This window comes from Salvelinus alpinus, chromosome 38, assembly GCF_045679555.1.
Source record: "Salvelinus alpinus chromosome 38, SLU_Salpinus.1, whole genome shotgun sequence".
Lineage (NCBI taxonomy): Eukaryota > Metazoa > Chordata > Actinopteri > Salmoniformes > Salmonidae > Salvelinus > Salvelinus alpinus.
Genome location: NC_092123.1, coordinates 9728075 through 9797936, shown reverse-complemented (window position 1 = coordinate 9797936; position 69862 = coordinate 9728075). Strand labels below are relative to the sequence as shown.

Here is a 69862-nt window from a genome sequence, read left to right as displayed (position 1 = left end):
AGCCGTAGAACAATGCTTATTGAAATTCTCGATTATCATAAATTTATCGGTGGTGACAGTGTTTCCTAGCCTCATTGCAGTGGGCAGCTGGGAGGAGGTGCTCTTATTCTCCATTGACTTTACAGGAATTAGTGCTACAGGATGCACATTTCTTTTTGAATAAGCTAGCCTTTACTTCCTAACTGACTGTGTATATTGGTTCCTGACTTCCCTGAAAAGCTGCATATCGCGGGGGCTATTTGATGCTAATGCAGTACGCCACAGGATGTTTTTGTGCTGGTCAAGGGCAGTCAAGTTAGGAGTGAACCAGGGGCTATATCCGCTCTTAGTTCAATTTTTTTTGAATGGGGCATGCTTATTTAAGATGAGGTAAGGAAAGCACTTTTAAAGAACAACCAGGCATCCTCCACTGACGGGATGAGGCCAATATCCTTCCAGGATACCTGGGCCAGCTCGATTAGAAAGGCCTGCTCGCTGAAGTATTTTATGGAGCGTTTGACAGGGATGAGGGGTGGTCGTTTGACCGCGGACCCATTACGGAAGCAGGCAATGAGGCAGTGATCGCTGAGATCCTGGTTGAAGACAGCAGAGGTGTATTTGGAGGGCAAGTTGGTCAGGATGATATCTATGATTGTGCCCATGTTTACGGATTTAGGGTTGTACCTGGTAGGTTCCTTGATAATTTGTGTGAGATTGAGGGCATCTATCTTAGATTGTTGGACGGCCGGGGTGTTAAGCATATCCCAGTTTAGGTCACCTAACAGAACGAAGTCTGAAGATAGATGGGGGCAATCGGTTCACATATGGTGTCCAGGGCACAGATGGGGGCTGAGGGGGGTCTATAACAAGCGGCAACAGTGAGATACTTGTTTCTGGAAAGGTGGATTTTTAAAAGTAGAAGCTCAAACAGTTTGGGCACAGACCTGGATAGTATGACAGAACTCTGCAGGCTATCTCTGCAGTAGTTTGCATCTCCGCCCCCTTTGGCAGTGCTATCTTGACGGAAAATGTTGGGGGATGGAAATTTCCGAATTTTTGGTGGCTTTCCTAAGCCAGGATTCAGACATGGCTAGGACATCAGGGTTGGGGGAGTGTGCTAAAGCAGTAAATAAAACAAACTTAGGGAGGAAGCTTCTGATGTTAACATGCATGAAACCAAGCCTTTTACGGTTATAGAAGTCAACAAATGAGAGCGCCTGGGGAATAGGTGTAGTACTGGGGCTACAGGGCCTGGGTTAACCTTTACATCACCAGAGGAACAAAGGAGGAGTAGGATAAGGGTACGGCTAAAGGCTATAAGAACTGGTCGTCTAGTGCGTTGTGTGCAGACAAGGGTATGGTAGGATGTGAGTACAGTGGAGGTAAAGCTAGGCATTGAGTGACGTTGAGAGAGGTTGCGTCTCTGGGGGCACCAGTTAAGCCAAGTGAGGTTAACGCATGCGTGGGGGGTGGTACAAAAAAGCTAAGGCATGTTGAGCAGGACTGGGGGCTCTACAGTGAAATAAAACAATAAAAACAATCCGAAACAGCAGTAGACAAGGCATATTGACATTAGAGAGAGGCATAAAGCAATCACAGGCAAGACAGTTTGGACATCTACTTTGTGCATGACGCAAGTAATATTTCCAACAATTGTTTACAGACAGATTATTTGACTTATAATGTCACGCCCTGACCGTAGAGATCCTTTTTATGTCTCTATTTTGGTTGGTCAGGGCGTGAGTTTGGGTGGGCATTCTATGTCTGATGTTCTATGTTGTCCTTGTTTTTGTATTTCTATGTGTTTGGCCTGGTATGGTTCCCAATCAGAGGCAGCTGTCTATCGTTGTCTCTGATTGAGAACCATACGTAGGTAGCCTGTTCCCACCTGTGTTTGTGGGTGGTTATTTTCTGTTTAGTGTTTGTTGCACCTTTCAGAACTGTTCGTTGGTCGTTTTGTTGTTTTTGTTTGCGTGTTCATTCTTTATTAAAAGTATTATGGATAAGTACGACACTGCACCTTGGTCCCCTTCTCCTTACGACGTTCGTTACATATAATTCACTGTATCACAATTCCAGTGGGTCAGAAGTTTACATACACTAAGTTGATTGTGCCTTTAAACAGCTTGGGAAATTCCAGAAAATGATGTCATGGCTTTAGAAGCTTCTGATAGGCTAATTGACATAATTTGAGTCAATTGGAGGTGTACCTGTGGATGTATTTCAAGGCCTACCATTAAACGCAGTGCCTCTTTGCTTGATAACATGGGAAAATCAAACGAAATCAGCCAAGACTGCAGAAAAAAATTGTAGACCTCCACAAGTCTGGTTCATCCTTGGGAGCAATTTCCAAATGCCTGAAGGTACCACGTTCATCTGTACAAACAATAGTACGCAAGTATAAACACCATGGGACCACACAGCCGTCATACTGCTCAGGAAGGAGACGCGTTCTGTCTACAAGAGATGAACGTACTTTGGTGCGAAAAGTGCAAATCAATCCCAGAACAACAGCAAAGGACCTTGTGAAGATGCTGAAGGAAACAGGTACAAAAATATCTATATCCACAGTAAAATGAGTCCTATATCGACATAACCTGAAAGGCTACTCAGCAAGGAAGAAGCCACTGCTCCAAAACCGCCATAAAAAAGCCAGACTACAGTTTGCAACTGCACATGGAGACAAAGATCGTACTTTTGAGAAAGGTCCTCTGGTCTGATGAAACAAAAATACAACTGTTTGGCCATAATGACCATTGTTATATTTGGAGGAAAAAGGGATGCTTGCAAGCCGAAGAACACCATCCCAACCGTGAAGCACAGGGGTGGCAGCATCATGTTGTGGGAGTGCTTTGCTGCAGGAGGGACTGGTGCACTTCACAAAATAGATGGCATCATGTGGCAAGGAAATAATGTGGATATATTGAAGCAACATCTCAAGACATCAGTCAGGAAGTTAAAGCTTGGTCGCAAATGGGTCTTCCAAATGGACAATGACCCCAAGCATACTTCCAAAGTTGTGGTAAAATGGCTTAAGGACAACAAAGTCAAGGTATTGGAATGGCCATCACGAAGCCCTGACCTCAATCCTATAGAAAATTTGTGGGCAGAACTGAAAAAGCGTATGCGAGCAAGGAGGCCTACAAACCTGACTCAGTTACACCATCTCTGTCAGGAGGAATGGGCCAAAATTCACCCAACTGATTGTGGGAAGCTTGTGGAAGGCTACCCGAAACGTTTGACCCAAGTTAAACAATTTAAAGGCAATGGTTCCAAATACTAATTGAGTTTATGTAGAATAAAAGCTGAAATAAATCATTCTCTCTACTATTATTCTGACATTTCACATTCTAAAATAAAGTGGTGATCCTAACTGACCTAAGACAGGAACTTTTTACTAGGATTAAATGTCAGAAATTGTGAAGCTGAGTTTAAATGTCTCTGGCTAAGATGTATGTAAACTTCCGACTTCAACTGTACAAAAGTTATTTTGTCTTCCATATTGTTGATGAAACATGTAAGATGGCAACAAAAAATGAAGCATTCCTAATCTTGTACCATGGCCATCCCTTTTATGTGTTCTTAAACGGCTCTTAATTAGATGGTAAAGTAATCCTGCAGATAAATAGATTGCTCTGAATGCGCTTGCAAATCTCCCGCATTTCTCTGTGCCTGGCTTGCACTCTTTAACCCTACAGAACTGAAGTGGGAGTGCCAGTTGTATGATGACACGTCTATATTGAGATATAGGTGAGTGAAATAATTCCCCGTGTATTCTAATTTAAAGGGGTGAGGATAGAAGACTCAGGTGGCAAAGGGAAGTCCAAAGACAATTGTATAGGATTTCTATTGTGATTTGGATATAATTCTGTACATGGTCTGGATAATTATTATGAGATAAAAAAAAGAAAGAAAATAACACCTTGCTTCTTTTGTTAAACTATCCATGGAAGGCTCTCGCCATTAATGTTAATCAATTCCTGTAACTGTAGAATTCTGATATCGGGAAAGTGTTATGTCATTATGGAGTTGAATTGCTTCAATTAGGCATTCCGTAGCAATACTGTCACATTTGTGTCTGGGCTGAAGTACGGTACATCTACCTGGGCACTTTTTTCAGTCGTGTTCAACTGGGAGGCAGCTGCGTGGGAAGATGGTTGAAGATGGTATGGCTCATAAAGATATCTGAGGTCATCTTCTCTCCATTATCTATGTTTCTATAGATAAGACAGCACTACGAACGTGCAGAACTGCAGATATGGGAACGTGCTGACTACAGTGGGTGGGACATGTTATTACGTGACATTTTAAACTTCATGTGTACAATCAGTGGTGGAAAAAGTACTCAATTGTCATAATTGAGTAAAAGTAAAGATACTGTACCTTAATAAAAAATGACTCAAGTAAAAGTACAAGTCACCCAGTAAAATACTACTTGAGTAAAAGTCTAAAAGTATATGGTTTTAAATGTACTTATTGTGGTGGAAAAAAGTACTCAATTGCCATACTTCAAAATAAAAAGTAAATGCTATACTGCATATGAATTTCCTTATATTAAGCAAACCAGACAGCAAGATTTAGTTTTTTTCCTTTACGGGCAGACGAGCACACTCAAACTCAGACATAAATTACAAATGCAGTATGTGTTTAGGGAGTCCGCCAGATCAGAGGCAGTAGGGATTACAACTTGTGATATATTGAAAGGTGCTTGAATTGGACCATATTGCTGTCCTGTCTAAGTAACATTTTAATTCCCAGAACTGTAGTAGCCTATCACGTTTACTCTTCTATGTTGTATTCAGAACCTCTGTGAATGGAAAGCTGAGTAAACAATGCCCTCTTGTGGTGTAAAGGAGTCATGACACCAACACTGTAAATTTGCAGCTCAACCTTAGCACATGTGTTGTTAGATCCAGACCCTTTCACTGTCAATGGTTTGATCTTCTTGTGGGCTGTAAGAAGAGGAGGTTGCTCGTATTGTTTAATGAAAAACTACATCTCCACGTGCAGTGTCAAGAAGAGCCATGTTTCCAGCACATGTCCTCCAGTCTTTGTGGATCAATCAAGAGAGAAAAAAGATCATAGCACCTGAAAAAGAATGTACCCGGTGTTGACTAGGGTTCTTATTATTGTCCTTGTGCATGAGCCAATGGTAAATGAGCTGTGTAACTCTGTGAAAAGACCCTGTCATTAAGGTGCTTTGTTATGCGTTTCCCAAAATACATCATTCATATTCTCTGACAAGATACACACAGACACAGGGGAAGAGGAATGAGAGGAGCACACAGACATTGCAGAAGAAAGGACTGTTAGCAACCAAGGGCACAACTTTCACTGGGGACATGTCCCGCCCCCCACATTCTGAAATTGCATTTTTGTCCACCCCAGTTTTATAATTGGATTGTGATACAAAACGAGGTAACGGTGCACATTAGGACCAGGCAGACGCCTCCGAGCGGTCGGGTAGGCTGTTTGAAGTGTTTATCCGACTGGATACAAATAATTAAAAAAGATAATAAAATGTCCCGCCCCTGGTAGCGACTACAGCTTTGACTGTATTGAACAGCCTCACAAAGAGTCTGCATGGCATGCTGGGAAAGTATTCCTCAGGTCCTGCCACTGCATGAATGCCAAGGCCTGTCTATGTAAAGCCTAGTTGTTTCACTACACAACACCTCCCACTGGGCACACACTGGTTGAATCAACGTTGTTGCCGCGTCATTTCAATGAAATGATGTTGAATAGACGTTGAATTGACGTCTGCGCCCAGTGGGCGACGCTTCAGGAGCTCTGTAAATGGACTAAAAACACTTCAACACTATAATGAGTAGACCGAGCAGGCCTGACTTTACTGCAGCAATGAGTATAATGACTTGTTTGGTTTCAAAGCAGTCCTCCCAAGTGCAGATATAGAGTAGGCCTAATCAGCACCACTTAAAAGCAGGTTCACACCCATGATTTTCTTAGGCTATAAAACTCTTGGCGGAGTTTCCCTCTGTGGATTTTGCAGTACTCCCAGTTGGGACTCGTTGCTGCCCTGGCTTCATAATATGACTCAGCAGGAATCCCACTCAATTGCCTACACACACGGTGCCAAGCACCTAGTTACTGTGCAGAGGAGCCTCCTCACTCAAACTCATCTGCATCTGCAACACCTGGCCACACAATAGTCTCTCGGCAAGCCAGCAACTAAAATAAAGCAAATCTACCACTTATTGAACACTTTATTGAAATAGTGTGTCTTGGAGCATCAATTAATCTTCTGTCTCAAAATGCACTGTCCCGTTGAACACTAACATACAGTTGAAGTTTACATACACTTAGGTTGGAGTCATTAAAACTCGTTTTTCAACCACTCCACAAATTTCTTGTTAACAAACTATAGTTTTGGCAAGTCGGCAAGGACATCTACTTTGTGCATGACACAAGTAATTTTTCCAACAATTGTTTACAGACAGTTTATTTTACTTATAATTCACTGTATCACAATTCCAGTCGGTCAGAAGTTTACATACACTAAGTTGACTGTGCCTTTAAACAGCTTGGAAAATTCCAGAAAATTATGTCATGGCTTTAGAAGCTTCTGATAGGCTAATTGACATAATTTGAGTCAATTGGAGGTGTACCTGTGAATGTATTTCAAGGCCTACTTTCAAATTCAGTGCCTCTTTGTTTGACATCATGGGAAAATCAAAAGAAACCACCATGGGACCACGCAGCCGTCATAAGAAATTTTAAAAAGATTTTAAAAGAAATCAGCCAAGACCTCAGAAAGAAAATTGTAGACCTCCACAGCCGTCATACTGCTCAGGAAGGAGACATGTTCTGTCTTCTAGAGATGAACGTACTTTGGTGCGTAAAGTGCAAATCAATCCCAGAACAACAGCAAATTATCTTGTGAAGATGCTGAAGGAAACAGGTACAAAAGTATCTATATCCACAGTAAAACGATTCCTATATTGACATAACCTGAAAGGCCACTCAGCAAGGATAAAGCCACTGCTCCAAAACCGCCATAAAAAAGCCAGACTATGGTTTGCAACTGCACATGGGTACAAAGATTGTACTTTTTAAAGAAATGTCCTCTGGTCTGATGAACCAAAAATAGAACCGTTTGGCCATAATGACCATCGTTATGTTTGGAGGAAAAAGGGGGAGGCTTGTAAGCCAAAGAACACCATCCCAACCGTGAAGAACGGGGGTGGCAGCATCATGCTGTGGGGGTGCTTTGCTGCAGGAGGGACAGGTGCACTTCACAAAATAGATGGCATCATGAGGGAAGGAAAATTATGTGGATATATTAAAGCAACATCTGAAGACATCAGTCAGGAAGTAAAAGCTTGGTCGCAAATGGGATTTCCAAACGGACAATAACCCCAAGCATACTTCCAAAATTGTGGCAAAATGGCTTAAGGACAACAAATTCAAGGTATTGGAGTGGCCATCACAAAGCCCTAACCTCAGCCTATAGAAAATGTGTGGTCAGAACTGAAAAAGCGTGTGCGAGCAAGGAGGCCTACAAACCTGACTGTTACACCAGCTCTGCCAGGAGGAATGGGCCAAAATTCACCCAACTGATTGTGGGAAGCTTGTGGAAGTCTACCCGAAACGTTTGACCCAAGTTAAACAATTTAAAGGCAATGGTTCCAAATACTACTTGAGTGTATGTAAACTTCTGACCCACTGGGAATGTGATGAAAGAAATAAAAGCTGAAATAAATCATTTTCTCTACTATTATTCTGACATTTCACATTCTTAAAATAAAGTGGTGATCCTAACTGACCTAAAACAGGGAACGTTTACTAGGATGAAATGTCAGGAATTGTGGAAAACTGAGTTGTATTTGGCTAAGGTGTATGTAAACTTCCAACTTCAACTGTAACTTACCCCAAAACGAAATCATTATAGAACATTGCAGAGCCATCAATATTGTTTTAGATTTTCTGCCATACTCCTGACTATGTTTCTTTGTTGGATTAAGGTGTCAGTTTCCATATATCTATCCATTTGTATCCAGGAGAAGATTGACAGTTTTCCAACACTTGAACTAGTGGTGGGAACAGTGGAGAAGGGGTGTGTAACCACAGTGGGTGTAAGGAATGAAAAAGAGTTCTAGCAAAATGTCAGTGTATGCTTACTTTGTGTAATGTATAAACCAGTAAACCGCCATAAAACAATCAAATATAAACGTGACATTACAAAATATACATGTGATATTGCAGGAATTCCATTAGTCATGTCCTGAACATAAAAAAACAAACATATTCATTCCCTCAAGTGTTTTGCTCGATGGAATACTTTGACTTTTATTTCAAAAAGGTTTCTAAAATGACAACATGTCATTGTGACCAGAGCTTAGCAATTAGCCATTAGCTTTTCAACACATTTAGCTAAAGGTGGGTGAGAGAGGAGTGTGTCGTTAGGAACTTTCTTTTTTTTTGTTTTTTTGGCAGGGGGGGTTTAATGAGAGATGTGTTGACTGTAGCTGGAGGCACTGTGTTGATATGAGGGCGACAGCTACATCCATTACTTCGCCCTGACCGCTTCCATTATGGATGCAGACTTTTTGTGCTGAATTATCATCGCCAGGAACCATTCAAAAGGCTTAGAGACAGACATAAATATAGCCTACTGCTGCTGTGGGTTATGAGTATACAGCACTTGAATCTTAGATCCACTTGATTTATTGGTCAGTGGGAATGTATGCAATTGGGCCTATTACACATTGGATAACTAAATAAAATCACCCATCTAAATCAAATAATTGTCTTAGTTTAAATTATGCTGTTGTCTAAGTGTTTGGCACAATGCCACCATAAATGGTCTAGCCTGTGTCCCATGCCATTATAAACCGTATCATAATGATAGGAACATTTCTCTCCCGTAAGATTTTCCATTCAACTTTAACGTGCCCCGCATCTGTCATCCTTGAAGAGGACGCAAAGAGGTAACCCATCGACCTGCCTGTAACTCATAAGGATACTAAGCTTACCTAAAGTTATTCAGGGTCTACTCACACCAGAATGGACACTGAATGGTTGAATGAATAAATCAGGGTAATAAACTACACAGTTTACTTCTGGATTATATTTCAGACTACAAGGTATTTAAATAATGATGTAGTACAGCAACATCATTCCACTGGTGAAGCATCGTCCTTCATGTCTACATCCTTCATGTAGCCTACCTGGTTGCACCGTTACAGTAGCGGTGTGTGGGTATAATCACTGAGGAAGATAAACCAAGCCAGTAAAAGAGCCATATTACAACCTATGTTGTGATAATTGCATTGTTTTCTCTATAACCCGTTCATTCATATGGCACCGTGATATACAATAAAGACGTGACAACAAAAAGACAACTGTCACACAGTGGCAGAGTATATTCAACTACACACATACGTTTGTTTTATCCAAAAAACAGAGAGCAACATTTGTCCTATGAGGACCACAAAGCAAATATTGCATGTAACAAACAGCTATATCACCTGCAGCATGGTCAAGCAAGTTCATGTTTGAGACTTTACAACCATCTACAGATTTAGAGCCACGGGGAGTCACTACAACTCAGCACAAAGATAACAGGAGCACTGCCTCCGCTATTCCAGCACCATTTTACACCTGGCTATCAGCGGAGCCTTATTTGGCAGTGAAACGGTTAAATCAGCCTCATTTACTGCCTTGATATGGCTGCTGATATGGCTGACGTGCTTAAACAAATGTGGTTTCTACTGACAATTGAGATGTACAAACTATGGCATAAAGGAAAGATAAGCGGATAAGACGCAATCCGTCATTTCGATTAAGACATTAATGAGCAAGCTAGGATGGACGTAGTCAATATAACTATTTGTTCAGCACTTTTGAAATGTACAGCAACAGAATTCAGAACATGGGCCGTTTTTACAGTATTCTCCCTGTACACCAAGTCAGAACCGTAGGATAAATAAAAGGGGCATATTGTAACGGCGGTCCTCCTCCTCTTCATCTGAAGAGGAGGAGTATTGAGGGAACCAAGGCGCAGCGTAGTGAAATGACATACTTGATTTATTAAATAAACAAAACGAACAAACACGAAAACGAACTATACTTGAAAATGATACAAAATAACAAAACGAAAGTAGACAGACCTGAACAACGAACTTACATACAACGTGAAGAACGAAATGAACAGGAACAGACTACATGAAATGAACAAACCGTAAACAGTCCCGTATGGTGCAAACATCGACACAGACACAGGAGACAACCACCCACAAACAAACACTGTGAACAGCCTACCTAAATATGACTCTCAATTAGAGGAACGCCAAACACCTGCCTCCAATTGAGAGCCATACCAGGCAACCCTAAACCAACATAGAAACAGATAACATAGAATGCCCACCCAAACTCACGTCCTGACCAACTAACACACAAAACTAAACAGAAAACAGGTCAGGAACGTGACATAACCCCCCCCTCAAGATGCGTACTCCGAACGCATCACCAAAAAGTCCAGGGGAGGGTCTGGGTGGGCATCTGACCACGGTGGTGGCTTAGGCTCCGGGCGTGGTTCCCACCCCACCATAATCAATCCCCGCTTCCTTAGCCTCCCCACAATGACCACCCTCCAAATAACCCCACCTAAATTTAGGGGCAACACCAGAATCAAGGACAGCTCTGGGACAAGGTAGCTCAGGACATAGGGATAGCTCAGGACAGAGGGAGAGCTTAGGAGAGAGAGGTAGCTCAGGAGAGAGAGGTAGCTCAGGATAGAGGGGCAACTCCGGACTGAAGGGCAGCTCCGGACAGAGAGACAGCTCTGGACTGAGGGGCAGTTCAGGATTACTAGCCGCTTCTGGCTGAGGGACAGCTCATGGCTGACTGACGGCTCTGGACGCTCATGGCAGGCTGACGGCTCTGGACGCTCATGGCAGGCTGACGGCTCTGGACGCTCATGGCAGGCTGACGGCTCTGGACGCTCATGGCAGGCTGACGGCTCTGGACGCTCATGGCAGGCTGACGGCTCTGGACGCTCATGGCAGGCTGACGGCTCTGGCTGCTCATGGCTCTCTAACGGCTCTGGCTGCTCATGGCTCTCTGACGGCTCTGGCTGCTCATGGCTCTCTGACGGCTCTGGCTGCTCATGGCTCTCTGACGGCTCTGGCTGCTCATGGCTCTCTGACGGCTCTGGCTGCTCATGGCTCGCTGACGGCTCTGGCAGATCCTGTCTGGCTGGCGGCTCTGGCAGATCCTGTCTGGCTGGCGGCTCTGGCAGATCCTGTCTGATTGGCGGCTCTGGCAGATCCTGTCTGATTGGCGGCTCTGGCAGATCCTGTCTGATTGGCGGCTCTGGCAGATCCTGTCTGACGGGCGGCTCTAGCGGCTCCTGTCTGGCGGACGGCTCTAGCGGCTCCTGTCTGGCGGACGGCTCTGTAGGCTCATGGCAGATGGGCGGCTTTGCAGGCTCATGGCAGACGGGCGGCTTTGCAGGCTCATTGCAGACGGATGGCTCAGACGGCGCTGGGGAGACGGATGGCTCAGATGGCGCTGGGGAGACGGATGGCTCAGATGGCGCTCGGGAGACGGATGGCTCAGATGGCGCTCGGGAGACGGATGGCTCTGGCCGGATAAGGCGCACTGTAGACCTGGTGCGTGGTGCCGGAACTGGAGGCACCGGGCTAAGGACACGCACCTTCATACTAGTGCGGGGAGCAGGGACAGGGCACACTGAACTCTCAAAGCGTACTCTATACCTGGTGCGTGGTACCGGCACTGGTGGCACCTCAGGACTAGTACGGGGAGAAGTGACAGTGTGTACAGGACTTAGGAGACGCACAGGTGGCTTAGTGCGTGGGGCCGGAACTGGAGGCACCGAACTGGATACACGCACTATAGGGAGAGTGCGTGGAGGAGGAACAGGGCTCTGGAAATGCCCTGGTAGCCTAGTGCGTAGTGTAGGCACTGTAGGTACTAGGCTGGGGCAGGGAGGTGGCACCGGAAATACCGGACCGTGCAGGCGTACTGGCTCTCTTGAGCATTGAGCCTGCCCAACCTTACCTGGTTGAATGCTCCCGGTCGCCCGCCCAGTGCGGGGAGGTGGAATAACCCGCACCGGGCTGTGTAGGCGAACCGGGGAAACCATGCGTAAGGCAGGTGCCATGTATGCCGGCCCGAGGAGACGCACTGGAGACCAGACGCGTTGAGCCGGCCTCATGACACCTGGCTCAATGCCCAATCTAGCCCTACCAGTGCGGGGAGGTGGAATAACCCGCACCGGGCTATGCACACGTACAGGAGACACCGTGCGCTCTACTACGTAACACGGTGTCTGCCCGTACTCCCGCTCTCCACGGTTAGCCTGGGAAGTGGGCGCAGGTCTCCTACCTGCCCTAGGCCCACTACCCCTTAGCCCCCCCCCCAAGAAATTTTTGGGAGTTACTCACGGGCTTTTCGGGCTTCCGTGCAAGACGCGTCCCCTCATAACGCCGGTTCCTCTCTCTATTTTCCTCCGCTCTCCGAGCTGCCTCCAGCCGTTCCCATGGACGGTGATTTACTTTAGCCCATGGTCCTTCTCCGTTAAATATTTGCTCCCAACTCCACAAGTCCTGTATACTTGCCCGTTGCTCCAAATTACGCTGCTTGGCTCTGGATTGGTGGGTGGTTCTGTAACGGCGGTCCTCCTCCTCTTCATCCGAAGAGGAGGAGCAGGGATTGAACCAAGGTGCAGCGCGTTGAAATGACATGAATGATTTATTAAATAAACAAAACGAACAAACACGAAAACGAACTATACTTGAAAATGATACAAAATAACAAAACGAAAGTAGACAGACCTGAACAACGAACTTACATACAACGTGAAGAACGAAATGAACAGGAACAGACTACATGAAATGAACAAACCGTAAACAGTCCCGTATGGTGCAAACATCGACACAGACACAGGAGACAACCACCCACAAACAAACACTGTGAACAGCCTACCTAAATATGACTCTCAATTAGAGGAACGCCAAACACCTGCCTCCAATTGAGAGCCATACCAGGCAACCCTAAACCAACATAGAAACAGATAACATAGAATGCCCACCCAAACTCACGTCCTGACCAACTAACACACAAAACTAAACAGAAAACAGGTCAGGAACGTGACACATATAAGCAGATAATGAAGTCTCTTACAATATTCGATGATCACATTTCTCTAAAACAGGCAAAGGCAATGAGGGAGGAAAGGGACCAAATTCTTAGGGTGAGACACATGGGCTACTAACAGCTTACTACACAACATACACTTGGTATTACTTTCTTGGCTACAGTATGCATATCTCCCTGGCATATTTCTTAATTTGTGCAGTAGCATACAATAAATTTTTGGACTCCCCTTGTTGTGCTGTGGTCATTTGAACAGGAAGGTGGCGTGGCGGTCCTTCTTGTGGGCTCTAGAAAGAGGCCCAAAATCCTGACTTGGATGACCGTTCAAAATTATTTTTGGTATTTTCCCAGTCGAGGGCTAGTTTTATCCGAGTCTGAAATTTCCCAGTTCCGAGTTTCCAGTTGTTAATAACGCGGCAGAAGTCATGCTGGATTGACATGCCAATGAATTGAAACTTTTCTGGTCCATGGTGTTACCCCCATTTTTGTGTTATCCATTTGGTAGTTACGATCTTGTCTCATCGCTGCAACCCCCCTACGGACTTGGTGAAGGTCGAGAGCCAAGCCGCACTGCTTCTTGATACACTGCTTTCTTAACCACTGCACCACTACGTCGGAGGAAACACTGTCGAACTGACGACCGAAGTCAGCTTGTAGTCGCCCGGCCCGCCACAAGGAGTCTCTAGAGAACGATGAGACAAGGACATCCCGGCCGGCCAAACCCTCCCCTAACCCGGACGATGCTGGGCCAATTGTGCGCCGCCTCATGGGTTTCCCTGTCACGCCCTGGCCTTAGTTATCTTTGTTTTCTTTATTATTTTAGTTAGGTCAGGGTGTGACATGGGGAATGTATGTGTTTTTGTAGTGTCTAGGGGTGTTGTATGGGGCAGTGTATAGTGTAGTTTTCTAGGTAAGTCTATGGTTGCCTGAAGGGTTCTCAATCAGAGACAGCTGTCATTCATTGTCTCTGATTGGGAGCCATATTTAAGGCAGCCATAGGCATTAAGTTAATGTGGGTAATTGTCTATGTTGTACGTTTGATGCTTGTGTATGCACTTACGTTGTTAGCTTCACGGTTGTTTTGTTTAGTTTGTAAGTGTTTAGTTCGTGTTTCATCTTCGTCTAATAAAAGAAGATGTATTTTTCTCACGCTGCGCCTTGGTCCACTCTTTCACCCATAGACGACCGTGACAGAATTACCCACCATAATCGGACCAAGCAGCGTGAATCAAGGCAGCAACAGCGAACACAGGACTATAGGAATTGGGAGGAAATTCTGGACCGCGAAGTACCAGGAGAATATAACCGTCCCAAAGCTGAGCTGGAGGCAGCGAAAGCAGAGAGGCGGCATTTTGAGGAGCTAGCACGGAAGCAGGAGAAGGATCTGGGCTATAATACCTGGGAGGAGATCAACAGATGGGCGATCGACCCAAGGAGAGTACCGGAGCCCGCCTGGGATTCGATGGAGCAATGTGCGGAGGGATACCGGCGAATGGAGGCAGCACGACGACGCGGTAGGAAGCCTGTGAGTCAAGCCCAAAAATGTCTTTGGGGGGGGGGGGTTGGGGGGCTAAAGGGTAGTGTGGCGAAGTCAGGTAGGAGACCTGCGCCAACTTCCCGATCTTACCGTGGAGAGCGAGAGTACGGGCAGACACCGTGTTACGCAGTAGAGCGCATGGTGTCTCCTGTACGTGTGCATAGCCCGGTGCGGTACATACCAACTCCTCGTATCTGCCGGGCTAGATTGAGTATTGAGCCGGATGTCATGAAGCCGGCCCAACGCATCTGGCCATCAGTGCGTCTCCTCGGGCCGGTATACATGGCACCAGCCTTACGCATGGTGTCCCCGGTTCGCCTACATAGCCCAGTGCGGGTTATTCCACCTCCCCGCACTGGTCGGGCTACGGGGAGCATACAACCAGGTAAGGTTGGGCAGGCTCAGTGCTCAAGGGAGCCAGTACGCCTGCACGGTCCGGTATTTCCGGCGCCACCTCCCCGCCCCAGCCCAGTACCACCAGTGCCTACACCACGCACCAGGCTTCCTGTGCGTCTCCAGAGCCCTGTTGCTCCTCCACGCACTAGCCCTGTGGTGCGTGTCTCCAGCCCGGTACCACCAGTTCCGGCACCACGCACCAAGCCTCCTGTGCGTCTCCAGAGCCCTGTTGCTCCTCCATGCACTAGCCCTATGGTGCGTGTCTCCAGCCCAGTACCACCAGTGCCTACACCACGCACCAGGCTTCCAGTGCATCTCCAGAGCCCTGTACGCACTGTTCCTTCTCCCCGCACTCGCCCTGAGGTGCGTGCCCTCAGCCCGGTACCACCAGTTCCGGTACCACGCACCAGGCCTATAGTGCGCCTCGAGAATTCAGTGTGCCCTGTTCCTGCTCCCCGCACTAGCCTTGAGGTGCGTGTCTCCAGTCCGGTACCACCAGTTCCGGCACCACGCACCAGGCCTACTGTGCGCCTCAGCAGGTCAGAGTCGGCCGTCTGCCCAACGCCGCCTGCACTGCTCGTCTGCCCAGCGCCGTCTGAGCTGCCTGCCTGCCCAGCGCCGTCTGAGCCATCCGTCTGCCCAGCGCCATCTGAGCCATCCGTCTGCCCAGCGCCATCTGAGCCATCCGTCTGTACTGAGCCTTCAATGCCGCCCGTCTGTCCCGAGCCTTCAAAGCCGCCCGTCTGTCCCGAGCATTCAAAGCCGCCCGTCTGTCCCGAGCCTTCAGAGCCGTCCGCCAGACAGGAGCCGCTAGAGCCGTCCGCCAGACAGGAGGCGCTAGAGCCGTCCGCCAGACAGGATCAGCCAGAGCCATCCGCCAGACAGGATCAGCCAGAGCCTTCCGCCAGACAGGATCAGCCAGAGCCTTCCGCCAGACAGGATCAGCCAGAGCCTTCCGCCAGACAGGATCAGCCAGAGCCTTCCGCCAGACAGGATCAGCCAGAGCCTTCCGCCAGACAAGATCAGCCAGAGCCGTCATCCAGCCATGACCAGCCAGAGCCGTCATCCAGCCATGACCAGCCAGAGCCGTCATCCAGCCATGACCAGCCAGAGCCGTCATCCAGCCATGACCAGCCAGAGCCGTCATCCATCCATGACCAGCCAGAGCCAGCCAGCCAGGATCCACCAGAGCCAGCCAGCCAGGATCCGCCAGAGCCAGCCAGCCAGGATCCGCCAGAGCCAGCCAGCCACGTCCCGCACCCGAGCCGCCGCCATGATGGGGCCCACCCCGGACCCTCCCCTTTCTGTGTCAGGTTTTGCGGCCGGAGTCCGCATCTTTGGGGGGGGGGTACTGTCACGCCCTGGCCTTAGTTATCTTTGTTTTCTTTATTATTTTAGTTAGGTCAGGGTGTGACATGGGGAATGTATGTGTTTTTGTAGTGTCTAGGGGTGTTGTATGTGTATGGGGCAGTGTATAGTGTAGTTGTCTAGGTAAGTCTATGGTTGCCTGAAGGGTTCTCAATCAGAGACAGCTGTCATTCATTGTCTCTGATTGGGAGCCATATTTAAGGCAGCCATAGGCATTAAGTTAATGTGGGTAATTGTCTATGTTGTACGTTTGATGCTTGTGTATGCACTTACGTTGTTAGCTTCACGGTTGTTTGTTGTTTTGTTTAGTTTGTAAGTGTTTAGTTCGTGTTTCATCTTCGTCTAATAAAAGAAGATGTATTTTTCTCACGCTGCGCCTTGGTCCACTCTTTCACCCATAGACGACCGTGACATTCCCGGTCACAGCCGGCTGTGACACAGCCTGGGATCGAACCCGGGGCTGTAGCACTAATTGTTGCATTTGCGATTTCCAACTTGTTGTAATGTTTATGTCCAATGGCCGATGAGCACCCTGATATGTTTGATCTATAATTTATCTTTATATGACAAGGATTGAAAACAATTTGCCAGTAGATTGCCGACTTGATGCATGATAATGACTGCTAGCTTGATAGCTAAGATTTTGAAAGTATGATGTTGACATGACATCAGTCCAATCAAAGCTATGGTAGATATAACACAATTTGACGTAATTTTATCTGTGGCCAATGACCTTGAGTATTCTTGGATGGGCACTTCTAATGTAAGTCTATGGCAGCAACCAAGGGTCTTGCTGTGACGTAGTGTCCCCATGAGTGACAGAACACTGAGCCAATCACGGCGCATCTAGAGAACATTATCAACCCCGACGCTCCGTATTTTCCGCTGGCTACCCCACCACCACAGAAAGCACTGAGCTAGGCTGAAACACCTGCATTTTGGAGCTGCCTTACTCAAGAAAGCAAAAAAAAGAGGGGGTTGTTTTACATATGCGATATGTGAGACATATTAATGACACGTTTTTTACTTTATTGTTTATATATAAATAGGTCGGGCTCTGCCCTGAATGACGGGTCTCCACTGGTCCAATCAATTTAGCTAAATATCATGTGGCTGTCCATGGCACTGATTTCTTTCTGTGTGTGTGCGCGCAAGTAAAAACACCCTACTTATAGACTAGTTGAACGCCAATTCAATCCTCCTCTTTCATGTTGGCAAAATGGTCTATGGCTCTGTCATACAGTACACTTTTGGTTTTTATTTTCATCGGCTACCTAGCTAAAATGCTTGCTAGCCTAACTTTCTCGAATGGGCAACAATGAACCAGCTAAGTTAGCTAGCTAGTTATCCGGAAACTACTAGGCTACATATTGAACTTCAATCGTCTCAGGCCAGTGGCACAACATATTAATTCATGGTTAGATCAGAATCGCCGTCATAATCATTGGCCTGTGCAGAGAATTACGCAAGTCCAACTCCTCATCTCCATCTATGGCTTAGAAAATGGCCGATTTTATTGGTGTAAAGCCAAATCCAAACTGGCCTCCCTCGGGGGGTGTTTTGCTGCACCAGGACAAACCACAGTTGAGCTCAGCTCAACGCTGATTGGCTAATTATTTTATCAAGGGAGGCCAAATGCTTGCTGGCATCAATCAATCAGATGCTATGGCGGCAACATACTCTTTTGGTCCAGACAGCATCAGATACAGTGCCTTCGGAAAGTATTCAGACCCCATATCTTTTTCCACATTTTGTTACGTTCCAGCCTTATTCTAAATTTGACTAAATAAATAAAAGATCCTCAGCAATCTCCACACAATACCCCATAAAGAAAAAGTAAAAAATTATTTTTAGAAATGTTTTCAAATGTATTAAAACTAAAAACAGAAATACCTTATTTACATAAGTATTCAGACCCTTTGCTTTGAGACTCGAAATTGAGCTCAGGTACATCCTGTTTCCATTGATCATCCTTGTGTCACACCCTGATCTGTTTCACCTGTCTTTGTGCTTGTCTCCACCCCCCACCAGGTGTCTCCCATCTCCCCTCATTATCCCCTGTGTATTTATATCTGTGTTCTCTGTTTGTCTGTTGCCAGTTTGTTTTGTTCGTCAAGCCTACCAGCATTTTTCCCTTTGCTTCTGTCTGTTTCTAGTTCCTGTTTTCTGCCTGCCCTGACCCTAAGCCTGCCTGTCGTCCTGTACCTTGTCCCACCACACTGGATTATTGACATCTGCCTGCCCTGACGCTGAGACTGCCTGCCGTTCTGTACCTTTTGGACTCTGATCTGGATTACTGACCTCTTCCTGCCCTTGACCTGTCGTTTTGCCTGCCCCCTGTTCTAGTAATAAACTGTTGTTACTTCGACACTGTCTGCATCTGGGTCTTCCTTAAAACATGATCCCTTGAGATGTTTCTACAACTTGATTGGAGTCTACCTGTGGTAAATTCAATTGATTGCACATGATTTTGAAAGGCACACACCTGTCTAAATAAAGTCCCACAGTTGACAGTGCATGTCAGAGCAAAAACCAAGCCATAAGGTCGAAGGAATTGTCCTTAGAGCTCCGAGAAAGGATTGTGTCGAGGCACAGATCTGGGGAAGGGTACCAAAAAATGTCTGCAGCATTGAAGGTCCCCAAGAACACAGTGGACTCCATCATTCTTAAATGGAAGAAGTTTGGAACTATCAAGACTCTTCCTAGAGCTGGCCGCCCAGCCAAACTGAGGAATCAGGGAGAAGGGCCTTGATCAGGGAGGTGACCAAGAACTCGATGGTCACTCTGACAGAGCTCTAGAGTTCCTCTGTAGAGATGGGAGAACCTTCCAGAAGGACAACCATCTCTGCAGCACTCCACCAATCAGGCCTTTATGGTAGAGTGGCTAGATGGAAGCCACTCCTCAGTAAAAGACACATGACATGCCTTTTGGAGTTAGCCAAAAAGCACCTAAAGACTCTCAGACCATGAGAAACAAGATTCTCTGGTCTGATGAAACCAAGATTGAACTCTTTGGCCTGAATTCCAAGCGTCACGTCTGGAGGAAACCTGGCACCATCCCCACGGTGAAGCATGGTGGTGGCAGCATCATGCTGTGAGGATGTTTTTCAGCGGCAGGGAATGGGAGACTAGTCAGGATTGAGGCAAAGATGAACGGAGCAAAGTACAGCCAGATCCTTGATGAAAACCTGCTCCAGAGTGCTCAGGACCTCACACTGGGGCGAAGGTTCACCTTCCAACAGGACAGCGACCCTAAGCACACAGCCAAGACAATGCAGGAGTGGCTTCGGGACATGTCTCTGAATGTCCTTGAGTGGCCCAGCCAGAGCCTGGACTTGAACCAGATCAAACATCTCTCCATCCAACCTGACAGAGCATGAGAGGATCTGCTGAGAAGCATGTAGCGTCATACCCAAGACTCAATGCTGTGATCGCTGCCAAAGAAGCTTCAACAAAGTACTGAGTAAAAGGTCTGAATACTTATGTAAATGTGATATTTCACCTTATATTTCTAATAAATTAGCAAAAATGTCCCCAAAAATATTTTTGCTTTGTCATTATTGGTTATTGTGTGTAGATTGATGAGGGAAAAAAACTATTTAATGAATTGTAGAACTGTAAGGTAACAAAATGTGGAAAAAGTCAAGGGGTCTGAATACTTTCCGTAGGCTACACATACTGAAACAGAGTGGCGCTGTTTCGCTCGCTTGGATGCTTTCTCCTGTGAGAATCAAGACACTTGCGAATTGACGGAAAATTAGTAGAAGAGAGACGAAAGAGAATGTTTCAATTGTTTTATTTGTCAAATATTTTGCTAAGCCTGGCTTTCCTTGGCATCCATTAATACACGTTACTGCACCATTATGTGGTTATGTCGAAGTACCTTTTATTTTTCTTGACAATAGCGGCAGTAGACTAAAGACATCAACGCGCTCATTGGGCTTGAGGTCTCTACACAAATTTCGTATGGATTCGCTTTGGATTGGTCGACGTGACCTCCTCGCGTCTGCCTGAGCGTGCACTATTCGATATTCCCGTAGGTTAAGATTTACGTAGAGGCCGTAGAGGTTTGTCCCTAGTTACCATAGCCACAAAGTCATACACCCCGCCCATTTCTAAAATGTTTTTTCTTAACATGTGTTTTTAATCCTAACCCCACTGATAACCGTATGCCTAACCATGGTCTTAAATTAAGACGAAAAATATATGTTTTATTTTCATGAACCTTTACAATATAGGCACTTTGACTTTGTAGCTGGGCTATCTAATGGAAATCGTGAAAGAGGTTCACCCACTCAATGGTTTAAGTAATTTGCGTTGTTTTGGTCGTAGTCTGACAAAGAGAACTAGCAGACAGAGAAAGAAGGAATCAAAAGAGAATTTCACATTTAGTGGAGCTGTAGCATGACTATTTTCAACAAAAAAATACATTTGGAATAGTCTTTCACGTCGTCGTCAGCCAGCAGGGACTATCGACAATTGCTTCTGTGTTTATGGGGGCGAAGTTGTCAAAGAAACGTCGGTGCGTTTCTTTCGGCCTGAAATCGGGAATTTTGTTCATTTGTGTCCGATTTGAATGTTGGTCGGTCTGAGACTGGGAGCCGCCATGGCTGGTGCTGTCGGATCTTTTAGTGTCAATATAAGAATATGAAGATTAGCTATTGGACCTGATATTGTTTTATTTTGAGAATCATTCAACGTAAGCAGACTTGTCGTTCATGCCATTGTAGGCAGCCTATTCCTCTTTACTGCTGTATTTTTTAATGGACTGGCAACTTTGAGAGGCCCAATTTATGAGACACCTGGCTCAGGCCGTTATTTTATAGAATGCCTTTATAAGGTTAGCCTAGGTAAGTGAAAGGAACATACAAAATAAAAGGGATGACAGATTATTGCTGAATGTGGCTGGACGACAGCTCGAGCCCAGACACAGCTGACCGGTTCGAAATTAGTTTGCTAGTTAGCTGGCTGGCTAGCTCGTGTTAGAACGATATAAGAAGAACCAGAACTAACGTTATATCGTGGAATTGGCTACCAATTTTCTTTTAACATTTATAAAAACAACGCATTCTACAGAGGACAGTCAAAGACTAATAGAACGGGAAAAAGTACGATTCGACTGAAGACGAAGCAGGGATATCTTGGATTGGAATATGTCGGGTCGGCCCAGAACCACCTCATTCGCAGAGAGCTGCAAAGCAGTGCCGCAGCCCTCAGCATTTGGCAGTATGAAAGTCAGCAGTAAGTATGACCATAGAGCTAACATTTTCTCTGTGCTTTTTTTTTGTCATAATACTCTGCTGCTGCTGTTATGATACAAGGGCAAATATTTCTCTCTTGGAGTGAACTAAGCCTAATTCACATTCAATGCTGAAATGCCATATGGGTCCATGCATAGAATAACCCCATATTTTCAGACAGTAACGTTACTCTCCCATTCACTGTCCAAGGCATTTGCTTAGTTAGCCGTTGTCACATAGTTAACCGTTGTCACCTAGACCCAACTAGTGCGCTTAGAGCCTCCGTCTGGTATTTTACATGATGTTATTAGCATATGTCTGTGATTATACAAAATTTAAATGGATGGTAAGATACCATTGGATCTTTCCAAATGATCACTGATGATATTATTATCGACCATAAAATAGCCTAAATGCAAAATTATCTTTGCTTGTAGTGCTCCATGTGTAAACTAGTCAAAATGTCTCTGGCAGGAGGAGTGATCACTGCATTTGAGCCATCCCTCTAGTCTAGACTAGAGATTGACCCCTTGATTTTTGGGAGTACTGAAACAATGGATTGGTGAAAAAGCTGATGGGGCATGCCAAGAGATACACTGTCATGTTCGTTCCTCTCATTCCCCACCCTGCAGCTCTGAGGCAGGCAGTCAGACAGACCAGGGGTAGTGTTGATCGAGCACTCTCGGGGATCGAGCAGGGGTAGGTTAAACATGGCTGGTCAGATGAAGCCTCGGGGCTGCAGAATAAATCCAGACCAGTGGACTTAGAGGTGACTGTCCACTGGATTGGGGAGCCTACAGTATGTACTGCAGGTCGGTTTTGCTATTCTGTTGGGTCAGGTGGGACCCACAGTATCTGACCATTGGTCTTTGACAAAGAGTTTGTGAAAGTGGGATAAAAACCTAAAACGTTGTTTAACTTTTCCATAGGATTCCATTGTAGCTCCATGTCATTGTACTCAAATCTAATGCCAATATACGATTGCTTGGTTCATCAAAATAATAACTGTCACATAGGAGCATAAGCCTTTAACTAAATTTATTCATTTATCTAAATTCTATCAGTACTGGATGCTTTGGCTTCATAGGTCTAATTCTAGTAAAGCTTCAGCATCTGGTAAATGAGGCTAGTTCTGACTAATACTACTATTGGAGCTTCACACACAGCCAGCCAGGTCACACAGCTCATTAGCACTTTGTTCAGCTCAATAATTGACAAGTTGCTCAGCGGATGGAGTGCTGCTGGCCCCTGCTCTGCCGTGCAGCATCAGCAAACCCCAGGCAATGGGGGTAGCACCGGGACTTTCTGATTGGTCCGCAGCATCTGGTGTCTGCCTACATCTCTGAAGGTATCTATGGTTGGTCATATGACTCCACACAGTCAGTCCTCCTGACCTACTAGCGCTTTTTTAAAATGTCTGTCTACTGAGAAGCCTGGTCAACCCTTGGAGAGCAAATAACATTATAAATAGACCAAAACCAAGTTCCCATCTTTGGAGAGTCATCCTGTTAATGTGTGCACATAAGATGACAGTGGGCTATGCTCTTTTCTCACACATCAGTGTAGACTTACATGTAGGGTTGCACATTTTGGGGAATATTCAGAAGTGAAAACTTTCCGTGGGAATTAACGAAAATATATGGGAATTAACGGAAATACAGTGGGGAGAACAAGTATTTGATACACTGCCGATTTTGCTGGTTTTCCTACTTACAAAGCATGTAGAGCTATGTAATTTTTATCATAGGTACACTTCAACTGTGAGAGACGGAATCTAAAACAAAATCCAGAAAATCACATTGTATGATATTTAAGTAATTAATTTGCATTTTATTGCATGACATAACTATTTGATACATCAGAAAAGCAGAACTTAATATTTGGTACAGAAACCTTTGTTTGCAATTACAGAGATCATACGTTTCCTGTAGTTCTTGACCAGGTTTGCACACACTGCAGCAGGGATTTTGGCCCACTCCTCCATATAGACCTTCTCCAGATCCTTCAGGTTTCGGGGCTGTCGCTAGGCAATACGGACTTTCAGCTCCCTCCAAAGATTTTCTATTGGGTTCAGGTCTGGAGACTGGCTAGGCCACTCCAGGACCTTGAGATGCTTCTTACGGAGCCACTCCTTAGTTGCCCTGGCTGTGTGTTTCGGGTCATTGTCATGCTGGAAGACCCAGCCACGACCCATCTTCAATGCTCTTACTGAGGGAAGGAGGTTGTTGGCCAAGATCTCGCGATACATGGCCCCATCCATCCTCCCCTCAATACGGTGCAGTCGTCCTGTCCCCTTTGCAGAAAAGCATCCCCAAAGAATGATGTTTCCACCTCCATGCTTCACGGTTGGGATGGTGTTCTTGGGGATGTACTCATCCTTCTTCTTCCTCCAAACACGGCGAGTGGAGTTTAGACCAAAAAGCTCTATTTTTGTCTCATCAGACCACATGACCTTCTCCCATTCCTCCTCTGGATCATCCAGATGGTCATTGGCAAACTTCAGACGGGCCTGGACATGCGCTGGCTTGAGCAGGGGGACCTTGCGTGCGCTGCAGGATTTTAATCCATGACGGCGTAGTGTGTTACTAATGGTTTTCTTTGAGACTGTGATCCCAGCTCTCTTCAGGTCATTGACCAGGTCCTGCCGTGTAGTTCTGGGCTGATCCCTCACCTTCCTCATGATCGTTGATGCCCCACGAGGTGAGATCTTGCATGGAGCCCCAGACTGAGGGTGATTGACCGTCATCTTGAACTTCTTCCATTTTCTAATGATTGAGCCAACAGTTGTTGCCTTCTCACCAAGCTGCTTGCCTATTGTCCTGTAGTCCATCCCAGCCTTGTGCAGGTCTACAATTTTATCCCTGATGTCCTTACACAGCTCTCTGGTCTTGGCCATTGTGGAGAGGTTGGAGTCTGTTTGATTGAGTGTTTGGACAGGTGTCTTTTATACAGGTAACGAGTTCAAACAGGTGCAGTTAATACAGGTAATGAGTGGAGAACAGGAGTGCTTCTTAAAGAAAAACTAACAGGTCTGTGAGAGCCGGAATTCTTACTGGTTGGTAGGTGATCAAATACTTATGTCATGCAATAAAATGCAAATTAATTACTTAAAAATCATACAATGTGATTTTCTGGATTTTTGTTTTAGATTCAGTCTCTCACAGTTGAAGTGTACCTATGATAAAAATTACAGACCTCTACATGCTTTGTAAGTAGGAAACACTGACAATTTTGCAGGTTATCAAATACTTGTTCTCCCCACTGTATATGCAAATTAATATTAATACCATTTAAATGTAGATGCTTTTTGCATTGGATATAGAAACATAAACCTTTTTACCTTATCATAAGTAGACATAATTGCAAATTATGAAATCCTTCCAATATAAATAAAAAAGCAATTTAGTTATGAATTGAACTTTATTCAGTTGACTCGTCACTTGGGATGATTTCACTGAACAACAAAATAAAGGGAATATTGAATGATCCCCAAATGATCCATCGCATCTCCCAAAAACGTTTTCAAAATACATCTGTAAAATGATTGTCTAGAAACTAAAGCTTTGGTTGTCTTCCTCTCAGGCTTCCATGTCTTCTCCCTGGACCTCAATGTCCACCACATCTTCACTGTCACTTTCCAACCTTGTTGAGGATGGCTTGTTGTCAGGCTCAAAAAGCCTAAAATTTGCCCAGATGGCCACCAATTTTTCAACCCCTGTATTGGTCAGCCTGTTGCGTGCTTTGGTGTGTGTGTTCCCGGAAGTGATGACACCATAGGCCTTGTTGATCTCTGCACCAGACAGGATGCTCTTGCCAGCATACTTGGGCAGTATGGATTTCTTCTCTTACATCTGCCAGCAGAGTCTGAACATCAGACAGGATGGCATTGTCTCCCTCAATCCGTGCAATGGCTACTGCTATAGGTTTCAGGCTGCTTACCACTCTCCCAAAATACATCATCCAGGAGGATCCTCTTGATGGGGCTGTCCATATCGGCAGACTGTGATATGGCCATTTCTTGGAGAGACTCCTTCCCCTCCAGGAACGGGTGTTGCTGGGCAGCTTCAATGTGGTGCTCTTATTCTTCTCACTTTGCTGCTATAACTTGATGACCCTTCACATACCTAACCATTTCCTTGTCTCTCTTGTAGAGTGTATCCATTGTTTTCACTGCCATGATGTCCTTGAGGGGCAGATTCAATGCATGAGCACCACAGCCAATGGGTGTGATGTGGGTGAACCAGTTGAATGCACAGCTCGAGCAAGACATTCATCAGCATTTCTCTGACTACGTTCCTCCATTGAGTCAAAAAAGCTTCTGATTCCAGGAGGACCATGAGCTGTTGCTATCGATAAGGTGTCTGATTCATCATTTTCACCTCGAATATAAGTCGAGGGACTTTTGTCAGAGGTTGCTTGTTGTGAGAGCTGAGGGAACTTTATGCACTTGGCCAGATGATTCTGCATCTTTGTTGCATTCTTCGCATATGACTTGGCACAGTATCTGCAAATGTACACAGCTTTTCCTTCTACATTAACTGCAGTGAAATGTCTCCACACATCAGATAGTGCCCGTGGCATTTCCCTGTAAAGATGAAAAAAAATGAGTTAAAAAAAATATATACATTCCATGTACAGATAAATAGTTAAGCAGTTAGATTAAACAAGTCCTTTGTAAGATACATGTTTTAAAATTAAACATGTATGGAAACGGGTGAATTAACACTCCTCAGTTAGCAGGCTCACTAGTTAACAAAAAATCATGTATGTCATATAAAATATATTCACCCCACCCAGTATTGTAATCAAAACTTACCAGAAAACATGTAGTCCTTGGCTTAGACAGTGTAGTAGTGTGGGCTCAATAGCATCTCATTAGTGTGCAAGATCTTGAGAATCAGCTGTACATGTGATGGAAGAATGCACTGTGCATGCAGAGGGTTGCAATTCTATTGAATTGGGGATAGTTTAACCAAAATATGCCACAAGACCTTGTGTATCCCACAAAAAATGTTCACTGTTATAAGCTAACTTTTTTGATTTTAAGCAAAATTCCCCATATTCCCGGGCTTAACTTCCCATGGAAAATGTCCATAAAAGTTCCAACCCTTTTGCATCCCTATTTACAGGGCGTGACAAACTTTTTAGCTACTTGTCTTTGAACTTTTTTTTTTTTTTTTACTTGTCCAAAAGCTCAAGTCGCTTGTCCACTTTACAAAATAAAATACATTAGATGTTTTACCATAGAGAATCAGCCAAAAATGTAGGCAACACTCTGCCTATTGGCTTTTTTTTTTTTTTAAGGCTCTCCTGGAGGATGGTTGGCCACCCGTGGTAGCCTATAACATATTGCAACATTGCAATTACAACCAAATACTTATGTCTTTATAAAATAATTCCCTCCAGGGCTCGAAATTAAGGGAGTCCAATGAGGCTGATGCAGCAGGTCAGACCGTTTAGCTTAACATGTTGATACATATTTATTACTTCATATTATAAGCTCAACAATGCGCACATGGCTGTAGGCTATGCGTGAATGTTCCAAAATGCAATAAGGGGGAAAACGCTGTCCCAAAAGCGCACTGCACGCACAATCTGTTTAATGTGACGAGATTAAAATATCCTTTAGAAATTAAGAAAGAGGGGAGTTTTAAAGATGCATCAACTAGTATGGGTTACTAATATGACTTGAATTATGCTTTTGGCTGCTAGACAATAAAATAAAATAAAGTTGATTTTGAAAACCAATGGAACATGAGAAAATGCTGGTTTCAATGGCATATTAATCAAGTATTTAGACAATGTTAATTATCCTTCATTATATTTGTCAAATATGACTGGCTTTTAACCTATATTTATGTAATTAAAAGGCTCATATCAGCATCGCTTTGGACATGAGACTGTAGCCTACACTTTGAAATGTAGGCATTCTTAATATGAAAAAAGGATTTGAATATTCTGATCAGAGTAATTGTTTGATATTGTGATTTTTGTGTGTGTGATTTATAGTTATTTAAAAATATATATATGTATGTTTTACTCATCCAATCAGAGAACTTAAATCTATATTTTTCTTGTCCATTTTTTTTTTTTGTCTCGGACAAGAGGACAATTGTTAATGTCGAGCTAGGTCTTGGTGTTTGCTTGCTTGCTGATGTACAAATTAAAGAACCTGGACAAAGATGTTGGGAAATGGCTCACCATATAATGACCTTTTTAGCCCCCATTTGTATTCGGAGAAGGCTTTGCCCCATAGTGGTGTATTACATAGTCTATTGTGTACTAGCCACCGCAGAAAAGGAAACATGGACCAAGGAGGAAATGGCAATAGGGATCTGGAGAAGAAAGCGTCAGATGTAATGTCCAGCTGGGGAGAGGAGGAGAAGGAGGATGTGAGAATGGACGAATGACTGGGTGGTATGCGGGTGGGTGAGGTGGTGGCATTGATCAGAAGACTGTTAATTAGACGTGTTCTCCATCATTTACAAGGGACACACGTTCATTAGGCACCAAACGGTTGAAAACGGAGTAAACCCTAATCTTGGCAGCAGGTAGCCTAGCGCTTAAGAGTGTTGGGCCTGTATCCGAAAGGTCGCTGGTTGTAATCAGCCCTTGAGCAAGGCAGTTAACCCCCAACAACAACTGCTCCCCAGGCGCAAATGACGAGGACGTCGATTTAAGGCAGCCCCCCTCACCTCTCTGATTCAGAGGGGTTGAATTAAATGCGGAAGACACATTTTTGTTGAATGCTTTCAGTTGTTCAACTGACTAGGTATCCCCTTTCCCTAAAGCGGGAGGAACTTCCTGGATCTGTCCAATTAGAAATGTTAATTTGTTTGCTATGGTGTGTCCTACTGAACATTAAACATGGTAATGAAGGTCCGATGACATGCCTTGGGCTGCGTTTACTCAGGCAGAACATTTCTGATATTTTTTTCACTAATTAGTCAGCTCTGAAAAATATCTAATTTGAAAAGACCTGATGTGATTGGTCAAAGGACAATTTTTTTCACAATAAATTTGAAGATCAGATTTGGACTGCTGGTGTAAACACAGCCTTGGTGATGCAGTTAAAACAGCTGATAAAGAACCCTAATTGATTTAGGAGTCTACTAAACGTAAGTTTAAAGTCCTCAGCTTCTTGGATCTTATGAGAAGACCAAAGACCACCACATTTTCAAAAATAGCCTTTTTATGGTTTGTTCAAGTCATCGTATATTATTTACACCCGTAGCGCCAACTCACTCCCCTCTGAATGGATTACATTCGCTGTTTGTTCTCAGCAGGCTTACTACGGCCCGACTGTCACGAACATGCCAAGGGCCTTGTGACCAGTTCAGTGGGTTTGTGCGTCTCCTCTGGTGTCCTGTTTCCTTCCTGTTGCTGAGCTACTGCTGCTCCGGCGTCAGAGCTTCTCCCCGTGGCCTTTAGGATTAACCCAGCTGTTAAGGAACCGCAAATGAATCAGGGTACTTATTGGCGGTTGTGCCACCGGCATACATATATTTGACTCGTGCACATGATAGTCTTGACATCAGCTAATGTAGCCATAAGAAAAGTATAGCTGAGTATACACATTACACAATGTCGAAGAAAAGCGTTTGGGGAATTTTTGGTGGAGCAGTTACTGCATTGCATCCCACAGGTGTTAAGCCCTTGGTCTCAGTGTGTGGGATATGTCTGTGTTTATTTCAAGGGATTGGCCTCACCTACAGGGCAGTATTTTGGGCTGAGTGTGTGTATGTAGCAACAGTGAAGCATCCTCCGCTTATAACACTACACTTAGTGGCACGGGTGCTCTTTCCCTCCCTGTTGTGTTAAACCGCACCTTATCAGAGGGAATCACGTGCTGACTCACCGTGGCAGAGGCACTATGGCAACCTACAAACCAAGCAGTGTTAGGATACATCCTCACCTTGGTGTGGTTTGTGTTGGAGAAGGAATGCCAATGTGCCAACACGTTCTCAAAAAAAAGAACCTGAAATTCTATGAATTTCTGTCAGTTGATAGCTTATGAGTATTGATCATCAACATTCTGAATGAGGGCAAGAAAAAAGGCTGGCCCCACCCATCTCTCACAGCTAAACTGAGAAAAGTTTAGGGAATTGGATGCAAATAGCAATACTCTCTTTAAAATAAAAAAAATGGTGGCTCTGTATGAAGAAGGTTGTTCACAGCATAGCTCCGTGTGTGTGTCAGAGAGAGGGTGGGTGGAAATGTGCCTGTGCTGTCACAGGCTGTGCTCTGACTCATCACATAGCAAAGTGCTGAGCAGGTTGCTATCAGGCTCCTCGTATCATCACCTGGCTCTCCAAGGAACAGCCCTTGATCCAGAGGCCCTAATCAAACATGCTGGAGGGCAACGTTGAATACTCACACACCCACGCCTACAGTAGTGTCACTAACTTGTTTCAGTTCTTTTCACACACACACACTAGCTTTTGGCAGTATTGTGCTAAGACACAAAACCACAAGCCTTTCCTTTACAGGATTCCTCAAGCAAATCAAACCCTCATTGCATTCATCCCCTCGCTACATTGAAGTGACACATCATTCCCTGTGGATAAGGTGTCGTGTGCAATGGCCTTCACCTTCTCCCCAGTGCACTGCCGTGCTACAGTGCGTGCAGAAGGTAGTCCCTTGTAATATAACGGCTAACCGTATAGTGCTCAGGCCCTGCAGGCCTGCGCTCCAATCGTAATCGCATTCCTCTTTCTGTCTGTGTGAACGCATCGGTCTCAGTCTGTCTGCTGAACGTGGCTGCTGGGAACGTGGCCCCAGTTCTGAAGAACTGGTATTAGCAGCAACATGATGCAGCTGCAAACCTAAAACAGCTTGTGGCTCGCTTGCTTAGCTCCTCTGAGGAGTTTCCAAAGCAGCTAGCCAAGAACAAAAAAGTATTTAGCTTTTATCCCCTGCCATTATAAAGATTCTTAAAATGCAATCTATACTGCAGTCAATGACTGTACTCTGTGTATGAAGGGTTGGGTAGGTTACTCTCTAAATGTAATCTGTTAGTTGCTAGTTACATGTCCAAAATTGTAATCAGTAATGTCATTTTTGGATTACCCAAACTCTGTAACGTAATCTGATCACTGTTACTTTTGGATTACTTTCCTTTAGGCATTTGAAGAAAACAAAAATGATCAAACACATTTGGTGTGTCATCATAACGGTCTCTGACTTGGGCCTTGTTTCAACGCTGAATTTAATGTCATTGAGAAACAAAGGTGCCATAATGCATCCTTTCTGAATTTAATCCAAGAAGTAATCATCTAGTTTTTCAAAAGTGTCTGTAATCTGATTACAATATTTTAGCTGGTAACGGAACTGGTTAGTTGTTTCATAGTCAGATTACATGTAATCATTTACTCCCCAACCCTGTGTTTGTGTTAATCGGAAGACCGTTTTGATTGCGAAGCTTGTTTTCGAGAACTGAGTGACAACATGGCAGCTGTGTCTTTGAAACCAGATCTCTATCATGTCCAACCTAAGAGCATCATGTGTTGTCTGTGTACGCTTGTTTGCGCCGCTTGCAAGTCTGTGTGAATGGTTCTCTACTTGCATCCCTCCCTGCGTACATTTGACAATGTGCGTCTGGGTAGTGTATTGACTCAGTGTTGATAATGGTAGCCAGTGTGATGGTGTGATGATAGTGTGAGTCAGCGTATAGAAGGAAATGAAAGGCTTTGATGTAGCTGTTGACGTGGGCTGATCCTCTGGCCCCTGTAGGGAAGGGAAATGGCTCATCACCAGCCAGGCTCTGGAATGTGCGAGGAAAGTGTAGGCATCTGTGCTCAGGACTCAGTACTACCAGGAACACATTACACAAGTACTGCAATTCAAGAGGTTTCGCATTACCTTTCCATTACACAACTCTGAAAAATGTCAAATTAAAAGTTGTAAGATGCCAGGCTTTCACTTGTAGTTAATAGCAGAATGTTGGGCATTCCATCAAAAGTGTATCAGTGACATAACAATTTCAAACGTAGTATTAAACCCAGTGATAATTAATGGGGATAACATTAATCTGAAGTTAACATAATATGGCAAGAAGATCCTGTGATACTGAGACAGTTCTGTAACTGTCTGACTGTCAATCAGGCAGTATCTCTGTCTGTTCAGCAATAGGTACTTTTTCTCTCTAGACTTGAGACAGTCTAAACTAAGCCTTTCCAATCTAAGCCTTAAGGGTGTCCCACAACAAGGGTTGTAAACCTGTTGACAGAGCAATAATACTAAACCCTTAGAGCTCTGTACCATTTCTGCTCCATCTGGTCAATTGTTTCCTGTTTTCTGTGAAGCTGACCCTCCATAACCCACATCCTAGCCCTGACTTAAATCCTTCCTCATACTAGGGGTAATTTCCTAGAAGGAAATGGGAAGCTGTCAGTGTTAGGGGACGTCCCCTCTCCTGCTATGCTAAGGCCAGTTAGTCAGTCCCCTGTAGGAATGAAGGGAGGGTTGGGCTGTCAGTAGACCATTAAACTAATGCATCCGGTCATGTGATCTGTAGGCTAGCCTAAGCTGTGTTAGTATGAGTATTCGAACTGTACTATTTGTGATGTGAATTGAGTATATAGTATGTCTATTGGTCATAGTATAGATATAGTTAGTATGCCAAAAGTTCCCGGATGTCGTACTAAATTGGCCGAAATACGAAGTGTACATGCAGTGGATACTTTCTGTGCTTTTAGGGCCCATAATGCAATTCTTCCAAAAGTGGGCGTGGCTTCACAACGTTTTCAGATTTGAAGAAAATGGTGGAAAATATGCAGCCGAAGTCCAACAAAAAAAGCAGATACAAATTAATTGCTTTAACTAATTATGCTGAGCAATGTAATAAAGTAATTACTTTTCAAATAAGTTACGTTACACGTTATGTTGGCTGACAAATCGTTAGCTACGCTATCCTTACGAACCGCATAGCATTGCAGCAGTAGATACTGGTATGTTAGTTGCCTACTAATACATCGAACTTGCCAGGCAGTATATTAACTATCTGCTATCTAACTAACTAACCAATGTTTATTGACTTGATTATTCACATCATTGTTAGCTAAGGGGTATAGTCATTGTTCATTCTGGCTATTTACTCCAATTTCGGAGTGCACTCGCGCAGAATAACTGATGAATTTATGAATGCTCAACACCTGTTGAATATGGCCGGTGTCGGCAAAAAAAGCGTAATTAAATTGTTGCCAGCAGCACAGTTGGTCACCAATGCTCTAGATAACATGAAAACAGCCTAACCAGCTCTGCTAGGAAGAGTAAAATGGTCAGTGAGGTGTTCTCTCATTTGTGTCTGGAAGTAGCTAGCCAACGTTAGCTAGTTAGCTTGGGTGCTTAACTGCCATTGAACGCTCGGATCAACCCTTCTCCTCGACCAGAGCGTCCAGTGTGCGCTCTGAATGCTCCGAATTTATGAACGGACAATCAGACAACGCTCTGGATTCACAAACACCCAGAGCGCATTCTGGCACTCCAGATGGAATTTATGAACACAACCGAAATCGTAAAATGTTTAGCTAGTAATTTGTTATGCTAGCAAGAGGTTGCATAGCAACCGTATCAACTTCCGGTAGACAGGCGAAGCTCTAGTACGCTCAACTGAAACGATACCGTTCGTTTACTGTATACTAAAATGAACTAATAGTATGTAGTATACAGCATGTTATTATGGGTATTCGAACACAGCTCTAGTCTTACTCCTGGCTCTCAGCTGTTGCAGTGACATACTGCACAGTAGTCAAGTGATGGTATGGTGGTGACGACTGACTGGCTAAAGTGGATGGATAGACTGTCAGGGGCAGGTCCATAGAATATAATTACTCGACGGGATAAAAGACCCATCAGACCAGGGCAATTTGACTCCACACTCAGGCGCACCCATCGTAGAACATGACTTGAATAGGAATGTCTGTTCAACTAGTTGTATTTCTATGGTAGGAATCCAATTGGCCAGTCTATCAGACCCAATTTCTTCATGCAGTGCTAAACTGAGAGAGAGCAGCCAGTAGATAGATGGACTAGAGGATTATTGCACAGCTGCCAAGGGCGTGATGCAGCGGTCAGGGTAGGGATTTTCATTAAGGGCCTTTTGCTCTAATGTGCTTTGCTCTGTCACTCCTTTCAGACCCAGTGATGAGTACGGGGAGGTGTTCGAGGATTTACCACAGGGAGAGGTGTTGAGGCCTACTCCCTGGTGTCGGGTTTCTCTTTTGACATTTCGAGGATAAACAATGGTCACTCACGGTAGACACTGTCAAACGCATTAGGATAATGAAAAGGCTAGTCCAATCTAATCTCTGATTGTCACAATTTTTAACGTCAGTGATCACCATTATAATCAACATTGTCCTCATTACAATTCCATCCCCTGCAGTAGTAACATGGTGTCAGGCTTCCGGTTAGGTGCTTGTTCTCTTTGTGTGTGTTCAGAGGAAGAGGGGATGCCTAATTTGGCAGAACTCTCTGCTCTGTCCCGCCCTTCTCTGTCAGGCTTTGGCAGCTCTGACATTTTGCTCCACTTTCCTGCTACTCAGCAGAGAAAGGGAGGAAGTGTGTGACCTGGAGTGGTCCGACCCCCGAGACCAAATTCCCATATATTCTACCACATTACGAGCTCAGTGGGTTCCTATAGAGATGCAGCGTGTTCAGACAGGATTTGCACATTGATCGTGTATATTTAACATTTTGTTTGACTAGTATTTCCTCTATCCCTTGACTTCTGACCCAGACGGTAGCAATGCTGGAGAGATTTCAGAGTTCAGTGCTGGATCCCCTGACGTAGCTGTGTTGGACCTGTTGTGAAATTCTGCTGCTGCACTGTCTCATCCCTCGTCAGGCCTCTGCAGTAGCCAAGGCAGTAGTATCAGAGGTCAGGTGACCCTGTCACTGTTAGAGGGGCATTAGGGCACTGTGTGTGTGTGTGCGCACCACAGAGATATGTAAGTGCTAGTTGTAAAACAGATTGCAGGGTGCTAAGAGGTCAGTGCTACACCAACACTCCTACAAGGTATAATCACTAGTATATAGGCCTAGAGCTATGTCTTTAAAGTATGGTGTGGCCGTTTTTAAAGTGAATGGAAAAAAGAATCCCCCTCTATTTAACAAACCACCAAGCCAACTCGCCTATGTTCCTTAAAATATCTGAGATGATAAATGATCTCTAGTAAATTGTTGAGAGTGGCTGTCAGACCAAGGTCATGTTCATTAGGACTCACAACTGGAATGCTTTAAAACATTTTGCCAAGGAAAGCAATTAGGCTTTTTTTCTTATTCAACACGTCCAGGTAGTCCCTCCTTGTTCCAGAGTGTTTTCTGTTTATTCCGTTTGGTGTCTAATGGATACCCAGGCCTAATATTTTCCAAACAAGTAATGGATTTTAAACTTCTGCGCGTGTCTTCCTTGCAAACAGTGGCGTAGAAAGGCTCAATAATAATAATAGATCTTCTCCATTTCTCATGTTGCTAATTCCTATGCAGGGGGGACTCTGTGAAGTCACTCATGGACAGAGCTCCAGCTGTTCATGTGAGATCTGTTTTTTCCTTCATTATGTTTGAAGATCAAACTCCTTCAGCATATCATTCATTTTACGGAGTACTTCGCCACTGCTGTCTTTCATTCTCTTCATGCCAATTGGAATGTTGCATGACTACTGATGGGGCATGCTGGTGGAGTTTGCTTGCAGTTTTAGGCTGTATTAATGTCGTTTTGGCTTGTCAATTTCCAGAAACAGCATTGTGGTAGACTTCATGATGCACTTCTTAGAGCGTCCAACCACATTTTAGTTCGTAGAAGAGTAGTTTGTACTTTTGTGATTGACAGGTTCGTGCACTGCTATTGATAAAGCTTATAGTCAATCAATCAATCAAATGTATTTATAAAGCCCTTTTTACATCAGCCGACGTCACAAAGTGCTATACAGAAACCCAGCCTCAAACCCTAAACAGCAAGCAATGCAGATGTAGAAGCACGGTGGCTAGGAAAAACTCCCTAGAAAGGCAGGAACCTAGGAAGAAACCTAGAGGAACCAGGCTCTGATGGGTGGCCAGTCCTCTTCTGGCTGTGCCGGGTTGAGATTAACAGTACATGGCCAAGATGTTCAACCGTTCATAGATGACCAGCAAGGTCTAATCATAATCATCATCACAGTGGTTGTAGAGGGTGCAACAGGTCAGCGACTCGGGAGTAAATGTCAGTTGGCTTTTCATAGCCGAGCATTCAGAGGTCGAGACAGCAGGTGCGGTAGAAAGAGCTTGTCGAAAACAGCAGGTCCGGGACCTGGTAGCACGTCCGGTGAACAGTTCAGGGTTCCATAACCACAGGCAGAATACTGGAGCAGCAGCACGACCAGGTGGACTGGGGACAGCAAGGAGTCATCAGGTCAGGTAGTCCTGAGGCATGGTCCCAGAGCTCAGGTTCTCTGGGAGGGAGAGCGAGAGAATTAGAGGGAGCATACTTAAATTCACACAGGACACTGGATAAGACAGGAGAAATACTCCAGACATAACAGACTGATCATAGCCTCCCGACACACAAACTATTGCAGCATAAGTACTGGAGGCTGAGACAGGAGGGGTCGGGAGACACTGTGGCCCCTTCTGACGATACCCCTGGACAGGGCCAACCAGGCAGTATATAACCCCACCCACTTTGCCAAAGCACAGCCCCCACACCAATAGAGGGATATCTTCAAACCACCAAGTTACTACCCTGAGACAAGGCTGAGTATAGCCCACGAAGATCGCCCCTCACCCCGGCACGAACTTGAGGGGGGCGCTAAACCCGGACAGGATGATCACATCAGTAACTCAACCCACTCAAGTGATGCACCCCTCCTAGGGATGGGATGGAAGAGCGCCAGAATCCTTGTGGAGAGAGGGGAGCCGGCCAGGCAGAGACAGCAAGGGTGGTTCGTTGCTCCAGTTCCTTTCCGTTCACCTTCACACCCCATGGCCAGACTACACTCAATCATAGGACCTACTGAAGAGATGAGTTTTCAATAAAGACTCTGACATGGATAGGCAGACCATTTCTTAAAAATGGAGCTCTATAGGAGAAAGCCCTGCCTCCAGCTGTTTGCTTAGAAATTCTAAGGACAATAAGGAGGCCTGCGTCTTGTGACCGTAGCGTACGTGTAGGTATGTACGGCAGGACCAAATCGGAGAGATGGGTAGGAGCAAGTCCATGTAATGCTTTGTAGGTTAGCAGTAAAACCTTGAAGTCACCCCTAGCCTTTTTAATAAATGTATTTTATTTAACCTTTATTTAACTAGGCAAGTCAGTTAAGAACATTCTTATTTGCAATGACGGCCTACCAAAAGGCAGAAGGCCTCCTGCGGGGACAGGAGCCTGGGATATAAAAATAAATAAATATAATATAAATATAGGACAAACACACATCACCACAGGAGCGACACAACACTACATAAAGAGACATGAAGCCAGTGTAGAGAGGCTAGCACTGGAGTAATATGATACAATTCTTTAGTCCTAGTCAAGATTGTAGCAGCCGTGTTTAGCACTAACTGAAGTTTATTTAGTGCTTTTCCGGGTAGCTGGAAAGTAGAGCATTGCAGTAGTATAATCTAGAAGTGATAAAAGCATGGATGAACTTTTCTGCATCATTTTTGGACAGAATGTTTCAGATTTTTGCAATATTACGAAGATGGGGAAAAAGCTGGCCTTGAAATAGTCTTGATATGTTCGTCAAAAGAGAGATCAGGGTCCAGAGTAACGCCGAGGTCCTTCAGTTGTATTTGAGACGACTGTACAACCATCAAGATTAATTGTCAGATCCAACAGAAGATCTCTTTGTTTCTTGGGACCTAGAACCTGCATCTCTGTTTTGTCCAAGTTTAAACGTTTTTAAAAATCCGCCGTTCACTTCCTTATGGCTGAAACACAGGCTTCCAGGGAGGGCAATTTTGAGGCTTCACCATATTTCATTGAAATCTACAGCTGTGTATCATCCGCAGTGAAAGTTAACATTGTTTTCCGAATGACATCACCAGGAGGTAAAATATATAGTGAAAACAATAGTGGTCCTAAAGTCAGTGCAATCTAGGATTGTTTGGTGCTCTTTGGGTTTGTGTTGAGGTCCATGGCCAGGTGTCAGCCATAAACGGTAGGTTAGAAGAGCCAGTCAGATCTGCAAACAACAAAGAGATGGGTAAATGGCGATTTGGGACCGGTTGTTAGTGTTCGTCTTGGTCTGTCAACTCACACCTCCATTATCATGTTGTCAAAAGTTGCGATGGCGAAGTGCAGGTGTTTAATTATAGCTGTTATGTGGGGAAACATTTGCTGCCTGCAGCGTTGCTTCAAAATAGGAACCGTACTAGAAAAGTGCTTAGCCGTTTGCAGTGCACCCTCCCCTATCTGAGACTAAAACGACATCCTCATTTCACCACAACCTTTACGCCTACACCTTTTATCCTTCTACTGTACTTTCAGGCTGTTGTCATTACAGTGTCTGCCAGAACCCATTAACATGGGTACCCCTGCTCCTAGGAAATTAATCATTGCTAAAAAGTGGGTTAGTACAGCTTCTTATTTCTGGCTTACAGGCTTCAGTCTGAGCCTACATCTAGAGATGCAGTGATGAGAGAGGATGAGAAATGTTACAGCAGCTTCCTGGTGTAAAGATTGTGTGTGGCTGAATGAGTTGTCCTATACTGTATCTCTTGTGTGACATTGATTATTCTCTTTTCTTTCTCTCCCTCTCTCTCAGGAGACAAAGATGGCAGTAAGGTGACCACGGTGGTAGCGACCCCAGGCCAGGGTCCCGACCGGCCGCAGGAGGTCAGCTATACAGACACTAAGGTCATCGGCAACGGCTCGTTTGGGGTGGTCTACCAGGCTAAACTGTGTGACTCCGGGGAGCTAATAGCCATCAAGAAGGTTCTGCAGGACAAGAGGTTCAAGGTGAGGACCATTTCACTGCAGAGACGACTACATCGTAGAGTTTATTTTTAGGACTTCTTGTTGCACTGTGCGTTTTTGAGTAACGACAGTTCAGTATGACGTCACTGAAACTAGATCCCTGACTGGATTCTCACATTTTAATAGTGGGAATAGTGTTGATTTTTTTCCCCCCCAAAAAGTGTTTTCTACAATACAGTTGAAGTCGGAAGTTTACATACACCTTAGCAAAATACATTTCAACTCAGTTTTCCACAATTCCTGACATTTCATCCTAGTAAAAATTCCCTGTCTTAGGTCAGTTAGGATCACCACTTTATTTTAAGAATGTGAAATGCCAGAATAATAGTAGAGTGATTTTATTTCAGCTTTTATTTCTTTCATCACATTCCCAGTGGGTCAGAAGTTTACATACACTCAATTAGTATTTGGTAGCATTGCCTTTAAATTGTTTAACTTGGGTCAAACGTTTTGGGTAGCCTTCCACAAGCTTTCCACAATAAGTTGTGTGGATTTTGGCCCATTCCTCCTGACAGAACTGGTTTAACTGAGTCAGGTTTGTAGGCCTCCTTGCTCGCACATGCTTTTTCAGTTCTGCCCACACATTTTCCATGGAATTGAGGTCAGGGCTTTGTGATGGCCACTCCAATACCTTGACTTTGTTGTCCTTAAGCCATTTTGCCACAACTTTTTGGAAGTATGCTTGGGGTCATTGTCCATTTGGAAGACCCATTTGCGACCAAGCTTTAACTTCCTGACTGATGTCTTGAGATGTTGCTTCAATATATTCACATAATTTTCCATCCTCATGATCCCATCTATTTTTGTAAAGTGCACCTGTCCCTCCTGCAGCAAAGCACTCCCACAACATGATGCTGCCACCCCCGTGCTTCACGTTTGGGATGGTGTTCTTCGGCTTGCAAGCCTCCCCCTTTTTCCTCCAAACATAACTGTTTGGTCATTATGGCCAAACAGTTCTATTTTTGTTTCATCAGACCAGAGGACTTTTCTCCAAAAAGTACCATCTTTGTCTGTTGCAAACCATAGTCTGGCTTTTTTTATGGCGGTTTTGAAGCAGTGGCTTCTTCCTTGCTGAGAGGCCTTTCAGGTTATGTCGATATAGAACTCATTTTACTGTGGATATAGATACTTTTGTGCCTGTTTCCTCCAGCATCTTCACAAGGTCCTTTGCTGCTGTTCTGGGATTGATTTGCACTTTTCACACCAAAGTACGTTCATCTCTAGGAGACAGAACGTGTCTCCTTCCTGAGCGGAATGACGGCTGCGTGGTCCCATGGTGTTTATACTTGCGTACTATTGTTTGTACAGATGAACGTGGTACCTTCAGGCATTTGGAAATTTCTCCCAAGGATGAACCAGACTTGTGGAGGTCTACAATTTTTTTTCTGAGGTCTTGGCTGGTTTGTTTTGATTTTCCCAGGATGTCAAGCAAAGAGGCAGTGAGTTTGAAGGTAGGCCTTGAAATACATCCACAGATACACCTCCGATAGGCTAATTGACATCCTTTGAGTCAATCAGAGCTTCTAAAGCCATGACATCATTTCCTGAAATTTTCCAAGCTGTTTAAAGGCACAGTCAACTTAGTGTATGTAAACTTCTGACCCGCTGGAATTGTGATACAGTGAAATAATCTGTCTGTAAACAGTTGTTGGAAAAATTACTTGCGTCATGCACAAAGTAGATGTCCTAACCGACTTGCCAAAACTATAGTTTGTTAACAAGAAATTTGTGGAGTGTTTGAAAAACGACTTTTAATAACTCCAACTTAAGTGTATGTAAACTTCCGACTTCAACTGTATGTCTTACTTTTATCCGTAGCTTATGTGAGCTCACATGTCCACTGTCATTCAACTGAAAAACTTTAGGAGGTTAGTCAGGTCACTTACCGCTGTGAGACTGCTCTCTCGTGATCGTCTAGCACTGCCTGCCGTACCACACTGATGGGCGTTTGGTTCATCATCCTGGAACTCGGCCTGAGCATGATGCCCTCGTCCCCAGTGATGTGATGTCTTGTGACAACACGCCCCTTCCTGTTGGAGCTGAAATGGGGCGGAGTCTCGTCCCTCCCTATTCCAGCTTTAGCTCAAGCATGGAGTTGTTCTTCATCTCTTCTATTGTCACACCCTAAAGGAAACTCAACCCATGGATTTCCTCAGTCATCATGAATGGACTGCATGTAGCCTACATTATGACTGACGTAACTGTGTTAAACAAGTGTTGCAATGGCTGCTCTGTGCCAGTGTTTGTAATAGCTTATAATGTGTGTCTGTGGGTAATTTGCTCCTTGTTCAGATTTCACTGACGTTATTTGACCTCCATTCAGTTATGGCTGTCACTGTTTTACAAACATCTATGATGGTTGTAGCTGGCCTAAATTAACCATGTGTGGGCTTCTAATTTAAAACAGTGACAAACTCAGTCTAGAAATTCTCAGATTCTTACCTTGAATGTTTCACTAACTGTGTGATGGACACCCACTTGTTGTGTTTTAGCTGTTTCCCAAACCTCTCCTCGAGTACCCCTTGCCATTCCACTTGTTTGATCTAATCTAATACTAGCACACCTGACTTAAACAACCAGCTGACCAGTTGAACCAGGTGTGCAAGTACTGGATTAGATCTAATAAGTGGAGCTGCTAGGCTGCGGTGTACTCAACGAGCGGTTTGGGAAACACTGAGGGCTTTGGGGGAGAAGTCTGGATGCTCCATGTTATGTTGTCTCTTGCTCTCTCTCTCTCTCCCTCTCTCTGAACAGACATTTTCTCTAACCCTGGATCTGTCAGCCCCTATCAGATGCGCCTCAAAAGCCTTTTAAGACTCATTTAAGAGAGCCTGTCTAACTTGTCCAGAATCACTGGAAAGTTTCTTCTGGGAGAGATGCTGTCTGGGCGAGTGCAGCTTCTTTAGCCTGTTTGACTTGTCTAATGCTCGCAGGTTGTCAGATTTTCTCATTGTCTCATCTCGTCTTAGAACCGGGAGCTGCAGATCATGAGGAAACTGGACCACTGCAACATAGTGCGTTTACGCTACTTCTTCTATTCCAGTGGAGACAAGGTGGGTGGTTGCTGCTCATACGTCAGTCTGTCCGTCTGTCTTTGTGTGTTGTTGCAGGTGATGGAGACTCACTATTGAACTTGTTTTTGTTTGACACTGGCTAGGCTAAATGTTGCTCCTGAACTTCTGTTTCTCCCACTTATATTCTTTGACTTTCAATTGTGAAGATTTTCATATTAACTTAAGCTGTTTAGGTTTATACTCTTATATTGTTGGGATTAGAGCTAGCCCCATTTAGTCGTCTGGTCAATTGTTTGTTCGATTGGCTGTTGGTCAACCAAGATTTCTTTAGTCAAGCAGTAGCAAAAAATATATATATCTATATACACATACATATACCAGTCAAAAGTTTGGACACCTACTCATTCAAGAGTTTAATTTTATTTTATTTTTTTACTATTTTCTAAATTGTAGAATAATAGGGAAGACATCAAAACTATGACATAACACATATGGAATCATGTAGTAACCAAAAGTGTTAAACAAATCAAAATATATTTTAGATTCTTCAAAGTAGCCACCCTTTGCCTTGATGACAGCTTTACACACTCTTGGAAATCTCACAACCAGTTTCATGAGGTACTCACCTGGAATGCTTTTCCAACTGTCTTGAAAGAGTTCCCACATATGCTGAGCACTTGTTGGTTGCTTTTCCTTCACTCTGTGTCCAACACATCCCAAACCATCTCAATTGAGTTGAGGTTGGGTGATTGTGGAGCCCAGGTCATCTGATGCAAGCGCAAACTAGATGGGATGGCGTATTGCTGCAGAATGCTGTGGTAACCATGCTGGTTAAGTGTGCCTTGAATTCTAAAGAAAAATCAGTGTCACCAGCAAAGCACCATTACACCACCTCCTCCTTGTTTCACGGTGGGAACCACTCATGTGGAGATCATCCGTTCAACTACTCTGCGTCTCACAAAGACCCGGCGGTTGGAACCAAACCTATCAAATTTGGACTCATCAGACCAAAGGACAGATTTCCACTAGTCTAATGTCCATTGCTGATGTTTCTTGGCTCAAGCAAGTCTCTCCTTCTTATTGGGTCCTTTAGTAGTGGTTTCTTTGTAGCAATTCGACCATTAAGGCCTGATTCACGCAGTCTCCTCTGAACAGTTGCTGTTGAGATGTGTCTTGTTACTTGAACTCTGAAGCATTTATTTGGGCTGTAATTTCTGAGGCTGGTAACTAATGAACTTATCCTCTGCAGCAGAGGTAACTCTGTGGTGGTCCTCATGAAAGCCAGTTTCATCATAGTGCTTGATGGTTTTTACGACTGCACTTGAAGAACCTTTCAAAGTTCTTAATTTTCCCGATTGACTGACTTTCATGTCTTAAAGTAATGATGGACTGTCGTTTCTCTGCTTATTTGAGCTGTTCTTGCCATAATATGGACTTGGTCTTTTACCAAATAGGGCTATCTTCTGTATACCAACTCTACCTTGACACAACACAACTGATTGGCTCAAACGCATTAAGAAGGAAAAAAATTCCACAAATTCACTTTTAATAAGGCACAGCTGTTAATTGAAATGCATTCCAGGTGACTACCTCATGAAGCTGGTTGAGAGAATTCCAAGAGTGTGCAAAGCTGTCATCAAGGCAAATGGTGGCTACTTTGAGGAATCTCAAATGTATTTTGATTTGTTTAACAGTTTTTTGGTTACTACATGATTCCATATGTGTTATTTCATAGTTTTGATGTCTTCACTATTATTCTACAATGTAGAAAATGGTAAAACTAAAGAAAAACCCTTGAATGAGTAGGTGTGTCCAAAATTTTGACTGATACTGTATATATCATGGCGTATAAGACACTGATTTTGCGCCTGTCTGAGTCGACTGATCCATTGTGGAGGTCATGGGGATGGCACGGTCCATCACTCGAAGATGTGCTCCTGAAATTGTATATGGTTATATTACATAAGAACAATGGTGCAACACAAATAAAAATTATATTATTTTATAACAAATGCGCTTTCTCCCGCGCTGGATAGTGGTCGCTGTCTGCGGTTCGGAAACACATCAGTGTGCTGTTGAATTGGCGCGTTTTCCTTGACCATGTTACTATGTGCATAATAGCGAAGTTAACCAGCATATTGGTGTTGATAACTTGGAATGTGGTGGAGGCAGCAGCAGAGTTAGGAGATGAGAGAACAGCCCTTACTTTATTGTCTCAGAAAGGTGAGGAGAGAGGAATCCCCAACTAAATTAGGTCTATAATCAATAGCCTAACTGTTAAATGTGCCTGGCTTTATAAATCATCAGTATATCTGCAGAAATAAGACGGGTCCTGCTTCAGTTGCCTGTTTGAGTGTTTAATAGCCTACTGATTCCGTGCTCACGCAACAACATGTCAAGTAAACATTTTCACAAATTCGTCTGTTTTTAATCTTTGCATTTCTGTAATTAAGGCTTTATAATTTTAGTTTTTTTGTTAACATCCTCGCTGACATTAATTATAATCACTGTTTACACTGTTCCAAGTTGTCGGAGTAACTATTTTATAATGCTCTTTTTTATGATCATAAGTAATGTCTTTATCATTGGTAGGCTTAGTATAGCAGCCTTGTATAACCACCACTGACTGAGCTGTAGGTCAAAAAGCGCATCCTGTTTAGTCTTAACACCGTAACTTAGGCCTGTATTTCAATACCTTTTTATAGGCTACTGTTTCAATCAGTCATTCATTCATTCATGTCATCACACAGCATACGAGTCATTCATGATTTGAAATGCAGTCAAGCATTTTAGTTTTAAAATGAAGTAAAGCGAGCCTTGATTTAATTAGCTTAAACGGACTGTTTTTAGTCTTTGCTGTAATAAAGCCTTAACAGAAAAACGTTACAAAAGACTCTGGTTACGCTTATAAATTATTTACGGTTTACATTGTTCCAAACGGTCAGAAAAATTATATTGTAATCTATACCGCGTCTATTTTGCAGACATAATATGCACGCAGCGCTTGCGCCTTACCTTTTTCTTGATCTCCAGTGCTTTCCCACAACTTGTCAAATTTATTCCACACATCGGACTATCCCTTTATCTCCTCAGCAACCAGTAAACATACCCCTGTTTCGAGTTTGTCATATACATGTTAGTCATTTAGCAGATGCTCTTATCCAGAGCGTCGTACAGTTAGTGCAGTCATCTTAAGATGGCTAGGTGGGATAACCACACATCACAGGCATAGAAAGTACATTTTTCCTCAATAACATAGCTGTCAGTAGAGTAAGAGCTAGAAAGGGGGTTGGGGTCAAGTGCATAATTGTTTTTATTTTTAGGTGGGGTTGTTGAGGTGAGGAGGAGAATTATTTAAGATACTGTTTAACAGGTAAGGTTTCAGGTGCTTTCGGAAGATGGGCAGGGATTCTGCTGTCCTAGCTTCAGGGAGAAGCTGGTTCCACCATTGGGGTGCCAAGAGCTTGGACTGAGCTGCCTGAGGTGGCAGAACAGAGTGCTTGGGTTGGGGTGTCCTCTGCATCCATTTCGCTGTTACGGTGTTCAGAGTTTATGACCAATATATTGATGTGATTATGATATGCTATAAATCAGGCCCCATTGTGCCCTATTCGGACTGGATTAGTTTTACTGGGGGAGGTCGAGCACAAAACACATCTGTGATTTTAGTCCCGTCCGAATCTACCATCAGTCATTTTTACATGGCAGGAGAGTAACAATTCCAGCCAGAATAACCTACTGTTTTTTGGCGATTAATACTAGTCCCGTGTGAAACGACATCCCTGTGTTTTGATAGAAATGTTTGAGCTTGACAGGTGTTGCGCAAGAAAACTGATTGGATAAATTGAACTAAGTGCTGTTCATAAGCTATATATGAATGGCCTATCAACTTTCACAGTGAATTATTTTGTCTATGTTTTGTGCGTATGAATTGAATATTTCCAAATGCATCAGTAAAAAATATTAAGCCTATTTAATGCAACCCTTGCTGTTAATAGATCGCAAAGCAGCATGCAACTGATCTAAACATTTGTAAATGATAACTTTGTCATCCATAGCCTTAAAATGCATCTCAAGTGCAATTGCACTGTTTAGCTCACATCTGGAGGTTGGGTGGGGGGTGCATTTAGGATGTACTGCGGATCACTAAAATGTCCTAATGATGGTTTGGTATGGTTTAGAAACTTGGGAACCAGGCTTGAGTAATCAGTTTGGCCCTATCACCTGGACATATTGAAAAACTATCTTCACGCCTAGAATAAAAACCTCCAGGCTTCTGTCATAACTGTCAATTTATTTTAAAAACTAAATAATAATTACCGGTCAGTTTTGAAAATAACTAATCCTGTCCGAATCGTCCTCTGGAATAACGGACATTCTGGAGTAATAATTACATCACCAACTTTCTCTAGTAATACTAGCCAGTAGGTCTCTGGTCAAGTGCATGCAATACATACATGTGTCACGTAAAGAGAGCAAGGGTTGAGGGAATAGGGAATGTTTTTCCCAAAAAAATGAGGTATTTTGGTAACAACTTTACAGTCAGAAATTGCAGCTTCAGCAACACGGACAGCACGATAAACACTTTGAAGTTCAGTGGTGGTCGCTGCAGCAGGGAGGAGAGACACTTGCTTTTTTTTTTACACAGCGCAGCAAGTCTGAGCCCGGCACAATCAAATCAATTGCCGGTCGGTCTCCCTCTAGTCATTTGTGTGTCTTAATGATTTAATCAAACAGTGGGCTTAAAGCATCAGACAAGCTCAGTGAATATAGTTGATTTGATTAAAACACGTAGGATGTGTCAATATATGGAAAAATACACATTTAAAAATGTTGACCAATCGATTGCAACAAACGACCTTTGTCGACCAATATAATTTTTTTGTCAGGGACAGCCCTAGCTGGGATATACGTGAACAAGGGGACATTAGGGTTGGGGCATTAAAACATGTTAAAAAGAAAGGCATGTGGTGCATTATGATATTTGGGTCATTGTGGCTAGGCAGACTTACATTGTGTCCTATGGTGGTGTGCAGTGTAGGTCTATTTGCATAGACAAAGTGACAGTCAGCCAGTCTGCCACTATGACCTGTAGTGTGTGGTTAATGTAATGTGATCCTGCAGCCTGGCACAGTGTGGTGGGCATGCTGACACTGGGTGTCTGGCCTCTGGATGTGGGCCAGAGGAAACCGGAGCCTGCTATGTGACCAGACTAAAGGCTGCTGCTCTACCTTAAAAAGAGCCAGCTCATATTCTTCCTTGCCTTGCCCAGTGATGGGATTACCTCGCTCTGGCTGACCACGGGTGCTTCTCAAGGGGCTTCGTCTCCTCGCCGCCTCTTGTGATGGGAGAAAACATTTATACAGTTATCAGCATATTATTTTGAATGGAGACTAGGAGAGGAATCCACTTTACACTATTGAAATGTGGCCCATGACTGTATGCCCTTTAGCCCTAGCCAGACAGAACACCAGGACCTAGTGTCTGGAGGGCTGTACACTGATCTGCGTCCCTGCTTGCCCTTTCCCCTCTGACTGTGACTTCATAGACACATGAGACTGTCTGCTGTGGAAGGGCAGTCACTGTCGTTCCATAGAGAGGGTTGCCTCAACAGGATGGTGCTAATTAGGACATGCAACAGATTATTATAAATTTTTTAACTGGCTGGTTTGAGCCCTGAATGCTGATTGGTTGAAAGCCGTGCTTTATCATGTGTTTTTACTGTTCTAATTACATTGGTAACCAGTTCATAATAGCAATAAGGCACCTCGGTGGTTTGTGTTTATAGTGTCAATATATCACGGCTAAGGGCTCCGCATTGCGTCGTGCCTACGAACAGCACTTATACCACACCCCCTCTGGGCTTTATTGCTTAACTGTACCATTCTGCAAAATACACAGATTTGCATCTTGTATACTGTTTAATTCCCACCATCTAATGGTTAATCAGGGTCCTAAGTGGTCTGGTTGATACAGATTTGCCTTTCCTCTTGATTGGTGAAGCACAGCTTTGCGTCATTTATAAGCATATACAAGGCTTCTAGTGAGACTCTGGAAAACAACATCTCATTTAGACACATGCAGCCATGGCACAAATTGGCACATAAACGACATACCCCATCTAAAAAAATAAACTATGTTTTTCCGAGTTTATTTAGCGAATGCTGGCAAATGCAGAAAATAGACAGAAGGAGACCACACACTGTCACTTGGGGCAGAGCACTGAGCAGTCAAGCAGTCACTACCTGTTGCTGTCAAACCAATCAGCTGTTTACATGGTCAGAAGGGAACAAGGGAAGTATCCAATCACCTGCCTTTTGTGTGAGCCGTTGAGCCAATCAGAGGTGTAATTTAGGGGCTGCTGTTGCCGTAGTGAGGCAGGCAGGAGAGTGAGTCATCCTTTGTGTGGGGCTTATTTTAGAGCATTGCTCTATCAGGAAGTGTCTGTTTTTTTGTTTTGTGTGTCTCTCTCTCTCTCTTTGTGTGTGTGTGTGTGTGTGTGTGTGTGTGTGTGTGTGTGTGACTGACTGTCTTGAGAAGACTTAAGGCTGACTTTAATTTCCTGTGTGGTAGGAACAGATGATATACAGTTTAAAACATATACAGTTGAAGTCGGAAGTTTACATACACCTTAGCCAAATACATTTCAACTCAGTTTTTCACAATTCCTGACGTTTAATCCGAGTACAAATTCCCTGTCTTAGGTCAGTTAGGATCACCACTTTATTTTAAGAATGTGAAATGTCAGAATAATAGTAGAGAATTCTTTTTTTCAGCTTTTATTTCTTTCATTACATTCCCAGTGGGTCAGAAGTTTACATACACTTAATTAGTATTTGGTAGCATTGCCTTTTAAATTGTTTAACTTGGGTCAAACATTTCAGTGAGCCTTCCATAAGCTTCCCACAATAAGTTGGGTGAATGTTGGCCCATTCCTCCTGACAGAGCTGGTGTAACTGAGTCAGGTTTGTAGGCCTCCTTGCTCTCACATGCTTTTTCAGGTTTGCCCACAAATGTTCTATAGGATTGAGGTCAGGGCTTTGTGATGGCCACTCCAATACCTTGACTTTGTTGTCCTTAAGCCATTTTGCCACAACTTTGGAAGTATGCTTGAGATCATTGTCCATTTGGAAGACCCATTTGCGACCAAGCTTTAACTTCCTGGCTGATGTTTTGAGATGTTGCTTCAATATATCCACATCATTTTCCACCCTCATGATGCCATCTATTTTGTGAAGTGCACCAGTCCCTCCTGCAGCAAAGCACCCCCACAACCTGATGCTGCCACCCCCGTGCTTCATGGTTGGGATGGTGTTCTTCGGCTTGCAAGCCTCCCCTTTTCCTCCAAACATAACGATGGTCATTATGGCCAAACAGTTCTATTTTTGTTTCATCAGACCAGAGGACTTTTCTCAAAAGTACAATCTTTGTCCCCATGTGCAGTTGCAAACCATAGTCAGTTTTTTTTTCTCAATATAGGATCGTTTTACTGTGGATATAGATACTTTTGTACCTGTTTCCTCCAGCATCTTCACAAGGTCCTTTGCTGTTGTTCTGGGATTGATTTGCACTTTTCGCACCAAAGTACGTTCATCTCTAAGAGACAGAACGCGTCTCCTTCCTGAACAGTATAACAGCTGCGTGGTCCAATGGTGTTTATACTTGGGTACTATTGTTTGTACAGATGAACGTGGTACCTTCAGGCGTTTGGAAATTGCTCCCAAGGATGAACCAGACTTGTGGAGGTCTACAATTCTTTTTCTGAAGTCTTGGCAGATTTCTTTTTGATTTTCCCATGATGTCAAGCAAAGAGGCTCTGAGTTTGATGGTAGGCCTTGAAATACATCCACTGGTACAACTTCAATTGACTCAAATGATGTCAATTAGCCTATCAGAGCTTCTAAAGCCATGACATAATTTTCTGGAATTTTCCAAGCTGTTTAATGGCACAGTCAACTTAGTGTATGTAAACTTCTGACCCACTGGAATTGTGATACAGTGAAATAATCACAAATTACTTGTCATGCTCAAAGTAGATGTACTAACCGACATGTCAAAACTATAGTTTGTTAGCAAGTCATTTATGGAGTGGTTGAAAAACAAGTTTTAATGACTCCAACCTAAGTGTATGTAAACTTCCGACTTCAAATGTATACAAAACATTTTAGAACACCTGCTCTTTCCATTTCATAGACTGACTAGGGGAATCCAGGTGAACGCTATGATCCCTTACTTGTTAAATCAACTTCAATCAGTGTAGATGGAGAGGAGACCAGTTGAAGAATGAGTTATGAGTGTAATTGTGACGTTCAGAGGGTGAATTGGCAAGACACACGGGGGATTTGAACGGGGTATGGTAGTAGTTGACAGGCGCACCAGTTTGTGTCAAGAACTGCAACACTGCTGGGGTTTTCTTGCTCAACAGTTTCCTATGTGTATAAAGAATGGTCCAACACCCAAAGGACATCAAGCCAACTTGACACAACTGTGGGAAGCATTGGAGTCAACATGTTCCACAGGGATGCTGGCACGCTTTTGACACCTTGTAGAGTACATGCCCCAGCAAATTGAGGCTGTTCTGAGGGCAAAAGGGAGGGCTGGGGAGGGCACGCAACTCAATATTAGGACGCTGTTCTTAATGTATTATACACTGTGTAAATGTGATCATTCTTTTAGTGGTTCATTGAAGACATCTGCAGGGATGGATTCATAGAGAAAGTTTGATATCCCATTTCCCTTACTAGAACAGTCATCTGTTGCCCTGCCAAATTCTTTTAGATATCTGACTCCCTTGATGTTAAGTCTAGCTTGTGTGTCTCTGCCAGATCATACAGTAACTGTTTTCCTTCTCTTCTCTCTCACTGTCTGTCTGGCCTGCTTAGTCACACAGCGAGGCCTAGGTCGTTTTCATTAGGCATACAATGGAAAATATGTTTTGCAACGGAATATGAAAATTAGCCTTTGTTTTTGATCCAGGTAACCCCTCAGCGTTTCAGTCCATTTTCTTCCGTTTGGTGCCTAATGAACAAGAACCATGTTACATTGTGATCACTCCAAAGGAATTGATACATGCTTCTAACCTCCTCAGCCCACTGTCCCTAGTCTGACTCATACTCTAAATGTCTCTGTGTGTGTGTGTTACAGAAGGACGAGGTGTATCTCAACCTGGTTCTGGACTACGTTCCTGAGACTGTGTACAGAGTGGCTAGACACTACAGCCGAGCCAAGCAGACCCTCCCCATGGTCTATGTGAAGGTAAGACCCCCTCGAGTCTATCGCTTCATCAAGATACTACTCTCTGTATGTTCATTTAGAACAGTGTTTCTCAACTCAAGCACCCAACATCAAACATTTCTGTTGTAGCCCAGGACAAAAACACCCGATTCAACTCATCGAGGGCTTGGTGATTAGTTGACAAGTTGAATCTGATGATCTTGTCCAGGCCTTTAATAAAATGTGTATTGTTTGGGGACTGGAGTTGAGAAACACTGCCTTAGATGCAACATGTGGTAGACCTCGGTCAAATGCAAACGTCAAATACTTGAGCTGCTCTTTAGTTTGCCCCGTGTAGGGCCTCCCAACTGGCGCAGTGGTCTAACGCACTGCATCGCAGAGCGAGAGGCGTCACTACAGACCCGTGTTCGATCCCAGGCTTTGTCGCGGCCGGCCACGACCGGGAGACATGAGGGGGCGCACAATTGGCCCAGTTGGTTGGCTGGCCGGGATGTCCTTGTCCCATCGCGCTCTAGCGACTCCTTGTGGCGGGCCGAGTGCATGCACGCTGACCGGTCGCCAGCTGTAGGGTGTTTCCTCTGACACATTGGTGGTTTTGGGTTAAGTGTGCAGTGTGTCAAGAAGCAATGCGACTTGGCAGGGTCGTGTTTCGGAGGACGCATGGCTATCGACCTTCGCCGATCCCAAGTCCGTACGGAAGTTGCACCGATGGGACAAGACTGTAACCACCAATTGGGGAGAAAAAGGGATGAAAATAGAAGTGTTTGCCCGGTACTGTAGAACCAACAGAATAGTCCCACGCAGTGTGGTGGTGGGATGGTTGTGTGTCTGGCCAGGCAGACAGACTCCTTTGGGCATTTCCCTCCCGTCCTCCTCACCATGCTGTCCTGCGTCATCGTGCAGCAGCCAGTTGAGATGGCGTCAGCGGCCTTATTATAGCGCCCCTGCCGTCTCTGCCTTTCCAGCTTGCCACTTAAGGAAGTGGAAGTAGTGGCATAAACGAAGGGCTGGACTGGAGTCTGAGCCAGGGACCGCTAGCTGGGGCTTTCTGGGGGATTTGAACACTGGCATGCTGTTATTTTTAGCCCATTGAATACGAGGGAGCAGGAATTGCCTCTACTCTATAGGCCTACCACTCATGTCACTATGTGTAGCTAGCTTAGCGCATGTACTAAGTTGTCTGTGTCCACATCTCTCTCTGCAGATGTACATGTACCAGCTCTTCCGGAGCTTGGCCTACATCCATTCCTTTGGGATCTGCCATCGGGACATCAAGCCCCAGAACCTGCTGCTGGACCCGGAGACAGCCGTGCTCAAGCTCTGTGACTTTGGCAGGTGGGCTGGAACATTGAAATACAATGGAGCCATATTGATGGAGGAAGCAAGTATTTGACAGCTAGTAATGTTTTCAGACATAGACCCAACCTAGCCCAGCTCATAGAATATAATTTCTAGAATGGACAAAGCCCCTCAGGCTCACACAACAGCAATTTGCCGTGGTCTGGGCCTGAGTTCTAGTAAACATTTTTTTATGTGATGGACTAGGTTGGGGCTGTGTTTGAAGCTGTGTCTGAAAACGTTACTGGCTTCGTTACCTTGCTTCCTCCATCTCTTTTTCCTTTGAAAGGAATTGAGGAAACTACTAACTGGTATACATAAAATAAAAAGCAGTTTCAAGTCTCAAATCTTCCTTTTGACCGTCCTTACCCACCAACTTTCCTTCCTTCCTGCCTGCCTTCCTTCCTGCCTTCCTTCCTTCCTTCCTTGGTTATCTTTGGCAGTGCGAAGCAGCTTGTCCGTGGTGAGCCCAATGTGTCCTACATCTGCTCACGGTACTACAGAGCGCCCGAGCTCATCTTTGGGGCCACTGACTACACCTCCAGCATAGGTACGCTTCCACTACTAACACCTTCACTGACTACACCTCCCACTACTAACACCTTACACTGACTACACCTCCCACTACTAACACCTTACACTGACTACACCTCCCACTACTAACACCTTACACTGACTACACCTCCCACTACTAACACCTTACACTGACTACACCTCCCACTACTAACACCTTACACTGACTACACCTCCCACTACTAACACCTTACACTGACTACACCTCCCACTACTAACACCTTACACTGACTACACCTCCCACTACTAACACCTTCGCTGACTACACCTCCCACTACTAACACCTTACACTGACTACACCTCCCACTACTAACACCTTCACTGACTACACCTCCCTCTACTAACACCTTACTCTGACTACACCTCCCACTACTAACACCTTACTCTGACTACACCTCCCACTACTAACACCTTACTCTGACTACACCTCCCACTACTAACACCTTCACTGACTACACCTCCCACTACTAACACCTTCACTGACTACACCTCCCACTACTAACACCTTACACTGACTACACCTCCCACTACTAACACCTTACACTGACTACACCTCCCACTACTAACACCTTACACTGACTACACCTCCCACTACTAACACCTTACACTGACTACACCTCCCACTACTAACACCTTACACTGACTACACCTCCCACTACTAACACCTTACACTACTAGTGTGTGTGTGAGTCCTCACAGTATTTCTCCATCCTCTGCAGATGTATGGTCCGCTGGCTGCGTTCTAGCAGAACTGTTGCTAGGGCAACCCATTTTTCCCGGTGACAGTGGGGTGGATCAGCTGGTGGAGATCATCAAGGTAAAAACACCTGCCTTCAAATGTCAACAGACAGACGGTAAGCCGGACCGTCACCCAAAAGAATGCACAGAGATACCGTGACGAGATCTTGAGGCCCATTGTTGTGCCATTCATCTGCAGCCATCACCTCATGTTTCATCATAAGGCATGGCCCCATGTTGCAAGGATCTGTACACAATTCCTGGATACTGAAAATGTCCCAGTTCTTCCATGGCCTGCATACTCACCAGACATGTCACCCATTGAGCATGTTTGGGATGCTCCGGATCAACGTGTATGACAGCTCATTCCAGTTCTCACCAATATCCAGCAACTTCGCACAGCCATTGTAGAGGAGTGGGACAACATTCCACAGGCCACAATCAAAAGCCAACTATGCGAAGGAGATGTGTGCATGAGATGTGTGCATAAGTTAAATGGTGGTCACAGACACTGACTGGTTTTCTGATCCACTTCCCTACCTTTTCTTTTAATGTATCTGTAAGCAACAGATGCATATTTGTATTCCCATTCATGTGAAATCCATAGATTAGGGCCTAATTTATTTATTTAAATTGACTTATTTCCTTATATGAACTGTAATTTAGGTAAGTCTTTCAAATTTTATCATGTTGCGTTTATATTTTTGTTCAGTGTACATAAAACATAAAATATTCGTTATATAGTGGCATATAAAATATTGATGAAACAAATCATTTTCAGGACACACTCTTAAAATGAATGATCAAGCAGAACAAAACCTGCATGCGAATATTTGATGATATTATCTCATTAATCACTTTTTTGTAAGTACATTTCCCAGAATTTATCCCTCAAGTTGACCCTAGAGCATTCAAAAAGAAGCTAAACAAATGAAATGGTTGTTGGAAATTTTATTTGCTATTCTAAGCACTAAGGTTAAAAGAGTATGAACATTGTTTCCAAAGCAAAGTGATATATTCTTTGCTATCTGGAAGTGTGACCTGTCAAAGTTAATGACACTCCCATGTTCTATGACTGAGTGTAATTTTTTTTGAATTGCACTGAATTAAATTATATTTCCTGTCACTCAAATTCTACATCCTGTGGGGTGTGGCCAATCCAACTAGAATTTCAACTGATGAGTTGAATGGGAGTCAATTCCCATATTCTGAATTAAGAACAACCCTGGTGGTATTGTAACTAATGAAATGAGTGATTAACTTCTGTTTTGTACTAAATACACACCTGATACTTCAAATGTACATAGTTGTACGTATCGATGGGAAAACGGTTCCTCTGTCTCCGTGTCTCCCCAGGTTCTCGGCACTCCCACTCGGGAACAGATCAGAGAGATGAATCCCAACTACACTGAGTTTAAGTTCCCTCAGATCAAGGCACACCCATGGACTAAGGTGAGTCAACAGGTACAGGAACCGTTTTTTACTATTTTAAAATCTGTCGCCTACATCTGAGTGTCTCTTTCTGAGTGCCCCCCCCCATCTTCAAATCTCACTCATGCTTCAGTGTTCTTGAGATGTTAAACACTCACACGGTCACCAGCCCCAGGGGCAAGCAGAGGAACAGCAGTGTACGCACAAACCCTCACATAGAGCTCGTTCTAGAATCTGCAGGTTGAACAGACTCACAATGTGCCGCACCACATTGGTGGCAAAAGGGACAGCTGGTCCAAATTTGCTGCCTGTTGCGCTCCCCATAGGCTCTAACCCTTCAGTGTTTCCACATCTGAAGGGTTGGATAAGTATTCCACATTACAAATCTGCACACATCGAAGGGTTACATGCTGACCACACCGCTCGCGTCGCTAAATAAATGCACACGTGCATGTTATTCAATCATTGCACCCACACCGCTTGTGCGCGTCAGCGAGGGCTGCATGGCGAGATTGAGTTTGTTTTGATATTTCAACCTGCGTGTCCTGATCACTTCTAGTGTGGGTGAACAAAATCAACTTGCACGCAATGGCGCATGCGTGCAGTTTGGTCAGCATGTTAGGGATACAGGTAGAGAGCTAATTGGGACCGGAATATTTGTCCCACGGTTTTACACCAGCTCTCCCCTCTACAAGAGAGGAAATTAAAATGTGGTCGGAGATGCTGTTTGGGGGGTGTGGCCAAATTGAGCTCCGTACCGCATCTCTTTGCGCTTCTCAAATTCTGTAACAATGCGGAGGGCTCCGTATGGCTCCGCATTGACATGATTGGTTGACGATAGGTGAGGGCGGGAGGTCCTGTATAAACACAAACTCACTTCCTTCAAAACAGCTTTGGGCTGCTCAGTGAAGCGCAAGAAGTATGATTGCCCTGACTTCTGCAGTAGCCATATCACTGTAAATGCTGCACGGCCAATGCCGAGATCAGGATTGACCATGCAGCACCTTTAAGATATGTTTACACTCCCTCTGGTGGTGTAGTACTGCACTGCGCTATCCTCTGGCCTGTGAGTTTCTGAATAAAAGTGAATCTACTAGACATTTTAGGTCCCACTTTAAACAGTCACTTCAAAGGTTTAATGAAGCCTTTATAAACCCTTTGTAAGTCTATAAATGCTTCAGAAACCATTCATAGGATTATGCCACATTTGGCAAAACACAATGTAAGAACCGTATATAGATATGTCTGGTTATATAGATATGTCTTGTCTTTATATGCAGTGCTTATGAAGACTTAAAGAATGCTATGTATGGCTTTGTTATATTGTTTAAAGTGGAGCAAGATTTTAAAACCCTGTCATTCCACCTGTAGTGTGTGTGTGTGTGTATATATACAGTGCCTAGTGAAAGTCTTCACCCTTGCACATTTTGCAGCCTTAGATTTAAATTTAAAAAATCATTAAATGTGGATTTTGCACAGGTGCACTGTATAATATTTAGCTGTCATTGGTTTAGCAGGTGTAGGGTGAAGTTGTCTCTGGACGCTGATCTTTGGTCAGTTTTGCATATTCCCCACTAATGCTTAAGGCTAGGATTGGGGGAAGCTGATCCTAGATCTGTACCTAGGGTAATTTTCACCCAGGAGCTTTAGCTGACGTGTCACCACTAACCTGTGTCATTGACCGGTTTCAGCCTTGTGTGATTGGCTCTCAGGTGTTCCGGCCGCGCACGCCCCCTGAGGCCATCGCTCTGTGCTCGCGGCTGCTGGAGTACACACCCACAGCGCGCTTCACGCCCCTGGAGGCCTGTGCCCACACCTTTTTCGACGAGCTCCGGGACCCCAACCTCAAGCTGCCCAACGGGCGCGAGAAGCCCCTGCTCTTCAACTTCTCCACACAGGGTATGGATGGAGCTCAGACACAGCTCTGTATCTCCTACTGAATTACTAGAACAGACAAAGACCCTCAGACCACTGCAATTTGACTGGAACACTCATGCGGACCACTCAATGTGGATGCCAGTCTACTCATCCCAGAACTTTGACTTGAATAGGAATTGTATTTCTATACATGCCAAATTTGACTACTGATTAGCATGGTGTTTGGTAATGGGGAATGTGACTATTAGTCCATTAGATGATTGTGATTATGATTTAAATTTGATCAGAGCAAATTAATGCTGTGACTATGATTGATTGTAAATTGTGTCACTATTCCTTGCTGCTTTGTAATGCAGGGCTCCCTCATAAAAGAGACCTTAGTCTCAATGGGACTTCCCCTGGTAAAATAAAGGCTAAATATGCTATGATGGTGAATGTGAAAGTTGGGCCTGTAGTTGTAGGCCAAATGATAGAATGTGTGTCTATAGGTAACTGTATTTGGGTAGTTGGGTCTCTGGTTGTAAATGGTAGAATGTGTGTCTATAGGTAACTGTATTTGGGTAGTTGGGTCTGTGGTTGTAAATGGTAGAATGTGTGTCTATAGGTAACTGTATTTGGGTAGTTGGGTCTGTGGTTGTAAATGGTAGAATGTGTGTCTATAGGTAACTGTAGTTGGGTCTGTGGTTGTAAATGGTAGAATGTGTGTCTATAGGTAACTGTAGTTGGGTAGTTGGGTCTTTGGTTGTAAATGGTAGAATGTGTGTCTATAGGTAACTGTATTTGGGTAGTTGGGTCTTTGGTTGTAAATGGTAGAATGTGTGTCTATAGGTAACTGTAGTTGGGTCTGTGGTTGTAAATGGTAGAATGTGTGTCTATAGGTAACTGTAGTTGGGTCTGTGGTTGTTAATGGTAGAATGTGTGTCTATAGGTAACTGTATTTGGGTAGTTGGGTCTTTGGTTGTAAATGGTAGAATGTGTGTCTATAGGTAACTGTTGTTGGGTAGTTGGGTCTTTGGTTGTAAATGGTAGAATGTGTGTCTATAGGTAACTGTAGTTGGGTCTGTGGTTGTAAATGGTAGAATGTGTGTCTATAGGTAACTGTATTTGGGTAGTTGGGTCTTTGGTTGTAAATGGTAGAATGTGTGTCTATAGGTAACTGTAGTTGGGTCTGTGGTTGTAAATGGTAGAATGTGTGTCTATAGGTAACTGTAGTTGGGTCTGTGGTTGTTAATGGTAGAATGTGTGTCTATAGGTAACTGTATTTGGGTAGTTGGGTCTTTGGTTGTAAATGGTAGAATGTGTGTCTATAGGTAACTGTTGTTGGGTAGTTGGGTCTTTGGTTGTAAATGGTAGAATGTGGTTGTATCCTGACTCCACCCTTCTCACAAAGTGTGCACTTTCACACTTCTTGTCGTGGATGTGACATTGCTGGAAACGCCCTCTAGTCACTATTTACACCAATCCAACCCTTTTAAATCCATGATGGGAGTATGCAAATTTGAATGTGAATTTGAGGATGGTGATTGATTACGATGTGATCATAGTGAATGCATGCTGTGACTCCGGTAGGATGGTGATTGATTACAATGTGATCATAGTGAATGCATGCTGTGACTCCGGTAGGATGGTGATTGATTACGATGTGATCATAGTGAACGCATGCTGTGACTCCGGTAGGATGGTGATTGATTACGATGTGATCATAGTGAACGCATGCTGTGACTCCGGTAGGATGGTGATTGATTACAATGTGATCATAGTGAACGCATGCTGTGACTCCGGTAGGATGGTGATTGATTACGATGTGATCATAGTGAATGCATGCTGTGACTCCGGTAGGATGGTGATTGATTACGATGTGATCATAGTGAACGCAAGCTGTGACTCCGGTAGGATGGTGATTGATTACGATGTGATCATAGTGAACGCAAGCTGTGACTCCGGTAGGATGGTGATTGATTACGATGTGATCATAGTGAACGCATGCTGTGACTCCGGTAGGATGGTGATTGATTACGATGTGATCATAGTGAACGCATGCTGTGACTCCGGTAGGATGGTGATTGATTACAATGTGATCATAGTGAACGTATGCTGTGACTCCGGTAGGATGGTGATTGATTACATTGTGATCATAGTGAACGCATGCTGTGACTCCGGTAGGATGGTGATTGATTACGATGTGATCATAGTGAACGCATGCTGTGACTCAGGTATGATGGTGGTGAATGTGATAGTCTGCTCTGTAGTTGTAAATCTAAGATGTGCTGTCTATCTGTAGGTGATTTTGACTGACGTGGTGTTTCTTTCTCTGCTTCCCCAGAGTTGTCCAGTAACCCCTCCTTAGCCTCCATCCTCATCCCCGCCCACGCCCGGAATCAGCCCGGGGCCTTCACCCCTACCAACGCCTCCGCACCCTCAGGTCATTACACCCCCCACCCCCCTGTCTGTCTCTCTCACCCTGTCTCTCTCTCACACTGTCTCTCTGTCTCTCTCACACCCTGTCTCTGTCTCTCTCTCACCCTGTCTCTCTGTCTCTCCCACTATTGCCATTCCTAAATCGACCTCTAGACACTTTTGTAGATCTGACAGGGTTGGATAGGTGTAAACTAGGGTTCTTGTGGCAGGGGCTATGGGTCAGTGGCGGATTGGGAACTTCTCTCTCTCTTCTGCCCTCACCCTCACCTCTCACTATTCCTGGCTAGAGTCTTTTCTCAATACTAACCAGGGCCCGTGGTCACAATGCGTCCCAGAGTATAGCGTCTAGAGTGCTGATTTAGGACCAGATTTCCCCTTTAGAAAATAACGAATAACATTATATGGAAAGAGTGGACCTGATCCCAGATCAGTGCTGTTACTCTGAAACGCTTTGTGAATAAGGGCCCAGAGCTCTCCTCATTTAAAGGCAAGTTGTGTAATGTACTGCTTCCATTTCCAGATGCCAACAGCGGAGACCGTGGCCATACCACCAACGCTGCCTCCGCCTCCGCCTCCACCTGAGACCTCTTCCTGACCCCGCTGCCCATGCCCGAGCTCCTGGACGACAACAGTGGCATGGCGGCACACCAACCAATTAATAAAGCAAAGCAAGAAAACTGACGCCCGACAAAGATGAACACAAGGAAAACCGAATCGGAACTTCGTTATTCCCCTACCACCACCACCCTCTCCCATCGTTTTAATGTTTGTTTATTTATTTGTATAAAAAGGACAACCGTGATACCGTTCTCAGAGCTGCTCTTCATCTTTCTGTACTTTGAAGAGGAGGGGTGCGGGTGTGTTTAGTGTAGAGATAATGTATAGCTATATAAGTATACAAAAGTACTCTGACGTGTTTGTTTCCATAGACAATCTTCTTTTTTTCGTATGCTAGATATAGTCATCCCACTCTCTCTGTATAGGAGAGGCCTCTACATGCGTCCTGCAACAGCCTTACGTTCAGACTGTGGCCCGTTGGGGCCCCTGTCGACCCCTTCCCACCCATTCATACATATACATCTGAGGACCTTGATGACGTCGCGACTTTTAATGGTTGACCTCGATATCTGTGTCTGTGTTCAATGTACACATACACAATTGATATATTGTAGAATTGTGTCAGCTACTCTCCCACTTCAGAAATCACACTCCTGCTATGCAGCACCATTTTGACATTCTGCTCGTAGGGCAACAGTTGTCTCGCAACTCCGCACGTTTTTTGGGTACGTCCCCCTTTTAGCTCCGAGAAACGGTGCATAGATGCGTTTTTCCCCTAAGGGTAATGCCATACCGACAAAACTTTGCCAGAACAGACCTAAGAGCAAGAAAGAGATTCTGTCTCATGTGATTTCAATGAAGACCAGGACCTCTGTATTACTTTTCCTGCTGCTTGTCAGATAGACATTATGACTAGTAAAGCCTGGTATTGTTCTGTTTCTTGTTAGTGGGTGGGTTTCGGGGACTGGCTATGAAGGATGCTTGGATGCGGGCGTATGATTGCATTTCCTCACAATCTTTTGTTACCATTCTGTGTCCGAATGTTCCCTATAATTTAGTGCACTGCTTTTGACCACAGTCCACATAGCTCTGGGCAAAAGTAGTAGGGAATAGGGTGTCATTTCAGGCACAGCCCCAATGTCATTTTAAACCACTGACTTCACCCTTTCCTGCCTATCTTTTGCAACTGAAAGTCCTGCCATCCCATCCCTCAACACTTTGAAGACCTATACAAAAAGTACACACAAATGTGTTTGTATTTATGTTTGTAGATGCTCTTCACCAAACTGGCTTACGTGTGCGTGTCTTCCTGTGGTATGTATGTAAATAGGCAGACCCAAGAACTGTTAACGAGCAAAAAACAACAAAAATGAATGATATAAAGAAGAATACAAAATAAAAAAACATTCAGGTTAAAAGTTATTGTATAGTCAAACTGTAGATCAGCTTTGTTTTTTTTCCTCCAGCCATATAGTTCAATCTCAACTGTACAGTAGGTGCCAGCTGTATCATTGTAAGAATAACCAGTAATGTATAGTGTATCTATAGGTTGGAGTGCCTTTGCTTCCACTCATTCTCTCCCCAGGTCCCCTCCCTCCATGGTCCTACCTGGAGGTTCTGGTGTGAAATTGCCCTTACGCACAGATCTAGTTTCAGCTTGGCCTCCCGAAATCCTAACCATAGTGGGGAAAATGCAAAACTGACTCGAGACCAGCGTACAGGGCAACTTCACCCTATTCCTTCCTGGAGTGCTGTTGACTTCCCCTTTCCACCTCTCTGATCTTACATGTACCACAATTCACTGCAATAGCCAGGTGTCACACAGACCACACTCATCACATCACGTTTCTTTTTGTACGATTGGCTGTGTGTCTTTGACTTTGGGAGCCCCTTTGGTGGTGGTGGGTTGGGGGAGTTGTCTCATTGTCTTTTTAAAGTGTCTGAGAAAATCATTCTCTTTCCAGGAAAAGTTTGGGGTGGGTTTTAGAAGGTGTTTTTATGGTTTTATTAGAGATGCGCATACAACCCCACACAGTTCTGGGGGAAGTCTTGTCGTATTCAGTATTACTTTCTCAGCTATGGCAATAAACAATTTGTCTGTAGGATTTGTGTCCACATTCTCAACAGCACTCTGGGAGAGATGTCATGTAGCACCAATCCTTCATGTTTTTTATTTAATTTTTTTAAGCATATATTTGTATGCTTGCTTGTAATATTTGCATCCGTAAATGTGTTTCTATCTAATCATCTGGCCTGTAAAACAAACAATGTGACCACTTCTTGTGACTTTAAGGATAACATATGTACAAAACAATGTTTTAAAAAATGATATGTATAAAAAAAAAAAAGTCTGGGTTATATTCAATTTACAACAGAAAAAACTATAACATTACTACTACTTGAATGCCTCTGTGACTGAAATTTTGATTTCATTTTGAATATAAACCTTTTGTTCTGTGAAGGTATGCTTAATGTCCCCTCTCCCTGTAAATATTTCTGTCTGTGACTTGGTTCAGAGAAATAGTTACCTGGTACTGTAATTTGCATTAAATAAACAGTAGATTAGCCTGGAAATGAACACACTGTTGTGTCATGTTTTTGTGTGTCTGGTTTTGTTCTCATATGCTACCTGGGTTGTGTTTAGAACAGAGAACATTGAAACTGGGTTACTTGTATGAGAAGGCACGTATTTGTTATTCCGTTGAAAAACAGTTGTTGCTACAGTACGTTCCCTGCTGAGCACGACCCTGTTAGCTCAAAGTTGGATGCGTTCCAGTAGAAAGTAGCCTATCCCATGGTCCTGGTGACACGCTTCTTTTGAGCCCACGATTAAGATGCACATCAACCCCAAGTTGTGGCTTATGATAATATAGATAGTTGACTCAGGTCTACATTTCCGATTTTAAGATGGGGATTAACATGAAATACATTTCAAATTAACAAAATACATTTCATTTTCAGATTTGACAAATACATTACCTTGTTCCCTTAAATTCCTCTACCTTTCTGCAGTGTTTACACATCTGCCTGAACAATTTACATGTTTTTGAATCATTCATTTATTAAAGAACTACAGGTGTTACTGGATTTCAGGAACTGCTGAACACAGTTGATTTGGATGGTTCTGGATACAAAATTACTTTTAACAGTACTGCTTCTTCAGTGGTCTGTTCAATACAAAAGAGTGGTCATTTCAGTTCTTAAAAAATGTACAAGTGACAGACTGCTGCTGATAACAATTTAATAAAGTTATTTTGCAGGTGTTACGCGTTCGTAAATTCATCAGTTATTCTGCGCTCTGCGCACAAAGACGAAAGGGCTCTGAAATTGGAGTAGATAGCCAGAGGGAATTTACGAACACACCCAATGTGACCTATCTGTGTTGAACTGCATGCCCTCATATTTAGACACTAGTGGCACCCCGCTCTATGGGTGGTAAATATTTGTGGCATCACAGTCACAAAACTCAGGCAAATAAACAAAAATACAAAACACAGTGGAATCTAAAGTAGCCTACTCCATGGACCTGAATGATGCGCTTCTTTTGAGCCCAAAATTGTAGGATGCAAATTTTCCCTGCACCAGTTCATGGCTTATGGTATAATAGGCCTAATGTAGATGTTTACAACTTGATTATACAGTTGAAGTTGGAAGTTTATATACACCTTAGCCAAATACATTTAAACTCAGTTTTTCACAATTCCTGACATTTCATCCTCGTAAGAATTCCCTGTCTTAGGTCAGTTAGGATCACCACTTTATTTTAAGAATGTGAAATGTCAGAATAACAGTAGAGACAATGATTTATTTAAGCTTTTATTTCTTTCATCACATTCCCAGTGGGTCAGAAGTTTACATACACTCAATTAGTAATTGGTAGCATTGCCTTTAAATCGTTTAACTCGGGTCAAACAGTTTGGGTAACCTTCCACAAGCTTCCCACAATAAGTTGGGTGAATGTTGGCCCATTTCTCCTGACAGAGCTGGTGTAACTGAGTCAGGTTTGTAGGCCTCCTTGCTCGCACATGCTTTTTCAGTTCTGCCCACACATTTTCCATGGAATTGAGGTCAGGGCTTTGTGATGGCCACTCCAATACCTTGACTTTGTTGTCCTTAAGCCATTTTGCCACAACTTTGGAAGTATGCTTGGGGTCATTGTCCATTTGGAAGACCCATTTGCGACCAAGCTTTAACTTCCTGACTGATGTCTTGAGATGTTGCTTCAATATATCCATATAATTTCCTTGCCTCATGATGCCATCTATTTTGTGAAGTGCACCAGTCCCTCCTGCAGCAAAGCACCCCCGCAACATGATGCTGCCACCCCCGTGCTTCATGGTTGGGATGGTGTTCTTCGGCTTGCAAGCCTCCCCCTTTTCCCTCCAAACATAACAATGGTCATTATGGCCAAACAGTTCTATTTTTGTTTCATCAGACCAGAGGACATTTCTCCAAAAAGTACGATCTTTGTCCCCATGTGCAGTTGCAAACCTTAGTCTGGCTTTTTTATGGCGGTTTTGGAGCAGTGGCTTCTTCCTTGCTGAGAGACCTTTCAGGTTATTTCGATATAGGACTCGTTGTACTGTGGATATAAACTCAGCAAAAAAAGAAACGTTCCTTTAATCAGGGCCCTGTCTTTGAAAGATATTTCGTAAAAATCAAAATAACTTTAAAGATCTTCATTGTAAAGGGTTTAAACAAATGCTTGTTCAATGAACCATAAACAATTAATGAACATGCACTTGTGGAACGGTCGTTAAGACACTAACAGCTTACTAGGCAATTAAGGTCACAGTTATGAAAACTTAGGACAAAAAGAGGCCTTTCTACTGGAATACAAATAACTTCACCGATCTTAAGGGTTTAAACACTGTTTCCTATGCTTGTTCAATGACCCATAAACAATTAATGAACATGCACTTGTGGAACGGTCGTTAAGACACTAACAGTTTACAGACGGTAGGCAATTAAGGTCACAGTTATGAAAACTTAGGGCATTCAGGAGGCATTTTTTCTGACTCTGAAAAACACCAAAAGAAAGATGCCCAGGGTCCCTGCTCGTCTGCTTGAACGTGCCTTAGGAGGCATGAGGACTGCAGATGTGGCCAGGGCAATAAATTGCAATGTCCGTACTGTGAGACGCCAAAGACAGTGCTACAGGGAGACAGGACGGGCAGCTGATCATCCTTGCAGTGGCAGCCCACGTGTAGCAACACCTGCACAGGATCGGTACATCCGAACATCACACCTGCGGGACATGTACAGGATGGCAACAACAACTGCCTGAGTTACACCAGGAACGCACAATCCCTCCATCAGCACTCAGACTGTCCGCAATAGGCTGAGAGAGGCTGGACTGAGGGCTTGTAGGCCTGTGGCAAGGCAGGTCCTCACCAGACATTACCGGCAACAACGTTGCCTGTGGGCACAAACCCACCGTCAAAAAGTGCTCTTCACTGACGAGTCGCGGTTTTGTCTGGTCGGATTCGCGTTTATCGAATGAGCGTTACACCGAGGCCTGTACTCTGGAGCGGGATCGATTTGGAGGTGGAGGGTCCTTCATGGTCTGGGACGGTGTGTCACAGCATCATCGGACTGAGCTTGTTGTCATTGCAGGCAATCTCAACGCTGTGCAGTACAGGGAAGACATCCTCCTCCCTCATGTGGTACCCTTCCTGCAGGCTCATCCTGACATGACCCTCCAGCATGACAATGCCACCAACCATACTGCTCGTTCTGTGCGTGATTTCCTGCAAGACAGGAATGTCAGTGTTCTGCCATGGCCAGTGAAGAGCTCGGATCTCAATCCCATTGAGCACGCCTGAGAACTATTGGATTGGAGGGTGAGGCCTAGGGCCATTCCCCCCAGAAACTGTCCGGGAACTTGCAGGTGCCTTGGTGGAAGAGTGGGGTAGCATCTCCCAGCAAGAACTGGAAAATCTGGTGCAGTCCATGAGGAGGAAATGCACTGCAGTACTTAATGTAGCTGGTGGCCACAACAGAGACTGCCTGTTACTTTTGATTTTGACCCCCCCTTTGTTAACTTAACATGTTAAGTTTGCTGAAAATAAACGCGGTTGACAGTGAGAGAACGTTTCTTTTTTTGCTGAGATTAGATTATTTTGTACCTGTTTCCTCCAGCATCTTCACAAGGTCCTTTGCTGTTGTTCTGGGATTGATTTGCACTTTTCGCACCAAAGTACGTTCATCTCTAGGAGACAGAACGCATCTCCTTCCTGAACGGTATAACGGCTGCGTGGTCCCATGGTGTTTATACTTGCGTACTATTGTTTGTACAGATGAACGTGGTACCTTCAGGCGTTTGGAAATTTCTCCCAAGGATGTACCAGACTTGTGGAGGTCTACCATTTTTTTCTGAGGTCTTGGCTGATTTCTTTTGATTTTCCCATGATGTCAATGCAAAGTTTGAGTTTGAAGGTAGGCCTTGAAATACATCCACAGGTACACCTCCAATTGACTCAAATGATGTCAATTAGCCTATCAGAACCTTCTAAAGCCATGACATAATTTTCTGGAATTTTCCAAGCTGTTTAAAGACATAGTCAACTTAGTGTATGTAAACTTCTGACCCACTGGAATTGTGATAAAGTGAATTATAATTGAAATAATCTGTCTGTAAACAATTGAATTGTTGGAAAAATGACATGTTTCATGCACAAAGTAGATGTCCTAACTGACATGCCAAAACTATAGTTTGTTAACAAGAAATTTGTGGACTAGTTGAAAAACGAGTTTAATGACTCCAACCTAAGTGTATGTAAACTTCCGACTTCAACTGTACATCGATGATGTCATCGCCACAGTGACTGTACTGTATGTACATACCCCAACCAGAAGCCATGGATTACAGGCAAGATCCGCACTGAGCTAAAGGGTAGAGCTGCCGCTTTCAAGGAGCGGGGCTTTCAAACTATTACAGACTACAAAGGGAAGCACAGCCGACAGCTGCCCAGTGACACAAGCCTACCAGATGAGCTAAATTACTTCTATGCTCGCTTCGAGGCAAGTAACACTGAAACATGCATGAGAGCATCAGCTGTTCCAGTTGACTTTGTGATCATGCTCTCCACAGCCGATGTAAGACCTCTTCCTGTCTGAGTCTGTAATACCAACATGTTTCAAGTAGACCACCATAGTCCCTGTGCCCAAGAACACTAAGGTAACCTGCCTAAATGACTACCTACCCGTAGCACTCACTACTATTATATCTCTTCATGTGACAAGGATTAAAAAGGGTTTGCCAGTAGACTTGATTCACGATGATGACTGCTAGCTAAGATTGTGAGAATGAAGATGTTGACATGATCAGTCCAACTAAAGCTACTGTACATATAACGTGAATTGACGTATTTTCTGTGGACAATGACCGTGAGCCTTCTTGGAAGGGCACTTGTAAAATAACACTATGGTAGGACCCAAAGGGCTGAAATTTTGGATGTCTACCCTTACTAAAGGACTGAAGCCAGGCGATTGCACAAAGTCCCCATGAGTGACAGAATACTGAGCAATGCTCCTATTTTCTGCTGGCTTGCCCCACCACCCCAGAAAGTGCTGAGCTAGGCTGAAACACCTGCATTTTTATTTTACTAGGCAAGTCAATTAAAAAACAAATTCGTATTTAAAATGACAGCCTTGGAACAGTACCTTGTTCAGGGAGACACAGATTTTTACCTTGTCAGCTCAGGGATTTGATCTAGCAACCTTTCAGTTACAGTCCCAACGCTCTAACCACTAGGCTACCTGCCAACCCAATTTTGGAGCTACTTTACTCAAGAAAAAAAAAAAAGTCCATGGTTGTATGTGGCTTTATTAACTCAATTATATATATATTTTTACGTTGTTTGCAAACTGATATGTGACACGTATTAATGACAAAATAACATGCAAGCCCCCCCCCAAAAAAATGACTTGCCACAGGTGCTTAGTGACAGCTGACTGTTTTATCCTAACATTGTTGGTGCCAACGTGGATAACAATATCCCTATACTCTCTACACTCACCAGCTTTAGCCTTAACCGGCACCCTCTTCAGATTCACCTTAACGTCAGTAGCCCTGCCCCCTGGTAAACAGTGTAGGGTCACTGGATGATTCTTTTTAAGTCTAATATTGTGGTTAATGGAGTTGCCAGTGACTAGGTTTTTCCATTTGTCAGAGCTAATGGTGGGAGGCTTTGGCAGCTCAGACCCCGTTACAGGTGGAGGAGAGACCTGAGAAAGCTCGGCCTCTGACTCGTTGCTTAATGGGGAGAAACGGTTCAAAGTTTCTGTCGGTTGAATGAGCGACACCGGTCAAGCGTGCCGACAGCATTTCTTTACAGAAGCCTTGAGAAATTTGTCCCGGCTGCGGAGACTGTGCGGGGGGGGGGATTTATACTACTTTCTGTACTTACTGGTGGCACAGACGCTGTTTCATCCACTCCTACACTTAAATTGCCCTTGCTTAACGATTGCATCTGAAGCTGGGCTTGCAGCACGGCTATCCTCACCATAAGGCGATAGTTCTTCTGTACAGCGACTGCAATTAGATGGCACAACATTAATGTTAGCTTTTTCAGCTGTTGGAGGTCCTGTAGAACCATGTCAAAGGTGAAAAAGTTGAATGAAAAAAAGCTAAGACGTTGGTAAATGTATTAAATGCAGAGTTTTGAATAAACGGTTACTAAAAACTAAAAGTTTGGCAGGTAGCCTTGTCGCACCCTGAGGAAGGCACAGTGATGCCGAAACGTTGGTAAATACCCATTAATTTGCTTGGAGTTTATATATGGAGTGTGCGACTTTCTTTGTTTTGATCGTTTATAGTTTATTCGCCGTTAGTCAGCACCTCCACAAGAACGAATTTTTCTGGGTGTGCGCCAGCTCATGTTTTTTAAGCCAAGTAGCAACAAACATCACAGCAGTACGGAGACAACGCGGAAGTGTGCCATTAGCTGGGGAAGCTCATACCTATCAGTTGTAAACTGGCCAATTGGGAGGGGTGGGGCGTGGGGGTCTGTTGTTAAACCATGGGATAGTTTGCAATTCAAATTAGGGACATGTTAAACTTTGGAAGTGTTAATGAATTTACCTGCAAAAAATCTGAGAACTATTCACAGACCCGATTCCTTTTGGTTACAGGGTCTGTGAAAATGTAAGTTTCATGGCACGGTCTCGGGGTGGGATTTAATATACCTTGTTTTTTACAACATTCCCCTAGAAAGAAGGTGGGATAGTAAAGAGGTGGGGTTTCGTTCTGTGTATGAAGAGGTATTACTTTATAGGCACAGACACACTGACAGGCACACTGACAGGCACACCGACAGACACACTTAGATTTTAGACATTTAGCAGGCGCTCTTATCCAGGGAGACTTACAGTAGTGAGTGCATGCATTTTCATACTGGTCCCCCAACCCCCCACACGCACGCACGCACGCACGCACGCACGCACGCACACACACACACACACACACACACACACACACACACACACACACACACACACACACACACACACACACACACACACACACACACACACACACACACACACACACACACACACACACACACACACACACACACACAAAAAAACAATTGATCCAGTGCCATCAAATCTACTCTGTCCTCTAGGTTGGCTTTGGTCCAGGCCTGGGGCTCCAGGAGGCTTTCAAGTACCTGACCCCAGGGAGCAGGCTGTTCGGCCTGGACGTCTCAGAGTACATGCAAAAGGTGGCCCGGAAGCGTCTGGCCCCTCAGCTGGCCTCGGGGAGGGTCCACCTGCTCCAGGGCAGTGTGGAGTGTATTCCCCTCCCTGACCACTGCATTGACGGGGTCTTCCACTCCAACTGCCACCTCTACTGGTCGCACATGGCCACTGCCACCGCCGAACTGCTCCGTGTCATGAGGCCAGGTTAGTGGAAGCACGGCACACACATGCGTATGCCACAGGCACACACAAGATGCAATTCCTTATTGCAAACAGTAGAGGGCAATGTGAGTGCAGTCAGAGCCATACTATACAAGTCATATTTGAACATGCACTAAACCTTTACTGCATCTCTACGGCACTG

General features: G+C 44.2%; 1 protein-coding gene across 4 annotated transcripts; it reads left to right on the top strand.

Moving 5' to 3' along the window:
- The first annotated feature begins 20791 nt into the window (after positions 1-20791).
- LOC139566516 (glycogen synthase kinase-3 beta-like) lies at positions 20792-61197 on the top strand. 4 transcript variants are annotated; one of them, XM_071387813.1, is made up of 11 exons: positions 20792-21661; positions 38400-38593; positions 41581-41664; positions 50770-50880; positions 52064-52194; positions 52641-52747; positions 53490-53587; positions 54865-54972; positions 56652-56838; positions 59141-59239; positions 59756-61197. In XM_071387813.1, the coding sequence occupies exons 1-11, from the start codon at positions 21574-21576 to the stop codon at positions 59815-59817; spliced, it is 1269 nt and encodes a 422-aa protein (XP_071243914.1). In that variant the 5' UTR covers positions 20792-21573; the 3' UTR covers positions 59818-61197. The 4 variants fall into 4 exon arrangements, with proteins under 4 accessions (XP_071243914.1, XP_071243915.1, XP_071243913.1 ...); XM_071387814.1 differs by having other exon boundaries at positions 21428-21661; positions 54865-54960; positions 59756-60025; XM_071387812.1 differs by having other exon boundaries at positions 21428-21661; positions 54865-54960; positions 56631-56838; positions 59756-60025.
- Positions 61198-69862: the final 8665 nt, after the last annotated feature.

Bases quoted from the DNA above. Each gene is read 5' to 3' on its own strand.
- LOC139566516 (XM_071387811.1), top strand. From the start codon at position 21,574: ATGTCGGGTCGGCCCAGAACCACCTCATTCGCAGAGAGCTGCAAAGCA. The intron at 21,662-38,399 runs GTAAGTATGACC...CCTCTCTCTCAG, and splicing joins TGGCAGTATGAAAGTCAGCA to GAGACAAAGATGGCAGTAAG. The intron at 41,665-50,769 runs GTGGGTGGTTGC...TGTGTGTTACAG, and splicing joins TCTATTCCAGTGGAGACAAG to AAGGACGAGGTGTATCTCAA.